The 70,559-nt window shown below is 41.4% G+C and overlaps 2 protein-coding genes across 2 annotated transcripts; both read right to left on the bottom strand.

Annotated features, from left to right (window-relative positions):
• Nucleotides 1–16,203: 16,203 nt before the first annotated feature.
• On the bottom strand, nt 16,204–42,558 carry TNFSF13B (TNF superfamily member 13b; the record flags this gene model as incomplete). The annotated part of the gene is made up of 6 exons (XM_080689503.1): nt 16,204–16,316; nt 20,149–20,299; nt 20,385–20,497; nt 33,429–33,485; nt 41,916–41,988; nt 42,073–42,558. 6 exons carry the CDS (start codon nt 42,556–42,558, stop codon nt 16,204–16,206), a joined length of 993 nt encoding a protein of 330 aa, XP_080545629.1.
• Nucleotides 42,559–63,593: 21,035 nt separating this feature from the next.
• On the bottom strand, nt 63,594–64,610 carry ABHD13 (abhydrolase domain containing 13; the record flags this gene model as incomplete). The annotated part of the gene is made up of 1 exon (XM_080720034.1): nt 63,594–64,610. Exon 1 carries the CDS (start codon nt 64,605–64,607, stop codon nt 63,594–63,596), a length of 1,014 nt encoding a protein of 337 aa, XP_080576160.1. The 5' UTR covers nt 64,608–64,610.
• Between the last annotated feature and the right edge of the window lie 5,949 nt (nt 64,611–70,559).

The raw sequence follows: 70,559 nt of genomic DNA, 5'->3' as shown, positions 1-70,559 counted from the left end.
TTTGTTTTCTTTGCCACAATAAAACAGAAGAAAAGTTCAGATGCCCAAACACTGGACATCACGAAGCCCTCGAGAGTCAGTTTTCTGAGAATTCTTTGGAGGAGGATTTTAGCTTTCTACTTCAGTTTGTTTAACGTAGAGTTAAAGCAATTAAGAAAGGTATAAAAATGAAATCGAGGACATTAAGATCTGAAAATGTGGTGAAGATATTCAAAGACAGAGTTATAACCCTAGAATACACCGAAAGAATCACTATTCAAAGAAGAGGTGTGTGTGTGCGTGTGTGAGCGCGCGCGTGTGTGCACAAGCGTGATTATTTTGCAGAGATTGTCCAGGGTTGGCTGAGTAATATTGATCTAATCTCTAATGGGCAGGGGGGAATAAGAGGCCTGGGGCTGAGCTAGAGATTGATTGGGGGCCAGCACTCATCAGAGGGGGCAGCTGCATTATTTTCTGCCAGGAAGAAGAGGGTAAATTTGTTCACACATTCACACATTAGAAAATATGTTGGGTTTCTATAAACAACAACAAAACAAAAATGCTCTCAGAGCAACTCTTGTCATCTTCACACTACTGTGAAAGAAATTATGAAGAAGCCACTCAAGCTTTAGCCTCTGTTGGAGAAATATGTTAAAAATTCTTATCCATCCAGAAATACTCTGCACAAAATTAGTAGAAAAAGTTTTATCACCAAATAGGCATCGAACCAAAATGTGAGACACACAATAGGCAATCTGCTAAGAGACTATAAAGTCAAAAGGAAATATCTTCCTTTTGTTCAGCTAAGGAATATAACCAATTACATATACATTCTCCAGAGAGCAATAACTGGGCTTCGAGTTAAGAGGACATGACAGTGGAATTTATTACAGATAATTCACATTGAGTTTGTCTAGTAACTAGTGTGACCACTGTGTTAGCCAACCAGTTATATAAGAAGGAAGAATTATCTTCTCTACCTTTAGACAGAATCTTCTCCCATCTTTAAGACAAGAGGGCTTTCAGGACTTGGTCCCAGGCCCCCATCTACTTTGCCTCCCCAACAGAGACTGGAGGTGAGGTTACTAATTTCCTTCAAGATTATATCTCAGTGAGATGGCTCCCTGGTCCTTGATCAATCCTGGACTGGGCTGTGAGTCAAGCAAGGGTTGCTTTGATGCTGACGTACATCCCTTTCTTAGGATGGAGAAACAGTTTACAAGTTATCTAAGGAAAATTACTTAAGAAAAGTGTAGGGGAGAGGGCTTCTCTCTTCCCATGTTTTTTAACAGGGAAAATTAAGCCTCTTATTCTTTTATTTTAATTAGTACATTGCACCATCCATCACAATGAGGCCCAGGATGATGGACACACAGGCACCCAGCACTTGGTGTTTCCTCCGGATCCCATCCTGCTCCCTGCCCTCCCTGTACACAATAGTGAAATGCTTACTCTCTCTTTTCCCTTATACTATCACTTGCCACTTTTGCTGTCCTGGAAGCAAGACCACACTGCTTTGGGGTTGGGGGTGCGCGCTGCTCCTGCTCCTTCACAGGGCCCTGCCTGCGCCACCTCTCCCCTTCCTCAGCTGCTCTGGATCCAAGCTACAAGCCAGCTACAAGTCAGGAGCACTTGAAGTACACTCTTCTTTCCTGAGTTCCCCTGACAGTGATGCTAGGCTATCTTCAGTCTGCACACTCCAGTGTACATGGAGTAACACACACACCTGTGTCCTCTATCATTCTTTCATAGCCAAGGATGCTAACTTAACACTGAAGAGTCCTGGGTGGCACCTGAAAGGCTCGGCTCTGATTCCTTACAAAGGGCAAAGGGCAAAGGGCTAGAGCAAGCCTTTCCAATAACTCAGTCCATATCTACACTGGAGGATTATTATTCACCATGAGTGATGTTACAAATAGTATGTTGTTGGCGAAGTGAATGGTGTTCAAGAAATAGAGCTGCTAAAATAGTTATGTATCTAGACTCTTCCACAGGGAGTTTATAGAACCTGGTAAGTGGGTACATTAATTTCCCAAAAGAGTACCAAAGGTCTAGCCCTCTGGTTGATCCTCTGGCCAAACATTTCAAAACATTGGGTATGTCCTTTCTTCAGAATATTTTGAATTTGCACCTGAAAATTTTTCAAGCCAACTATTAATCAAAGTACCTGAAAGGACGGAGTAGTACTGGCTGTGTGTCCTCATGGTAGAATACAGCACTTTCTCTTTGTAACCTACCTCCTTCTCCTTCTTTTTTTTTTTTTTTTTTTTTTTTTTTTGGTGGTACTGGGGTTCCTGGAAACCCTTCTACCTCCAGGCTGTGCTCCCAGACCTATTTAATATTTTTATTTGGAAACAGGGACTCTTTTTTGTGGTACTGGGGTTCCTGGAAACCCTTCTACCTCTGGGCTACTCTCCCAGACCTATTTTTATACTTTTTATTTGGAAACAGGGTCTCTTAAGCCAGCGAGGCTGGCTTCGAACCTGCGCGATCCTCCTGTCTCTGCCTCCCAAGTGCAGGAATTACAAGTGTGCGCCACCACGCCCTGTGTAACCTACCTTCTGGTAGACAGTTTGCTGGGGAAGGGGTGGGTATGATGACAATTATGGATTACCAAATTGATTTGCGTGTTTGCAACCCATGTACAGCTGTCTCAGCAAACATTTAATTCATTAAGCAATGAAACACATGATTATAAGTGCCAGTATAAGATACTGAAGGTAAGAAAGCCAGACTCTAAGAGGAGGAGCAAAGCTGAAATGTTTGCCAGGAGAATATGCTAATCATACATAAATAAGAAATTTCAATCCACCCATCCACCATGAAAATGTAAAATGACAAATGAAGCTGGGCCTGGTGGCGCACACTTGTCACCCCGGCACTCTGGAGGCTGAGATAGGGGGCTCGGTTTCACAGGAGCCTTGGCTATTTTAGTGAGGCCTCTGCAACTGAGTGAGATTCTGTTTCAAAATACAGAAGTTGAGGCCCAGGCCTGGTGGCACACGGTTGTCATCCCAGCATTCGGGAGGCGGAGACGGGGGGATCATGGTTCGCAGACAGCCTCAGCTACTTAGCGAGGCCCTCTGCAACTCAGTGAGACCCTAAAGAATGAAACATAGGGCTGGGAGTGTAGCCTGAACATAGAATGCCCCTGGGTTCCATCCCCAGTACCACAAAGATAAAATAAAAACTAAATAAAGAAGCTGGGCGTGGTGGCGCACATTTGTAATCTCAGCACTTGGGAGTTCATGGTTGCAGTTCGCGAACAGCCTCAGCTACTTAGTGAGGCCCTTTGCAACTTAGTGATATCTTTTTCCAAAAAAGAAAAGGGCTGGAGGTGTAGCTTGAAGGTAGAATGCCTTTGTGTTCTCTCTCCAGTACCACAAAATAAATAAATAAATAAATAGAAAGAAGGAAATAAAGAAAGAATAAAAATCAGAGCTGGAGGTATAGCTTGGAGGTAGAATGCTCCTGGGTTCAATTCCCAGCACCACAAAAAATAAATAAAGTAAAAAAACAAATGAGGGCATTTTTCTTTGCAATTGCTTATTTAAAAGAAAGTGATTAAATTAGTTGAAAGTAACTCATCTACAAAGAAAACAAAAATTATCACTTAAATGAGGTGTTGCTGGCCCTAGTTTTCCCCACTGTTCCTTCTTTGATTAATGTGATATTTATAGGCAATAGTATTTATGGTGCCACATGTATAGATTGGTGAACTTCAATAATTGCATAAAGCTGTGTTAACAAGATTTGAACTGCAAACTTGACTTCTAGGTAACAATTCTGGTCTCAGCTCAGAAATTTAGTGTTTGGGTCATGCACTTTGAGCCTGTTCTTCCCAGCTCCTCATGGCGCTCAGACAGCCATGTGGGAGGTAGACTTGACGATGCTTCCTTAGGCTGTTCTCTTTCAACATTTCCTGCTCTCCTCCAAAGTCCTATTTCTTTTCTGTTTTCCTAGACCAGAAGACTAGATCATTGGACATGCACCCCGCATCCCCCAAAAGAAAATCACTAGAGCTCCTTCCATCCTCCTTCCCCCAAGTGAGTGTGCGCCCCGGGATCTGCTTGCATCTCCTCGCCCTCGGGGGGCCTCCAGGCTGTTGTCTGCTTTGGCTCCGGTTCAGGTTTTACAGTTACTTTTTCTTGGAGCTTTTCCTTTTAGGTGTGTTCCGCAGAGACTCAACCGGGATCCCTGTAAGAGGTTCTCCAGCTCCTCCGTTTCCAGAGACGGTGACGGACACAGCACAGATGGGTGCCAAGCAAGGAACACACGCCTGGGATTCTTCAATAAAAGCAGGAGACAGCCGGGCGTGGTGGCGCACGCTTGTAATCCCCACACTTGGGAGGCAGAGACAGGAGGATCGCGCAGGTTCGAAGCCAGCCGTGCTGGCTTAAGAGACTCTGTTTCCAAATAAAAATATAAAATAGGTCTGGGAGTATAGCCCGGATGTAGAAGGGCTTCCAGGGCTTCCAGGAACCCCAGTACCACCACAAAAAAAAACAAAAACAAAAACAAAAAACAACAACAACAACAACAACAACAACAAAAACCAGGAGACAGATGTGTTGCTTTACCCGCTGACCTTGTTCTAGGACTCTTAAATCCAAGAGCAGGAGTAGAAGAAATTATTTCCCTTATTGAATTTATATGGGCCTAATAGTGGAAAGTAAACTATGATTTTTAAGAGAAATGATCATCTTTTCACAAAGGGTATTTACTCCTAAGGAGTGAAAAAGCATTGCCTGTCCATCTGATCACTGCAGTCAGCCTCTGGCTCATCACTGTTAGTCGTTAAGTCTGTTGACAGCACGAGTATTTGAGGTGCTATGTTGACACAGTGGATCTGTGTACACATTGGTCTTGTTCTTTCCATCACATAATTTTTTCCTAGACTGTAATTTGTGAGACTTCAGAAAATGAAGCAGAATGCATTTCTAAAAATCCTTCCTGAGCATTTCAATTCTCTGTGTTTACCTGGGATGCAGAAAAAGGATTTTACTCTTCTAGAAAAGACTTGAATGAATGTGTACTATCGAAGAGTCTCTAACAAGTTACAAGCTGCATTCTATAGGGAAAGAAATGTATACGGGGCAAAAAGGCAGAAATCGCACAGCTTTCTGGATTTTTCTCTTAGAGTTTGGGGAGTTGTATTTCCTTAAGAATTCATTTCCTCAATTAAAAAAACATGAACATCAGCCAGGCGTGGTGGCGCATACTTGTAATCCCCGCGCTTGGGAGGCGGAGACAGGAGGATCACACTGGTTTGAAGCCAGCCTCGCTGGCTTAAAAGACCCTGCTTCCAAATTAAAAAATATATAAAATAGGTCTGGGAGTATAGCCCGGAGATTGAAGGGTTTCCAGGAACCCCAGTACCACCAAAACAAACAAACAAACAAAAACACATGAACATCATCTTTGGTGATCAAAATGCTTTGCTAAGCAATGGGAATAAAAGGAGGAACAAGTTAGAATCAGACTTTGCCCTGACCAGCTTCAGGCTTGTAACAGAGGTGGACCCAGCCACACAGGAAGCGCCTTCCACCAGAGGCAGCACTTGAGCGGTGTGTTTTATAAGCTAATCTGTCTCCTCACAGCAGCGCTGCCATGGATGGGCATCCCTGCCTCAGAGCAGGACACAGAGACCAGGGATCAAGAATTTGTTCAAGATTCAGATCTTAAACAAACACAGCTGGGGCCCGCAGTGGTTCTGGGGACTCCAGGTCCCGGCTGTTGCTAGGACACCAAGACACCTGTCAAGGACATGTCATAAGACCTGTCACACTTGTAAAGTGCCGTTTCAGAAGGCTTTGGCGATTCCCCATGGAGCGATCTGTAAAACCTTCATGCCTGAGAATGTGAATTCCTATATGAGCAGAAGTACTGGCATCTAGTTGTAACCAATCACAACAAAAGAGAAGCTGGTCCGCCCTCGTGGCTACTTTAGAACGTATACCATTATTGCTTCCCAGCCTGTAAGGCGGAGGCGAGGTGCTGGAGCTATTACAGAGGCTTTTCCCAGCTGAGGCCAGACGTGTGTGATGCTTGAAATATCATCTTGGCCCTGGGCTGTCACAGTGTCTTGGTCTGGTGCACTCATTCAAAAGAAAATTGATGATTTGGAACTCTGAGATAAGTGTGAATGACAAAATCATTAAAATTATAATATTTTAGGTATGAACAACACAGCCATTAAAATTCCACTATTTCTATAGTATATTGTCGATACAATTCACAATGCAGATGAATCCTTTTACCCCTTGTGACGCCTGGCTAGTCCAGTTCAAACAAAATAAGTGATATTCAGTGAACCTGCCTCTAGGGCTTGGGGCCTATTAAGCCCAATTCATTATTAAAGTCAGAAGCTAAGTAGAACTGAAGAGAGCGATGTAGATGCTTTCTTTCTCTACCATGAACTGCAGCACTGGGGTTTTAACATGCTAAGGTGAGGATAATTTGAGCTTGAATGGAGTCTCAGGCCCAGGACCTTCAGTGAGACTCGTGAGTGTTCATTTTAAAGGCACCATCTAGCCACCATTCCAAGGGCAGAGAAGGAGGCTCTGAGACGCTGCCCCACCTGCAAGGCGGCTCTTGGCAGGAGGGGGCACTCAGGACGTGCAGCAGTGTGCTTAAGTCTGCAGCGCACTGGTCGACTGACACATGATCTCTGTACATAGGTATGGGATATTTTTGATACATGTATACAGCATGTCATGATCAATTCAAGGTAAGCAGCATTCCAACACCTCCACATTTATCATTTCTTGTGTTGGAAATGTTCAAAATCCTTTCTACTAGCTACGGAGCATGTTTATTGTGTACAAAATAGCTCATTTAAATTACCCATTTACAACTATCTCATTCATTTGTTGCTTTGATTGCAATGCAAATTCTAGCCGCTGAGGTCAGTACCACAGAGGACCACTAGGGCTTTGGGTTTTCGCATTAATTCCTTGGGAAAAGAGGACAGACAGAAAAGACAAAAGAAGCAAAATCCTGCCCCACATTCAACAAATGCCATCTTGCACAAAAGCACTACATCCTAGGGCCCCAAAGGGAAGCACTGTGTGTTTCTTTAATACACTTTACAGGTGCGTCGTCCTTACACACCATCCTGAGGTTGGGAGTGATGAAAACACACAGGCAACCAGCACTGGGATTCGTGTTGACAAATCCTGTCCAGCAGAGCACTATTGTCAGCACCTGGTAGCAGAGTAGGCCTGGTACCCAGCAGACCTTGCAATGGGGTAGAGGTGAGGACCCTGCGCAGAGCCCCCAGGCTGCACACGGGAGTCTGGTGTGCTACAGAGGCCAGCAGCAGCGTCCCTTGCAGCAGTGGATGCTGAGGACAGAGGGATGGAGTGATGGGTCAGAGCGAGCGTCTGCCGTGCTCTAGAAAGAGGGCAGAGAGAGAGAAGGGACAGGAGGGACTGGCTGTGGGGCACAGGAGAGCAGCAAGGCAGAGGTGTGGACATGGACGTCTAGGAGGGAGGAACCTCAGGGGGCCTCGCCCCGCCCTGCACCCCGCGCTTTCTGCGGAGCCAGTAGACTCTTCTCTTACCGCTAAGCAGCCTTTCTGATCTTCTTCTACTCGCGGTCCTCCAGCGCCAGCTCGCTGTAGACTACTCCAGCCGGCTTCGGACAGCGCCTTCTCTGCGGCTTCCTGTCCACCTTTGTATGGGATCCCTCTCTCCTGGCTCCCCTGCCTCTTCTGCCCCCTGTCTCTCCCCTGGACCTGAACGTCCTGTGAGCACCCATGGGGAGCGTCCCCACCTGCCCGCTCCCTGCAGTCCTCGGCGGCTTGGAGAACTGTGAGTGAGCTCCTGACTCCACCTGATGGGCACGTCCCTCATTTCATACCAGGAGCCACCCGCAGCTCAGCCACTGCAGTGAAGAAACTCCTGCGGGCGCACTGGCCTGGCTCTACTACCCCAGGAGACCTCCTTCCCCAGCCTCCTGCCCGGGACAGCTCCAGCACCACCTCCACCCCGGGGCCTGGTACTGTGGGTGCTGCAGCTGGGCAGTGCAGCAGGTGCGGCTCTGAGCGCAGGAAGAGCGCCTCACCTGTGAGCTCTGATGGGCCCTGCGCTGGCCATACCTCCCGGCAGAGTCCCAGGTGCTGGGAGAAAAGCGGCCTCCAAGTAGGAGCATAGGTCCGAAAACCAGCGCTTATTTTTAATTGGCACGCCGTTGTATAGAGCTACGGGGCACAGCGCGACACTTTGATGCATGTGTACAATGAATAGTGAACCAGTCAGGGTGGTTAGCCATCTCCCCATACGTTTACCCCATTGCCGTAGTTGGAGGTTTTGAACGCGTTTCGTCTAGTTCTCCATAAAATATATAATGTTGTAAAGTACAGTCACCCTGCTCTGTATAAAACACTAGAACTTCTTTTTTTTTTTTTTTTTTTACATACTAGAGCTTGAACCCACAGGCATTCTACCTCCAGGCTACAACCATAGCCCTTTTATACATTTTGTTTTTGAAACAGGGTCTTCCTAGGTTGCTAAAAGTCTTACTACAGTGCTGAGGCTGCCTCAAACCCGAGATCTGCCTGTCTCAGCCTCCCAAGCACTGGAATTACAGGCATGTGCCACTGCTCCAGGCTAGTCCTGCTTTCTAATTGCACTTTGGTACTTATTATCCAAACTTCCTTCCCATCCTTATGCCCTCCTTCCTACCCTCTAGCAACCTCTATTCTGCTCTGTCCCTGGAGATCAACCTTTTAAACATCCCCATGCAAGTGACTACGGCTGCGTAGTATTTCACTGTATATGGACGTATACAATGTCAGTGCACAATTCTGTTGACCCCATGCCTTGGCTGTTGTGGTAATGGTGCAGTAAAGCGCAGAAGCTGGGATAATTCCTTAACTTTCAGTAGATGTGGAATATGGCTTGAGGAGATGCTAATGGTATCTGGTCTTCTACCAATCTTCTAGTTCATGGTGTTATAATTTTGACTGTTTATTCCTATAATGGATTTAAGAATAACACAGATGATCAACTTTAGTTGTTCAAATGCTGCCCTCTAGTGGTTTTATATGCGCACAACAAGTCATGTGAAGGACCAACTTGGACATGCTGTGGATTGCTTTCCAAGTGAGTTGAGTATGTACAGTTAGTTTCATAACTAGAGGGAAAATCTGAACGTAGAAGCCATTTTGGGGAATTTGTCAAACATTATTGGACAGGTGCTCGTGTGCTTTGGATCACTTCACCTGTATGATGTTCTTACCCCAAAGGCGTAACCACATTATCTTGCATCTTACACTGTTTGTCTAAGCTCTGACCAAGTCCCCTTGGACACTGTGACCACAGATCCATCCACACCTGCCCAATCAAGGAGATGATGGTTACTTTGAACCTTCTCAGTAAAACTCATCCTGTCTAATGTGTGAGCAGTAATGCCCTGAATTCCACTGTAGCCAAGTGTGTGTGTGTGTGTGTGTGTGTGTGTGTGTGAGAGAGAGAGAGAGAGAGAGAGAGAGAGAGAGAGATGCTGATGACAGAGCTGGTAGAGAGTGCCCTGGGCCATGAAAGACTTCCCTATAGGACACACGGGTTTCAAACACTGGACCCTGGGCTCCTTCCAGGTCTCCAGTCTGAAACTAAATGATAACCTTTCAAGTTGGCTGATGGGATTCCTGGCTAGATGTGATGTTGTTTTAGGAACTTCTTGTTTGTTTTTACTGTGACATTTGGATTCTGATCTGGAAGTCTTTCATTTTCGAGGTTTACACTTGAGAGAAAAAAATTAAACAATTTGTCTTGATTTCCAAGAGTCAAATAGCGTGCATTATGCAACAGTCTTATCAGAAATGCAAATCAAGTGTGGCTGTACTTTCCTTACAAAGGGCTCCTGAAGCAGCCCAGTCCTGCAGTGCTGTTCACTCTGCCTGTGTCTTCCACCCCAGTGGGCCATGAGGACCCCACCACACACGCCCTCCCATGGAAAACCCACCGAGGACCAGCAGGTTCCTCTCATTTGAAGGGAGGCTTAGGGAGAAAAAATCTTAATGGGGCAGGCTATGCTGTCCAGATCAACACCTACAGGAGATCTCCTACACACACCTCACCCCAGAAGAGCCCCCATGGACACCTCCTTCCATCCAACTCCTCACAGTCTGTTCTGTTGTTGCTGCTGCAGCTGCTGCCCACTGTTTCCCAAATCCTCCCTTTCCTTCATGCCTGTCAGTAATCCAAGTAATCTTCTGCTTCCATGGTGAAGTCCCTGTGTGTCTAAACCCCAATGTGGGTGCTGAGCCTTAGGGAGCATAAAGTCACAGCTGTGTGTTCTTTTCTGTTCACCCTGCTGGGCAGATGGAGGCATCACTCTGGGACCGAGGTGGGGCCACAAGGGTTACTGTGTTCTGGGGGCTGCTCCTCCTCCCTCCCTTCTTTCCTTTATTTCTTCTTTTTTCCCTTTCTCTGTCTTCCTTCTCTCTCTCTCTCTCTCTCTCTCTCTCTCTCTCTCTCATACTCAAGTTATCATAAAACAACAGACCCCAGTATTCTTTCATCTCTTGCCTGTTCGGCTTTTAGATCTGACGGTGCTTCTCCTTTTGCAACTGCAATTCCTCTTCTTCTGTCTGTTGTGGCTGTGGACACCAACCGTGTGCTGGCTTTGTAGGATATGCAAGGCTCTGTGTGCATGGCTTTGTAGGATATGCAAGACTCTGTGTGCATTGCTTTGTAGGATATGCAAGGCTCTGTGTGCATGGCTTTGTAGGATATGCAAGGCAGTGTGTGCATGGCTTTGTAGGATATGCAAGGCTCTGTGTGCATGGCTTTGTAGGATATGCAAGGCAGTGTGTGCATGGCTCTGTAGGATATGCAAGGCAGTGTGTGCATGGCTCTGTAGGATATGCAAGGCTCTGTGTGCATGGCTTTGTAGGATATGCAAGGCTCTGTGTGCATGGCTTTGTAGGATATGCAAGGCTCTGTAGGATATACAAGGCTCTGTGTGCATGGTTTGTAGGATATGCAAGGCACTGTTCTGAGAGCTTTAACTTGCTCATTGAGCTTTTTCAGCAACTCCAGAAATTAGTGGCATTAACATCCCAACATCCCCAATTATAAAGCTAGTAAACAACATTAACAATAGAGGAGGGTTTGCCTCTGCAGGCTGTCACTGAAGATGGGATGCCCTTCCTAACCATCCTCTTCCCCCTCAGGGGTCTTCACACAGGTCCACTGCAGAATTTGCAGGACTGGCTGCAAAATGAGAACTCAGGGACCCTGCTCAGCAATGGTTGAGGACTCCGCGGCGGCAACGCAGAGGGCTAAGCTCAGTGCGGAGCTCCCCGAGAGCAAGAGCAGAGCCTGGAGCTCTGAGATGTGTGAGCAGGCACACAGGGCTCCCCCTTCCCCCTGCTCACTGGTCTGCTGGGCTCTCCCCCCAAAGCTCTGTGCTCCAGGAGGCCTTGGCCCCAAGCACACAGAGTCCCTGACCCCTCTCTCGAGCATCCTTCCCTGGAACCTTTTGTTGTTCCCTCTGCCCCTTTAATTTTAATTATTATTATTATTATTATTTTCCTTTGGTGGTACTGGGGATGGAACCCAGAGGCTTTCTACCTCTGGGCTATACTCCCAGACCTAGTTTTATGTTTAATTTGGAAACAGGGTCTCACTAAGTTGCTGAGAACCTAAGTAGCTGAGGCTGACTTTGAACCTGTGCCATCCTCCTGTCTCAATCTCCCAAGCGCTGGGATTAAAGTCACCACGCCCGGCTATTTTTATTTTTTAGTACTGCGGACAGAACCCAAGGGCATTCTACCTCTGAGCTACACTCCCCAGCCCTTGCATGTCCTACAAAGACATTCTTTTTTTATTTTGAAACAGGATCTTGCTAAGTTGTTGAAGGTCACCATAATATACCCACAATCTTCGTGGCAAGATTCCACTTCCAGATACATTTCCAACAGAAATGTGTATATGGGTTTCACGAAATATTATAAGAAAACGTTCACAGAAATATTGCTCATAATAACTGCAAACTGGGAATACTCCAAAGGCCTTTTCATCGTAAAAAATTAGTTGTGTTGCGAGACATCCTGAAGTGAAATTCAATTCAGCTCTGGGCAGGAATGAGGTAGAGACAGCATAGAAAACACTGAGAGGCGGTAAGGTGTGTGAACAACGGCACTAGGCAGGTGCAGGAGGCGGCCCTGGCGCGCCGCTGTGGTTCGGTGAGTGGCCGCCAAAGGCCTGCGGCTTGGTCCTCAGCCTCCAGCTACTGGGAGGCGGGAACTTAGGGGGCGGGGCCTAGCAGGAGGAGGCCAGGTTGCCCCTGAAGGGGGCTCTGGGCCTCAGCCTCTTCACTCACCCTCTTTGCTTCCTGGCTGCCCTGAGGGGGGTCTTTCCTCCGACTTCTGCGTCTGGCACGATGAGTGCCTCACCGAGGGCCCAAAAGCTGAAACTGTAGCATCTTCTCCTTATACGTTGTTGATCTCTTTGTTACAGTCCCGGAAAGCTGACTAACACACATGCCATTTGCACAAAGTTGAAAAAACCCAGAACTGCGTCTCGGCGATCCAGGTCCGAAAGATAGAGGGATGGGAAGACGAAGGTGCCCGCCACACTCCCATTTGGATCTGGATCTGGGAGGGGGTTAAAGAACACGTCCACTTTGTGAAAATGCAGCCTCATGCATTTAATTCAACCGAGATTACGAAGAGAGTTCTGCAGTCTTCTGTCAATGATTGCAACACCCACCACAGTGGGAAGGATTCCTAGAAGGACTTGCAGGCGCCCCGGGGCTGCAGGTGAGTGTGCTCTGGAAGGGCTGCTAGTTCACCAGTTCCCACACGTGGGATACTTCAGGAGCCTCAAACTATCTGTAATCACAACTCTCGATTTGAAATTTAAGGCCAAGTGTATCTGGTCTGGGCCCCTATGCTTAAACCTTAACAGTGGTGTGTTATAGGAAAACCCAGTATGACATCTCTTAAAATAAATCCAAGAACGGCAGAGAGGCAGAGACGAGGGTGCGTGGACCCACTGCAGCGTGGGAATCCCCACGCAGCCATGGAGCCGCCCAACCCTGGTCCTGTTTCCTGGTCTGCAGAGAGCTTTCACTTAACCACAGTTGAATTTCCCTCACCCTGTCACTGACGTGGACATGGAAATCACATTTTAACATTGGCTTAAACCAAGAGGAAATTAAGAGTGAAGACTATCTCACATGGCTGCATTCTTTTTCTGCTGACAAAGCGCATGATCGTTTACAAAGAGTGGAGTGTGCAGTGGATAACAAGAGCATGATATATGAACCTGTTAGCGTCTGTACTGTTTTCTTAAACATTATGCTCATATAATAAGCCAGGCATGGCGGCACATGCCCATCGGCCCAGTGCTTGGGATGGTGGGACAGGTGGATAGCAGGCTCAAGGCCAGCCTCAGACATAGTGAGGCTCGCTGGGCCTGGTGGCGCACTCCTGTAATCCCAGCATTCGGGAGGCTGAGACAGGAGGATCGCGGTTTGCGGACAGCCTCAGCTACTTAGTGAGGCCCTCTGCAACTCAGTGAGACCCTGTTTCAAAATAAAGAATAAAAAATAGGGCAGGGGGTGTAGCTCAGAGGTCAAATGCCTCTGGGTTCCATCCCCAGACCCACAAAAATAAATAAATAAATAAATAAATAAATAAATAAATAAATAGAAAAAGAAAAGAAAAGAAAAGGCAATAGTGAGACTTGCAGGGTGTGATGGTACACACTTGTAATCCCAGCATTTGGGAGATGGAGACCGGAGGATTGCTGTTCACGAACAGCCTCAGCTATTTAGCAAGACCCTTTCTCAACTCACGAGACCCTGTTTCAAAAAATAAAAACACGAAAAAAATAGGACTGGGGGTGTAGTTTGGGGGTACAGTGTCCTGGGGTTCCATCCCTAGTACTGCAAAGAAAGAAAGGAACAGGGAGACGCTCAGTAACCAAGCAAGACCCTATTTCAAACTATTAAACATTAAAAGGGATGGAGATACAGCTTGGAGGTAGAAAACCCTTGGGTTCAATCCTCACTACCACACGAAGGACAGAAGGAAGGAGGGAGAGAAGGAAGGAAAATAAAGGCTGGCTGGATGTAGATATTAACAGGTCCTTTTGCCAATATGGAGAGCACGCGGGTTCCCTGAGAGTCACTGCCGTCTACGAGCACATATTGCTTCAAAAGCCTCCTGTGCTTCTCCTTTCGGTGACTGTTGTATTAAGAGAAGCCAGACAGACGTTTCGAGGCAAACTGCCACACAATGAGCAGAAGGCATGCTATCTTTTTATTCAGTATCAAACCCTCTCCTCCACCTATCACTTCTTTTTATAATTACAATATTGTAAAACAAAATAAATGGCTACTATATTTTATTTGAACCAAAAATTATAGGATCCAGAGATTTAAACAGTTTGATTTGAATTTTTTTTTTTTTTTTTTTTGTGTGTGTGTGTGGTTCTAGGGTGGAATTCAGGGGCATTCTACCTCCAAGCGACACCCCCAGCCCTATTTTTTTATATTCTTTATTTTGAAACAGGGTCTCCCTGAGTTGCAGAGGGCCTCACTAAGTAGCGGAGGCTGTCTGTGAACCGCGATCCTCCTGTCTCCGCCTCCCAAATGCTGGGATTACAAGGTGTGCCGCCACGTCTGACTTTACAGTTTGATTATAGAGACACAATTTAAACCACTTTCTTCATTTTGAAAGGCATATCTTCAAAACTATTTTAATATATATGGAAAATTATCATAGATGGGGTCTATTCTTTTAACTACTTTTTAAACTAATAAAGCGCCGGGCATGGTGGCACACGCTTGTAATCCCCGCGCTTGGGAGGCGGAGACAGGAGGATCATGCAGGTTTGAAGCCAGCTGAGCTGGTTTAGGAGACCCTGTTTCCAAATAAAATATAAAATAGGTCTGGGAGTGTAGCCCAGAGGTAGAAGGTTTCCAGAACTCCAGTACCACCAAAAAATAAAAAATAAAAATCTAATAAAGCAAACTGTTTGATGGTGCTAAGGTTAACTAACAACAAAAGAAGAGATGAAAATACAAGGAAAACGTGCGACCAAAAGTTAAATACTAGAGCGTTCTCAACTATGATCCTTTAGAAAACAAAAATTAAGATTATATCTTCCGGCAGATCCCCAACTTTGCAAGGAGCTTGTGCATTTTTGATACTCCAGGACGCTAAGAACTTTAGTTAAACCTCAAATTCTGGAAGACAAATAACAAATATATTTTAAAGGCCGAGATACATGAATTACAATAGCAGCAGTTTGAAGCAGAAGAGCCAGAAATGGAGGAAAATTATATGACTTTATTATAAATGTCCTCATTAACCTCTTGTGATTTTATTTTACATAAATGCAATGATATAGTTTTTTCCAACTAGTGCAATAGTCATAGGTTTTTCAACCAATGCATATAAAGTTGAAATTATCCTATATTGAAATTTATGAAGTAACTGAAATTAATTTTTAAAATACATATATGCATACACAAGTGAGAGAATTCTTTCCCTCTTGTGAAAAATATCTGGATAATAGATAACATTAGAGATAAAAATTACAAACTTGAACTACACATACATGGACACACACACACAAAAAACCCATAAATTTTACATGTATTCTATTTTCAGTTCAATTATTTAATATTTAATTTTAATCTTGTCAAATTAAAGTTATTCTGTAACTGATACATGAAAATTAAACTTTGAATTATTTTCCCATGTAGCTAATGTGAGATTTCTAGACTTTTTAACTTTCTATAATACTATCTGAAAAGAAAAGGGCCTTTTTAATCTGAAAAGAAAATCTGAAACTTATGTTTCCCATAAATGTCCTGGTGTTCTGTAGATGTGGAGGCATATGTCCCATAATACATTATGGAAACCACTTTTGGAGAAATCATGCCTGTCTCCGAAGCTGTGTGCCTTGTCTTAGAGAAGATGCCATGGTTACCTTGTTCCACTTAGAATTATGATGAACGGCCTTTCTAATTCTGTCTTTCTGTGCATGGGCTCTTTTTCTTGAAATCCACATGACACACTTTGGCTGTGGTTGTCTGCTAAATTTCCTGTTTGGGACCCGTTTCAGCCAACCAAACCAAATAGCTCACAGAAAAGGCTATGGTAACTACTTCTTTTTCCACTTTTGGTATTTCCAGTTAAGTGCTTTCTCCTTAAGGAAGGAAAAGAGCCACAGACCCACAAAAGCCGCAGTCAGTGGGTCACAGCAGTTTCAGTGCACCAAAAAAGGTGCTGTCTCCATCCTGCGAAATCCGTGCGTTTGCTCGCGGGATTGCAAGTTGAAGCTCATCTCCTTCTTCCAGCTTTGCAATGCCTGGAAAAGAGTGATTTACAAGACCTTTATGTGGCTGGTGCATGGAAAATAAAAATAAAAACAACTGTCTTAAATAAAACTACCTTGTTTGGGGCAAGAAAAATGTTAACACAGGCATTCACACTTCAAGATATGCCAATGGATTTCTAAAGCAGTTACAATTCTAGGAGCCTTAAAAATAAAATAAGCAGAAGATAAAACAGAAACAAATGGGTTTATCATCAGCTGTTAATAAAATAAGGACTCTGAAAAGGATCTAAATATCAAAGTTAAGAAACAAGCAAATCATAGCCCATGTTTTGGTAGGATATTGCAGAGTCAGGGGTGAGTTTTGCTTAATTTCCTCGATGAAGGAAACTTTCTAAAAATGTTAAATAAAAATGCTGAAGTCACACACACACACACACACACACACACACACACACACAGAATAGTCCCAATTACACTTTTAAGTGTCATAAAAAATATAAATATTTTAAAAGTTAAAAACCCTATTACTAACAAAGCACATTGGTTGACATAATTTTCTTCTAGAATCTAGACTCTGGCTTAGGCATCATTTGAAAAACTTTTTTATAGCCTTCTATGTTTTAAGTTTCTTTAAAGGTTGTTTTTATAATCAAAAGTAACAAAGCAGTTAGTTCCTTCAAAATGACCAACATATCTCCGTGTGTCTCATTTATAACAATGTATTCTAAAAATGAGGAAAACAAAATATACAATTCAGAGATGATGGCTAATATGTCAGGTAATTGTTGACCATATTCCAAGACAAAAATGTGAAAGATAAAAAGAGGAGGGGTGGGAGAAGAAGAGGAAATAAACTAGTGATAGCCACAAGACTGTCAAGACTTCTAACAGTTTAAAAATATTTGCACTGTTTCATTGATAGTGAAAATTTACTTACCCAAACACATTGGTATTAATGTCTCTTCTGTCCTAAAGCCTAAAGCCTCATTCTGCAGCCAGCCAGTGCTTCTTCACTGAACATTTTCTATGTGATAATCACTACTAAGCAGGTATAGCAGTGGTCAAAGATGGCAATGTTTTCTGTACCCAAGATCTTGGGATTATTTTTTTAATGAGCCAATACAGACAACAATGTCATCTTTTGATATTGTTTAGCATAGCATATATATGTTCTAGAATTGGCAAAGCATTTGAGGATTGACTGTCTTGAATAGTTAAAAAATAAAAATATCAAGGTTTATTTATTGAATAGGATTGTCATTATCACAGAGATTGAAAATGATGTCATATTTTAACAAGGACTAGAGATGACAGAAGATTAAGTAACACTGACTCTAAAGATTAAGTAGGCATGAAAAACAATAGGTTCTGTTCAAAATTCTAACACTGAGTTGTTGACTGTTTTAGTCTTGACTACAGCAATCAGCTGTAACTTTTTCAAAAATAAGCATATCTAATTTACTGTGGAGCATAAGTAAGACTCAGCTTTGAATCTAACAGTGGCTCTTCAGTATTTTATTGGACTTCATAAGTTCACTATATAAATGTTTTCCAGCTTATGATGAACGCAGCTAACACCTCAGTGCACTCTCCTGCAGTGTTTAAAGGCTTTAAACAAATTCTCCTTCAAACAGACTAAAGCTGTAAACCCGAACCTTCTTAGAACCTTCTTAGACAATGGCTCTCACATAAGGCACTAAGGCATTTGTATTGAGAAATATCTTTAAAATCAAGGTAACTATTGTAAAAAGTTAGGTCCTTAGGAACTTAGCAGAGTGCCCTTATAGAAAGTACCTAGCCGGGCGTGGTGGGCACGCTTGTCATCCCCGCGCTGGGGAGGCGGAGACAGGAGGATCACTCAGGTTCGAAGCCAGCCCTGCTGGCTTAAGAGACCTTGTTTCCAAATAAAAAGTATAAAAAATAGGTCTGGGAGTGTAACCCAGAGGTAGAACGGTTTCCAGGAACCCCAGTACCACCAAAAAAAAAAAAAAGTACATACATGGTGAGGAGGTGATTAGAAAAATTTCAAAAAGAGCTAGTTATAAAACTCTACATACTGATGAGTAGGAATAAATAACAGGCTGGGGTGGCCTTGACATTTATAACTATTTTGCAATATCAAAATGTTGGTCAGAACTAGGCATATAGAAAGTTTTCTTTATGAAAATTAGGGAATTTCAATTTCACAGACTTCCTCATCCCCTTCCCCCACCCCAGAAGCTATTCTGAGCTGCAGACCCAGTGACGTCACGTCTCTTATTACAAACTGGTGGGCTTTTTAGTTTCTAACTGATTTATTGGGCGTTTGTTTGTAAATGCCTTTGAAATATTTTTAAAGTATTTCCCAACCCTGTGTTCCACGCTGGCGTTCAGCAGAACTGTCTGAGACTGAAGACATTCCTCAGGCCCCAAACAGATTTGTCAGAATAGCCAGAGAGATAGAAATGCGTTCCAGGTAAACATAGTTTTCAAAAGCCCAGAGCTGGGAGCAGTTGTGCGGGCTTGCAATCCCAGCATTTGGGAGGCTGAGACAGGAGGATCGCAGTTTGAGGACAGCCTCGGCTACTTAGTGAGGCCCTTTGCAACTCAATGAGACCCTGTTTCAAAATAAAGAATAAAAAATATGGCTGGGGATATAGCTGGGAGGGAGAATGCTGCTGAGTTCCATTCCCACTACTGAAAAAAAATAGCCTCGATTAATTTTAAATGATCTCCAGAAAAAGCAAAGTGAAGGAAATATTGACAAACGCAGCCCAAACAAACCTAGCATGCACACAGCTGCCCATCCTTCGCCTCTTTTCTCCCCGAGTTCAAAATAAGGCTCCTACATGTCCTGGTTACAGTGTCACCTGTCGGTGTCCAAACCCCACCTGTGGGAAAGAAGCCATTGTGGGCCTCTCTCTTCCGGGTCCCTGGGCCCCCAAGTCTTCCTTCCATACCACAGGAAGAGCTTCCCTGCTCACTTGGTGGAGCCACGCCGGCCCTAAAGCAAGTTCTGGAAGTTAGTGGCTGTGCTACCTGGGACAGGTTATTTACCTCTCTGTATCTGAGCATCCACCTCCCTGAACCGGGAAGATTAAGTAGGTGAGCTGGGAGACTTCCTAGAGATGGCGATCGCTCTATGATTGCTAGTCTTCTGATGGTTTACTTCGTAAAAGATTGAAGAACATGCATTTGTATCTTCGATTCTCCAGTTCTGAAACTGTTCCCGCTGTAGAGTCGTATGAAGTTACTCCCTGTCAGGGTTCGACGTGGACTGGCCCCTCGATTAGCTCATTCGTTGGTGTTTGGCCTTGATGCAATTGAGCCATGAGAGTTACCATCCCAGCAGCGGCTAAGTCCACTGCAATCGGTTTATCTGGGTAGTGGCCTAGGCCAGTTGAGCGTGGATGAAGGTGGGTCCCTGGGGTATATATGGTTCCCCTTCTCTCCATCTCTCTCTTGCCTCTGACCCCCATGCTGTGAGGAGCGCAGCACGCGTGCCCTCCCTCTCTCCACTTCTCACAGTCAAGCCCCGAGAGCCGTGGTTCCCGGCCTCACCTGTACTGAAACTGGACTGGTAAGAAAATATGTTTGTTTTTTTTTCTCTCTAAGTTACACGGTCAGCTCTTCACATTATTGCTGGGAGAATGCTGATGGATAGACCTCCCTTTTTTAATTTATCTACGAACAGTATGACTATTAGTGGTGATAACAAAGGTCTCAAAAGAGAGCAGCTCATTGTTTTAAGAAGCGCATACAGCGTACAGAGGGAGGCCTCTCTATCTGTTTACATGTTAAGGCACCACGCTTTCTTTTCTGCAGCTCAGACTTTTCCACACTCCTCTCCCTTCCCAACCAGTGGGTCTGAGAGGTTTCTTACCAGCTGAATAGCAGGAAGTGTTGGGCTCTGTTTTGGGCATATTCTGAATACAACGGAACAAAGTCACCAGACTCAGCTCATCCCCAAAGACGTGGACTTTCTTCCTCTGGATCACGTGTCCCATGGCGAAGGTGGAGTCAGTGTACAAAACCTGAGAAAGGAACCAAAGAATGTCATCGGAGTGCAAATAAAATGGGAGCCACGGGGCTGAGGAAGCGGCCTAGGTATGAACCCACCTGGCCATATATGAAGAAGTAACCAGTTTCTTTCACCACTATTTTATTCCCTTTCTCTTCCAGGGCTCTTCCTTTTTTAAAGCTGAGAAGCCAGGGGACAAAGGTATACGGTCCTATGAGGAAGAGAATTATTCATGAGAAAGGAAACTGAGAAAAGTGATTTCTTCCCCTGCACTGACTCGAAAACCTCAATCTGAAACTTAGAAGGGAATTTCATCTATTGGGGCATCTTGCCATTCCTTGTGCATCCACCTGGGCAGTCATCAGCTACAGCGACCTGAGAGCCAGCGCTTCCTGTGAGAGACTGGGGTCTCCCCACTGCTCTGCCCCTCAGCTACGTCATAACGATCGGCCTGCAAGGGAGACTTGGAAGCAAAGAGTGGACAAAACTCCTAACACACGAGTGGAGGTTTGCCCTTGGTTCTTCTGGTGACGTGAGTGTAATTATGCGAAGGGTTTAGCAAACGCTGTCAGGTAGAAGCCAGCCCGCTATGATCTGGAAAGGAGCAGGAGGCAGAATGGGGAGAGCTGCTGAGGTAGATGCTAGAAGGAAATGACCGGGGACTCTGTGACGATGTTTGTAATACTCAACTTCAAGTGACTTCTGCAAACGATACCATTCCCCTGCATCAGCCGTGGAGCACCTGGGGGGTGTAGGGAAGACCCTGTGTTCAAGGTTGGATGAAGGAGAGGGGGAGCCGGCAAGGGGCCTCACCTCTGAGCCAGAATCCAGTCTGGGTGACCTCTGGTACCCACACTCCCTAAGAGTAGAAAGGATCCTTTCCTGTGCGTTCACAGTCTAAGCTCATAGGACTTCTCGCAATTCTCCTAGGTAAATATCAGTTTGGGGGTGAATCTTAAGATTAGAGACTGGGATGTTTGGAGCAGTGGAACTAAAGTGGTATAAAAGAGGTGAATAGAAGGTCAGGGAAACGGTAATATCAGGACAGGAAGCAGTGGGAGTTTGTCCAAACTCGTGTTTAAAAAGGTGCTATATACTGGATGTAGTGGTGCATGCCTATAATCCTAGTACTTGGGAGGCTGAGGCAGGAGGATCACAGGTTCAAGACCAGCCTCAGCAATTAAGCAAGGCCTTCCACAACTTAGTGAGGCCTGTTTCAAAATAAAATCTAGGACTGGCAGTGTAACTCAGAGGTAGAATGTCCCTGAGTTCAATACCCAGTGTCACAAACAAGCAAACAAATGCCAACCAAAACTAACAACAAAATGTCCTTATCTGTCCCTATAGAAGAATTGGTTATGGTGAACCAAATGGGTCTTCAAGTTTCTTCTTTGTTATAGCAAAATATTTTATTAATCTTTATTTTTATAGAGAAATAAAAATTAGTAAAATTCAGAAACCAGAAGAAACAATATGCCAGAAGCTCAAGCCAAGCACACCTTTGCCTGGAATTGAGATGAAAGAAAAGGTGTGTGATATGATCAGTGGCGAGCTGATTTCTCAGGACATGAACACAGTGGCGAGGACACTCACTTTAGAGAGAGTCTCCAGACACATCAGTGATGTTTCAACTTTTCCCAAGGAAGATTTAGGTTATTTTTTGTTGACAGGTCAATTATATTTATATATACTTGTGTATATACACACATATATATGCATATATATATATGTATGTCTTGAAAATTATATACATTGTAAAACGTGAAAATTAAGCGAATTAACATGTTCATTACCTTGCAAGGCTGCTATTTTGTAATGAGAATACTTAACATCTCTTTTCTTAGCATTTTCAAAATTGCAATACATTATTATTCATTATAGCTATTATGTGGTACAATAGATGTCTTTAACCTTTTATTCCTGAAAAACAGAAACTTTGCACTGTTTGACCCCTATCACCCCCTCAGTCCCCCACCCCAGTAGCTACCTTTCTTCTCTCTACTGGTCTGAGTTCAATGTCTTTAAATTCCACATGTTACTTGGGAAGTTGAGACACAAAGATCGCAGGTCCAAGGACAGCCTCAGCGAGGACTGAGACCCTCATCAATCCAGTGAGACCCTGTTTACACATAAGAAATAAAATTGGGCTGGGGGTGTAGCTCAAAGGCAGAATGTCTCTGAGTTCAATCCGCAGTACCACACACCAAATATTTGACCACGTGGCGTGAGTCTTTCTGCGCCGGGCTTAATGCACTCAGCACTCTTTGTCTCAGTTCATCCGAGCGGTAGCAACGGAGAATTTACTTTATAATAATATTCTCTTGTGTGCAGGTGCCGCATCATCTTCAGCCACTCATCAGTTATTGGATGCTAGTTTTCATCCATTCTTGGCTCCTGTGAATCATGCTGCTGCAGGCAGCGTTTCGGTGTCCATGCAGAGTACTGACTGTATTTCCTTTGGATGTACCCATCAGTGGGGTTGCTATATCGTGTGGTAAATCTATTTTTAACTTCTGAAGGATGTAGTGGTTATTCTAATTTATATTCCTACTCCAAATAAATCTCTTCAGTGAAGAATATAAAATAAAAATTACATATTTTCTGAATATTTCTAAGGAGTTAAAGTTTCCCATCATGTCTATTCTAACTTATATTTCTATCCCAAATAATACTCTTGAGTGAAGAATATAAAATGAGAGCTTCACATTTTCTGAGTATTGCTAAGGAGTTAAGGATCCATACACAGGTGATTAAACATTGAACAAAACAAATACACTGAGTTCAAGTTAAAATGAGCAGCAATTCCTTAAGGCAACCCTGGAATTCTCATTTCTGTGGCCAGAGAGTGAAGATGCCAGGGAAAACGGGGAAACAGGAGGGAGGAGGCAGGGATGCTGGAGGATGGACGGACATGTACAGAAACATCACGTGGTCCTTAATCCATCATCTTGTCTGTGCTCACTCCCAGAACCACGCACAATTATCGCTCCCAAAGACTAAACAAGATGGGCAGGTCTGTTCTCCCTAACTTGCTTTTCCCAAAGAAGAGCTCTGAGGGAACTTGGCCTTAAAAGAACCACACACACACACACACACACACACACACACGCATGCACGCACACATGCACACACACACACACACGTGTTATACTAGATCATAACAGTGAACAAAATATCACTTCCACTACAAATAACAAATAAAGTAAAATCATCTTTACTACAAATAAGTAAAATCATTTTTACTTATTTGTAGGCAATATAATTTTAGTAAAAATGATTGTAATACAATAGTTTTTAACTTTGAATGAGATGTAAACTGTGGGGAGACATGCATCTAAAGCATGTTTAAACATATGAACTGCTGAACACCATGAGAATCACAGCAATTGTTATTGTGTAAAATACAAACAAAATGACATTAAAATGTCTGTTTTCATAGTCTAAAAATACCAGTTTGATGTTCTGAGCAATGAAGGTTTTTTTCCCCCCTCAAAACAATACAAGCCTTGGCTTCTAACTTCTCTGAACTGAAGGACTGTTTATTTGGGTCCTTGCCATTTAATCAGAATTTGAAACGATGACCAACCCCAGTAAATGTGCAGCAAATATTTATTAAATTAACTAATTCAACTTTAAACACAAAATAATTCAAAACGATGGTGTTCTATGAGAGTCACAAGCATGCAACTGTTTTTAAGGAATTGGTTTGCTACCTAGTTACTGAAATTCTGGGAAATGAAACACCATCTGTCATAGAGCTAGTATGTACACTTAAAGTGAAGAAAAACATACATTTTTAAAAGTGCTTGTTTATGTTCTGGCTAGGGATATTTCCTTGCTAAAATTTATTTTTCAATAATTTATCAGTAATTTAAATTTATCTCCTATTTCTTAATACCATACTTATTCTTTTCATATTTTATTCTTTGAAATGGTAATATCCTTATGAAAGACACAGAGTACACATTGGTTTGTTTTTATTTACTGCTTGTAGTCCTCTTTCACTCTACAGCCATGCCTCCACAGACACAGGCATGGGATGCATACACACAAACACACACACACACACACACACACACACACACACACACACACACACACACACACTGTGCTCTGAAGGATCAGAAACTTCACTGCAGTTCTAGCTGGGCTCTCAGATGCCAATGATAGAGCCTAGCACATAGTATGTCCTCAATAAATATGTGCTGATGAATGAATTACAAATCCTTTAACAAAACAAGCTGAACAATATATCAAAAGCTAAACAAATGGTGAACGTAAGCATTAGTATCATAGCATGTTTCTACATCTTAAAATTTACTTCCATTTTCAGCACCCTAGTTAGACCATAGATACATGCAAACAAGAAAATATGCATTCATGCCTACCCGGTAGAGTATTTTTCTAAAGTAATATGCATCACTTTTTATAACAGATATTTAAGAATTTAGAAGTTAACTCTAAGAGTATTGACACATATTGTTGCTATTCAATATAAACTGCAGATTACCTTCATATAAAATGCTTAAAATTTTTAGCTTCACTCAGTTTTAGATCCTTGATATATTTAAATGATTTCAAAATTTAAAAATTAATGTATACATTAATATGTGAATTAAATTAAAATGTCAGAATATGTGAACATAATTTGCATATATTTGTGAAAATATCTGCCTTTAAGGAATATGCTGTTCTCTCCTAATATCTATTGATGAGTTGTAGATGCATTTTAGAATGTAGTTTTACGGCAAATAAGATGTTTCAATGATATCTGTTTTTATTATCTTTGCTTAGAAATTTCTCCTCTTGAATATTTATACTCTCACTAACTATAGATAGCACAGCATGCATCCGTCATTTGGAGCTATGACATTTGCTTACTTCTCTTGATTTTCTATGACCATAAAAATGACTAAAACAATTTTAAGAGAAAATATTGATAAGATTTTATAAATGTTTGATTAAGCAAATAAGGTTAAGGGGTGGTGTTTTTTGTTTTGTAAAACAAATGTAGTTCAGCACTGTGATTGTATGTATTGTGACTGAATGAGTACGTGCTTGATTCTGGGATGATGCTGGGCTAGGAACATGAAAAACAGAAGTCAGCCAGGTGGGTCCAGGTGGGCTCAGCTCCCTGAGGGCAACAGAGGCCATTGCTGGGGGGAGACATGGCCACATCAGCATTTTAGAAGTATCTCCATGCGGCTATCATGGTAAGAAGAGGTACAAACCTGCAGGTAAGAAAACCATGACATTCTAGGTGATGGTGGCACCAGAATGAAGAGATGGGAGTGGAGCCAAGGGGACTGACTGAAGATGCGTTTAGGAGAAAGAAGCAGCACCATCTTGAGATCAGTGTGCTGAGTCTAAGGGAATGTTCAAGCATAACACCCAGACTTTGGAAATGAGCAGCTGCAGGGGTGGTCGTGACATTTCCTGGAACGGGGGAGCCTGGAGGGTGAAGAGAATGAGGGCAGGGATCTAGAGTTCAGGCCTCTGGTCTTCAAGAGATCCTCAGTGGACAGACGTTACATAAGCCGAGGGCTCAGGAAAGGGATCTGAGCCGAAGACACAAGCGTAAGCCACCCCAGCACACAGATATCAAATGACACCGTGGGAGACTTCAGGATGTTAAGGAAATAAGGAGAAGAAGACAAGAGGATTGTCAGAGGTCTGAAGGACAGCATGCTTAGGAAATACACTCAGAGTGATTCGTGAAGACATTTAAAAAGAGTAGCCATAAGTACAAGTTAGAGTAGTGCCCTAAAGAGGCAGGCACCTGTAGAAGGCAGCCATTGAGGACAGTCAAACTCTATTGAGAGAGAAAGGTAAAGGTCATCATAGCCTCCAGGAAATAATCAAGTCAAAATGCAGACATAAACAAGAGCCTTCCACTACTGAAGTGATCCAGGATTATATCCCCTCTTTTCTGCCTCCTGAACATGAAATGAATGGAGCAGATAGACACATACACCCCAAATAACTATGAGTTGCACAGATAACTGAGATCACATTAAAGTTCACAAAGACCCAGAAAAAAATCAACTCTTAAGGTTGTGTGCGAAACACTCACAAACATCCAAAAATCTCTCACAGACAACCTAGGAAATCTTAGTGATATCTAAAGGAATTTGAAAAATTAAAAAGAATACAAACAAACAAGAACTCTCTTAAATAAGGTGAAAGTTGAAGTTTGAGGAGGCAACAAAATGAGATGGACATACAGTATTTGATAACAAATGTCAATGGGAAGGCAGTAGAAAGGTAAGGAATCGACATCAGATACAGAGTGGGACCTTGGAGGACAGTACCTGCCACAAGAGATGAAACTGAGCCATGTCTTAGCGCGATGGCAAATGATGCTGTGCTGAGGAAGCTCGGGTGTGTACAGATGTATTAGACCCTATTGTTGCTATAACAAATTACCCCAAACTTGGAGGCTTCAAGCAACACATATTTATTACCTCTATTTTAAGAACCAGAATTTTCACTGGGCTAAAACTGAGGTGCTGTTTCCTGGCCTTCCCCAGCACCCAGAGGTGGCCTGTATTCCTTGCCTGTGTCCCTCTTCTGTTTTCAAAACCAGCAACCAAGTATGTGTGAACTCTGCTTCCATGGCCACATACCCCCCTCTGTTTCTGACCCTCCCAAACCCTTCTTATAAGGATCTTGGTTATTATACTATGCTTACCTGGTTATCACAATAATCTCCCTGAGACCCATAACATAGTCACATCTGGAAAGACCCTTTTTACCATGCAAGGCAATACAATCACAGGATTCAGGGATGGAGGCATGGGTATCATTGGAGAGCAGTCATTTTTCTACATACAATAATAGTCAACTCTAATACATACCTAAAATCTAATTACTGTACTTTAAAAGAAAGAAAGATCCTTTGTAATCAAACAAAAAAATCAAAGTCACTTAAAGGAAAAAAATCCTAGCCTCAGTTTTCTCTGAAGCACATAGTAACACCAAAAGACAATGAGGAAATTTCTATAAGACATTTTTTTTTGTGTGTGGTACTGAAGATAGAACCCAGGGGCATTCTACCTCCGAGCTACATCCCCAGCCCTATTATTTATTCTTTCTTTTTGAAACAGGGTCTCACTGAGTTGCAAAAGGCCTCACTAGATAGCTGAGGCTGTCTGCAAACCACGAACCTCCTGTCTCAGCCTCCCGAATGCTGGGATTGAAAGTGTGTGCCACCACGCCCGACTTCTATAAGACATTTAAAGAAATAAAGGGCAACCTTAGAATTTAATATTGAGCCACTGGTTCTTTAACCGTAAAGACTAAGAAAATCACTGTGTTTGATTAAATATGTAAATATTTAATGAACACTGCTCTCAGTTCACTTTGAGTAAAACAGCATAGAACAGAATCCAAGTTAAAAAAACATATATATATATATATATATATATATATATATATATATATATATATATAGAACCACAGCAAAAAGACTTGCCATGATTATTAAATATGGGCATCCATAAAACAAAGACATAAACAGAAAAAGAATGGGTTGACAGAAAAAACAAAATTGTTTTCTATCTCTACAATGTAGAAACTAACTATCAAATATTTAGAAGCACAGCTTAAGACATATTGATGTGATGGTAAATTCGTCACTTGCTTCCTCTGTAACAGCTGGAGCTCAACAAATATAACGTAAGGCTGACAGATCAAATAATAGGAACATAAATATTTTAATAGCACATAGATAAACATTAAGGAATGTTAGACTACTATCCAAAAGATGTGTGGTAAAGAATATGAAAAAGAAATAAAAAAGAGTAGTATCAGTTTCAACTTAGATTAGAGAAAAGAACCAATAGGTATTATCTAAAGATATAATTATAGATGTCAGAGTGATATCATAAGGAAATATCAGAAGAGAAAACGCAAAGAACTAGTCCCTCACTAAATCAGCTAGCTGTTAAGACCTGATATAATTAGCTTGGGGGATGTGCAATCTAACAAAAACTTACAGCAACCAAAGGAGTATTTAAAAGTAAGAAGGAAAGAAAGTCAAATTCCAGTAGGAAAATACTGAAGTATTTTGTCCTACCCAGTTACCATACCCTATTTCCCAATTTGGTGGCAACCATGGAGATGAAGACCGGGGTTCCTGCCACAGACTCGCTTATGTGAGGAAGTACAAGTCACCGTGGACAGAAAACATTGTGACTGCATCTGTAGCTAGCTGGAGGCTCTCTTCAGATGGAAACAGCGTCCCATCCTGGCTTCACCCAAAAGTATTTAAGGAAAGACACGACCCTAGTCACCTAAAGTATGGGACAGAAGACAGGAAAGCAGCAGTTGTTAAAAATCCTATGAAGGAGAAGGCTAAGGATAAAGCGTTGGTAAAACACAGTCTTGTTGTTGCATGTACTCAAATAATGTGGACTGCAAGGTGCATCAGTGTGTATGCTCAGAGCCAGATGCATGCCGCGAAATAGCCTGAGAAGATCCAGTGCCGATCTTTGGCTTCTGTGCAAGCCGGAGGTATAGACTAAGGCAGAACTGCAGGTGCTCTGACTCAGATGGGAGAAGTGTCCCAGCACAGAACCAATCTACAAAGACAGGGAAATATTATTATACTGGACATCTCTTATTTAAGAATCTCTCTATCAAAGAGAAGGGAATCTCTCAGGGCTGACTGTAGAGGTAGAACAAAGCTCTCCGTGGCCACACAGAACAAAGACTAGAGTCTGCACAAAAGTATTTTGGAAAAGCCGCTGTGTAAATGAACAACTTGAGCCCACAACAATAAACAATAGAAAACGCTGTGGAGTGGGGGGAAGCCTGATTTCCAGAATTACCACATCCTGGCACTCAATCTGTCTAATTTTCAACAAAAGATTACAAAGAAGTTGGAAATTATGAACTAATGTCAGAGAGGAGAAGAAATTGACAAAATCCATCCCTGAGAAAGCCCACATTGGACTTAGTAGATGGCGTGATTTTTAAACATGCTTAAGCAACAAAAGAAAACCATGAACAAGAACTTAAGAAGACCAGGATAATGAATGATGTATAAACAAATAGACAATATTAAATTGGAAACCTATTGAAAATAACCATAATGAATAGATGCATATTACTAAGACAAGCCGATATAAAGAGATCACATACTATATAATTTCAATTACATTATGCTCTCCAAACATCAAAACTATGAGGCATAAAAAGATCATTGATTACAGAGAAAAGGTAAAGAAGGCATGAATAGACAGAGAACAGAGAATCTTTAAAGCAATATACTTTGTACGGGACTATAATGGTCATCTATGCCATTATATACTTGTGCAAATTCATAGAAAGTACAACACCAATGTACATCACTAGTGTAAGCCACAGACTCTGGATGATAATGACATGTCAGTTCAGGTTCATCATTTTTATAAACAAAAACTAAAATAGGGCTGAAGGTGTAGCTTGGTAGAATGCCTCTGAGTTCAATCTCCAGGACACCCCCACCACACACACACATAAGAGCATAAAACAACAGTTACCAATCTATGTTAGTGGGCACACATTTCTCTTTTGGAGAATACTTCCTCTGACCACTGTTTGGTGACAGAATCACTTAGCAATCGCTGGGCAGATTCAAAATGCATCCCACAAATACCTGGGCTGACACAGGGGAAGTTATGGCTGCATCCAGATATTTTTTGAGGCATCACTATTACAAAAGATTGTCACTGAGTCAACTGATAGAAAACTGTTTAAATGAATTATATTCATACGACAAAATACCAGATAGTTTTCTTAAATAACAGGAAAATTTTATACTTGCTTATATCAAAAGATCTACCATATACATTATTTGCTCAAGAAAATAGGTTATAATTTTGTTTTAAAATAACACGTGTGATACATTATGTTTAGCATAAGAAAGGGTCAGAACTATATCCTGTTTTTTTCTGTTTACATAAAGAGTTTTAGTGCCTACGTAAGAAACAATAAAAGTGGCTTGAACTTGGGAGGTGAGAACACATGGGAACAAACAGGAGGAGAAGCAAGAGTCCTTTATGTGCTTTTTAATTTGTTTGTAACATACTGCGTATTTAGAAATTAAGTTAAAACCCTAAAACAAGAAGCAGGAGAGATACAATTCTATACCTCAGTCCCAGAACTAATGAAGCCGGCCATGGACCAATACCTCTAAAGCTAGAAGCCAAAATAAATCTTCCTTCTCTAAATTGTTTTTATTTTTTGGTATATTGTCACAGCAATACAGAGCTTACTGACATAAGTCTATAGGAATTAGGAGAGATTTAAAATGTAAACTGGGGGCCAGGCGTGGTGGCGCATGCTTGTAATCCCCGCGCTTGGGAGGCTGAGACAGGAGGATCGCGTAGGTTCAAAGCCAGCCTCAGCTACTTAGTGAGGCTCTCAGCAACGTAGTGAGACCCTGTTTCCAAATAAAAAAATGGATCTGGGAGTATAGCCCGGAAGTAGAAAGCCTCTGGGTTCCACCCTCAGTATCACCAAAAAAAAAAAAAAAAAAAGAAAGAAAGAAAGAAAAAAAGAAAGAAAATAAAATGTAAAGTGGGTATGGTGGCTCACACTTGTAATCCCAGCATTTGGGAGGCTGAGACCAGAGGATCAGTGTTCGCAGACAGCCTCAGCTACTTAGTGAGGCCCTTTTAACTCAGTGAGACCCTGTTTCAAAATAAAGAATAAAAAATAGGGCTGGGGGTGTAGCTCAGAGGTAGAATGCCCCTGGGTTCTATCCCAAGTACCTACCACTAAATAAATTAAAATAAATAAATAATAAAATGTAACATTTATACAGCGCCTCTCCTTGGAATCTCCACACTCCTAGGGTAGGTAACGTGTTTTTTATGGAAAGACCTAAAATTACACATATTGCAATAAGATGATAATATATTATCTTTTCCCAAAAGACTATGGATCTGTGAAACTGGAAACACTTCGTTAGGCACAACATTTTTTTTTTTTTTTTTTGGTGGTACTGGGGTTCCTGGAAGCCCTTCTACCTCCGGGCTACACTCCCAGACCTATTTTTACATTTTTATTTGGAAACAGGGTCTCCTAAGCCAGCGCACGCGGCTGGCTTCCAACCTGCGCGATCCTCCTGTCTCTGCCTCCCAAGCGCGGGGATTTCAAGCGTGCGCCACCACGCCCGGCTAGGCACAACATTTTTTGACAAAATGAAACAACCCGTTTCCCTGCTTAAAGGTCCATGCACAGTGACGGATATTGTTCAAGAGCTTTGCTGTGTCCCAAGGCCAACTCATGGCTCCCAGTGGCGCAAGACCCCGGGGAAGCCACAACATACCAAGCGGTTCATATATTAGCAGATGTATGGTGTCATTTTGCATGGTTACAGCTTTTTATTTAGTTTTTTTTTTTTTGGCCAAATGTGTAAAGTAAACATTTTCTGAGACTTTTATTTTTTTAATTGTATCTTTGGTCATAACAGAGTTTTTCTGGCTCTCATTTTATTCTTAGGAAACAGTTGTTTGCCTTTTAAAAGCAGCAAACATAATTTTGGGAAATGTATAGAGCAGCAAACAATAATAGATCTTCAAATGATTTTTTACTTAGGATAATTAAATTTACATAGAAAAAATGCAGGTGTGAAATAGTACTCCAGGAACCACAGGAAAGGCCGGCCCACAGCATCTTCTCAGCATCTTCCCTGCTGGCTGGTTTCCAGGTCCTGGTCCCCATCTCACTTCCTGGTAATCCCACTCCTACTGGGGGTCCCAGCGGGTCACAGTTTCCCCTTGCCCTTGCTTTACTCCCCCACGGCCTTTCTTTCCCTTGCTCGACATTGGCTCGCTCATTTCTTGGCTCCTTTCTGTTTTCTCCTCATCAGAAGGTAGGCACCATCACGGTAAACAAAACCACACACAGTCCACTCACTGGTCCTGGTGCCCCTGAGTCACTGCTGCACTGGGGGTTCTTAATCAACCTATGAACGTCGAATGCAGGAAGGGTGAGTGGATGAATGACTTTCCTCACACACTTTTGTTCTCTGTTTTATATAGACAGAAAAAACTACAAAGCAACAATTTCCAAAATATTTTGCTTTCAGGGAGCTGTCATTACATGCTAGAGTAGTATGGTCACACAAATATGTGGACACTGGATCAAAGTTGAACATGTATTTTTTCAGAGTAGGAATTATCAGATTCAGTAATCTTTTAATGTGCCTTGTGACTGTATATTTTCAAAGGAAAATATACAGGATGCTGTGTTTCCAAACTTATTTGGCAACAAAACCTCTATTTCATGAGCCATTTCTCTGGATTAATATTCTAGGTAATACCTTTGGGAAATGGTGTTCAAAGATGTTCTCCATGAACCTTGTTTCTGGCTATTATTAGAGAAAATACTTTTTTTGCCTGGAATTAAAGCTAAAAAAATGAGTGTGGGTGGCACATGCCTGTAAACCTAGTACTTAGGAGGCTGAGACAGGAGGATGGCAGGTGTGTGGACAGCCGCAGCAACTTAGTAAGGCCCTTTACAACTTAGTGAGACCCTGTTTCAAAGATAAATAAGGCTGGGGGTGTAGCTTACAGGTAGAATACCCTGTGTCTAATCCCTAGGAACGAACACACACACACACACACACACACACCTAACAAAAGCTTCAAATAACTGCACAGTTTAAACCATTCTACTATGGTCAGATATCAGTGTTCTCAAGCATTAATTTGACATTGCAGAATTATCATAAAATAGAGTACTTAGAATATATTCATTTTTAGCCTACTAGATTTCTTCAACCAAATATAGAGAAACTATTTGTGAAGTTGGTCTTGTATAATTATCAAAGCCATAATGGTTTCTTAATGGTAAAAAGTTAAATTTGGTTTAGTATTGATTCAGTTTTCATTGCCTTTTAATTATTTACAACTTCTATATATTAGTGGCTTTAGGTTATCCCTGTTTATTAGATTATTGCACTAGTATAAGTATTCTCCAGTCATATTGAGTAAACAAGTTTATGGTGTTAGATCTGATTAGAAGACGCTTTGAAGCAAATGGCTGATTTGAGACGCAGTTCAAATACACTCGTGATACTTGCAGCTTACAAGCCTAGGTTGTACTGGGTTGACTCCTAAGCGGGGAAAGAGCCGGGGCCATTGCTTTACCATCTTGTATCGTCGGAGTGTCGCTGTCAGCAATCAGTTGCAAGCAGTCTTGAGTAACTGAAAAGCAAAATTAGATAATTTGTGTTACTTGTGCAGAAACAATGGGGCAACTGAGATGGCTGAGAAGATCATGCAAACTCATTCTGCCAGAAAGGCAGAGTCAAGTCGAACCCCCACATTGCGTGATGTTATTCTCAGTCACTTTAGGGAATTTGCCCATTTATTTTAACACAGATGCTTGGAACCCACAACACTTTAGAAGAGCTCTACATGCTACTGAAGTCCACCAAGCACGCCATCTGCAACTGAGGCTAATTTGCTTTGAAATATTAGGGCTGTATTGAAAACAGGTCTTGTCTTTTTGTTTATTCAAGCCCACCGAAGGCATGAAACAGTTAAACCTACCACATCGGTGTAAAACTGTATTTTCTTTAAAAAAATCTAACCTGAAATAACGACTTACTACTATGAAGATACAAATTCTGCCACTACTGAAAATAAGAATGATCCCTAGCATTTATTGAACAGATCTAAGTGCAGGCAAGGTACTGACTTGGTGCTCATTGCCTCCTGTTCTCCTCACAAGAACACTAAAAGGTGGGTATTACAGGAAAGTAAGCCTTGGAAAGTGTGCACGGCTTGTTCAGGGCCTGAGACACAGAAAGGAACAGGACCAGAATACAAATCCTGTCTCTTCCCTTGAGAGCCAAAGTCAAGATTTGAAGCGAGAACAGTTTTCTAGAAATAAAATGAAAGATTTTGGTGAGGCTGCACGGTCAATGAAGCTTCTTAGAAACATCAGTTCACATCACAAATCACACTCAGAACATTTCAGATGAAGTTCACAGGAGTAAATAATGATTACATCAAACCGAGAAATGCCTCAGGCAACAGCACACGACTGCATCCATGTTCTGTTGGGTATGAAGGAAAATAAAGAAAAGCAGTACGTGTCTGTGAGAAATATACAACCTAAATGTAAGTTTGCATGTTTTCATTTAAGGAAATAGGATTTATTTTTACTATTTCCTTGAGGGAAATATTATTTCCTTTAAGGAAATAAGCTTTGATTTTTTTCTTTTACTATCTAGCAAGTATTTTATTCAGAGTTGAGGTAAGAATTTACCAACACACACTTCTTAATGGATGGATTCTGAAGACATGGGCACAGCAGGGAACTCCCACCTCAGTGTTTAACTGAAGAGTTTCTAACACTTAAAACCTGGAATAGCAAAGTAATAATTATGCTATTCTGAGGTTGTTAAATGCAAGCTGTTAAAAGGGGTGATCATTGTCAAAGTCAGTTAAAAAATTCCCCTTAGTTGGGTGCATTGGTGAACACTTGTAATCCCAATGACTCGGGAGGCTGAGGCAGGAGGATTGCAGGTTTGAGGGCAGCCTGGCTAACTTAGGAATATTTTATCTTAGTAAAGAATATAAAGGCTTAAACCGGGTGTGGTGGCACATGCTTGTAATCCCAGCACTCGGGAGACTGAGACAGGAGGATCGTGCAGATTCGAAGCCAGCCTCAGCTACTTAGTGAAGCTTTCAGCAACTTAGTGAGACCCTGTTTCCAAATAAAATATAAAATAGGGCTGGGAATATAGCCTGGCGGTAGAAAGCTCCTGGGTTCGTGGTGTTATCAAAATCAATGGATAGCATAGTTTAGAGGTGCTTTGTAGTAACCTTTAAAAAACTTAGGTATTAAGGGTATTATTATTTCTTTAATTTTTATGTTCTTTGCCTTATTTTTCCAGCTATACTTAGCTTGCTGATGGAGAGATTAATGCTTTCTGGGTTTCTAGGTTCTGCGCTACCCTGAGGGTGGTAATGCCTGACATACCTGGTTCCAGAGGGATCTGACACCTATGGATCAGGATGAAGAGTCTGCATGTGGAACACACCTTGCAAGGTGAGCTTCTCTCTCTTCTGAACTTTCCAGAGTGATGGAAGTATCGGTAGGGAAATCTGTTCCTTCTCTGACAAATCAGAAATGGGAGTGTCCTTTAAAGGAAAACCCCACCACAACAAAAATACAGCTGCCTCATGCATCTTTTTTTTTAAGTAGGAACAGACCTATAAAAATGCAAATAAACCAGCATGGTGGCACATATCTGTCATCCTAGGACTTAGGGGGCTGAGACAGGATGATCATAGGTTCACGGACAGCCTTTGCAACTTAGAGAGACCCTCTGCAACTTAGTGAGGCCTTTCAAGATGAAAAGGGCTGGAGGGTTGGGGATGCAGCTAGCAAGTAAAATGCCCCTGAGTTCAATCCCTAGCACCCTACACACACACAAAAAAATCACTTAACAAGAATAACAGGCAAAATTCAAAATAGTTCCATTCCCTATGGTTGGTTAAAACCATGAATTTCTTCATTCTGCAGGGCATATTACATTAGAAAGTAGAATTACGCTGGACATGGTGGTGCACTCCTGTAAGCCTACTATTTGGGAGGCTGAGACAGGAGGATCGCAGGTTCCACACCAGCTTCAGCAATTTAGTGAGTCTCTCAGCAACTTTGTGAGACCCTGTTTCCAAATAAAAAAGTAAAATAGGGCTGGTACTTTGCTCAAAAATAGAATGCCCCTGGGTTTAATCCCCAGTACTAAATAAATACTAAATATTAAGCTAACATTATCCATCCATATAGAACAATACCTCCCTCAACATTATAAATTTATTCTAAAAATACCTACTTATGTATGAAAAATTAAAAAATAGCAAACAGAAGAAGCATTGATCTTTCAAAAATGTAGAAAGGCTTCTCATGGCTTTCTGATTGAAAATAGAACAATCTCCTCTTTCCCATCCCTTGTCCGCCATACTTCAGATTCACATAATGCCGCCTTCACTTCTCCATGCTTTCAATATATTTACCATTTTCTAATCTTGTAGTTGACTCGCTAATTACATGTACTTTATATCTTCTCTATCTGTTCACCTCGCTCACTATAATAAGAATTTATGGAAGAGAAGCAATGTGACATTTGGCTGCACCAATTGGCTCATTTCCTGGGTCTTCTGTTTCCCAAAACTTCAGACTTAACAAGAACAGGGTTCAGAGATGTGTCATCTGGACACTATTTTCAATTTTAAGTACTTTAAAAAAAATTGAACAGAAGCCAGCTATTGCAACACTAAAAAAAAAAAAAAGAAAGAAAGAAAGAAAGAAAAAAAAGTCTATTGAAGCAGAGAAGAAGAAAACTCACACTTAGAAAAGACTGTGCTCAAAATCGCCTGACAGCAGCCAGCTGTCCTTGCTGGGTAGGGGGTTTAAGTTAGCCTAAACTTGCTAAATTCACAATCCCTTTTACACTACAGGTTTTCAGCAAGCATTGTACAGCCTCGAAAAAGTCACACCTAAGCTAGAAATGCCAGCATAGACTGCACACTACAGACTGTCAGACAGCTCCTGGCTCCTGACAGATGAGTTTGTGGATTTCAGAAAAGGAGGCTGGAGAATAGTATTAATACTTTTACTTTTAACAATGATAAAGGTTTAGCTCAGAGAAATGTTTAAGTTGTCATATAAGGTGTTAATGTATGTATCCTTAAAATACTAATTTAAAAAATGTTAAATGCAATGTGGTATCCCAGATTGATCCTGAAACAATATAAAATAAAATAAAAATCCATCCTGAGTGGGCCATGAAACCTTCAAATAAGATCTAGAAGTTAGTTCATAGCCGCTGCCGCCGCCCCCACCTTCTCCTCCTCCTCCTCCCCCCTCCCCCCTCCTCTTCCCCTCCCCCTCCTCCTCCTTCTTCTTCAACAAGGTTCCATGATGGAGTAAGTTGTTAACAGTATGAGAAGCTGGACGGGGGTATATGCCAACTCCCTGCTATACTATCTTTGCAACTTCTCTGTAACTCTAGAATAATTCCAGTCTAACAAGTTTATGTAAAGATGGAGAAAAGTCACTAATTCAATTCCAAAATTTTACGATTGTTTGAAAGATAAAACATGGGCAATCTTGTTCTACTCTTGTTTATATCTCCTTGAATTGTATGTATTTTCATCACTATTTTACTATTACAGTTGAGAATAATGAATGCCATGAATAAAAATGATAAGATAATCAAGAGAGGATTGTGTCTTTCTGTAATCAATCTTAGGTGCACATACTCCTAATAGCCTTTTAAACTCCTTTTGACTGACAAGGGAGAAAATGTAAAGATCACCTGATTTTATCAGTAAGCTGTTTTAGTTCAGTAGCAACCCCATTTGGGATATTTCACTTTCTTAATAAAATTTGAAATAATTTTTTTTTCTCTCCAGACTTTAAATACATTTTCAAAGAAATCATATTATGTAATATTTTCAAAGCCAAGTGCTTTAATTATTTTTTTAGTTGGAACTATCTCTCCAAAACACACTTATGGGTTTAAAAGTGAATTTTGGCTAAGATGAGCTATTTGGTAATTTTTTTTAAATCATGGATTTCCCCACATTTCTGTTTATTATACTGTAAGCAAAACTAATCTTTTGAAATAAGTTAACCTTAATAAAACTTTAATTTGAGCCAAAAATTTGAAAAACAGAATTTGAGCCAAAGGCCTACGTTTTAAAATTCAATAAAGACTTTGCCCTTGGGATAACCAGTAAGATGGGGGCTTGGGCTGAAGGTAATGCCCATCTCCCACCTACTGCTGCCCTATAATCCCAGTAGAATTCCCAGTGGCTCTGAAACACATAAAGAATTAACAAATAAGAGCACAAACGAACAGTTTGAAAGCAGAAGGAGCAACCTAAGCTTGCTGAACCTTGAAGAAGATCAGAATAAAAATGGAAAGAAAAATCAGAAAGGGCACACAGATTTCAGCTGCATAAAATTCTTTCAGTTCCAAAAAAAAGGCTCTGCTTTCCAGAAAACAACAAACAACTCTGTGTTTCAGACAACATTCTTGGGTACATAGACATTAATTTTGGAGTAATGCCAAATAAAATCAATTTGCCCTCTATGAAAGGGTAGGATGCAAGCTTTCCTTGACAAGGAGCAGCAGCGATTACCTGTCTTTGAGATTCTTATCTTTTTTGGTGGTACTGGGGATGGAACCCTTCTACCACCAGGGTACACTCCCAGACCTATTTTTATATTTTTTATTTGGAAACAGGGTCTCTTAAGCTAGCGAGGCTGGCTTCAAACCTACGCGATCCTCCTGTCTCTGCCTCCCAAGCGTGGGGATGACAAGCGTGCGCCACCGCGCCCGGTGAGATTCTGATCTTTAAACTCTTTGTCCTAGACCTATAAATGCAAAGAGAAGTCCAAGATATATCCTGATATTACCAATAGCAGTTCCATCTGGGATGCAGAAAACTCGGAAACATTTTACTCGCTTTGTCCAAATCTTGTTATTCTTAAAACTTGCTACAAATTGCAAAATGTTTGGCAAAAAAATCATCAATCTATAATTTTTGGGTGCCACAAAAAACAGAAGTTTATTAAAAAGTGCAAATAGGAGATTGATAAACATCACTACAGGATATTCTGGCTGAGAGCCACTTGAAGACTATTGATTTTAATTCTATTCTTCTAAAACCTGTTGAAGTGAGTCTATGTTCTCTTTAGAGTGGTTAAAGTTAGGTTTATCTTTAAACACCGATATTTTAGAATCAGGGCAATGGTATTGGAAAAGACCGTGATAGAGGAGTCCTGACCCCACGGGGTAATGAAGCTCACTGAGTGTAATATGACTTCATATAGCATGCTTAAGGAAGAGACATAGACTAATAAGCCAACGATAAAAGTGGTAAGATCTCAAACACATTCAAGTCTCTATGAAGAAGTCAGCTCAGTGCAGTAAGTTTCCAACACAAAGGAGTTAGAAAGATTTAATTGGTGCATTTGGTTGAGGTAGAAATCTGGAGAGGAAGAAAAAAGAAAGGTGGAAGTTAATATTAGGATGAGATGATTCACTAAAATAAACAACATATGGATTTATACATTGAAAACAAAGAAAGTTATAAAATATGGACACACCAAAGTAGCAGGAAATCTGGCAAAGTATTTAAAAGATCATGAAAAATTACACTTTGAGCATTGAGATTTTAGAGAAAATCAAAAGAAAAAGACTACCTTACTGGTACAGAGGTAAAATCTCTACAAGTCTTAAAAAGCAGTCAAATTATTTGAAAATATGGAGAGCAAAATTTTTAAACAATATGTTTCATTAGAATGAATATATTCAAAATTGTAAAAAAAAAATTAGGATACTGGGAAGTTTCAAATTAAAATTAGCAGAAGATGCAATCAGAAGTAATCAAAATATGCAGAGATATTCATCATTATTTGTAGTAAACTAAAAATATTAAAATAAAATTGGGATACTATTTTATGACTGCTAAACTAGACAAAAATAAATGTTTAAATACAAAAGGCTAGAAAAAATATGGAGAATTTTTCCACTACATTTTTAATTACATACATTTATAACTCATTCTGGAGACAGCATGGCAATAAATAGCATGTCCTTTCTGTTTATCTCAGGATTTCCACAATATGGAATTTATGTTAAATGTAATTGTACATGTACTATTATAGCAAAAAGTAAAAATAGTCATGTTGAAATATGATAATAGAGAATTTCCTAGAATTCTAAGAAAGTAAGGTGAAATTTTTATTGTAAGTAATACCAGTACTTGGGAAGCTGAGACAGGAATAGTGCAGGTTCAAAGCAAAGCTCTCAGCGATGTAGCGAAACCCTATTTTCAAATAAAAAAAATCAGTCTGGGGGTGTATCTCAAAGGTAGAATGCTCCTGAGTTCAGTTCTCCATACCACAAAGAAGAGAAAACAAAAACATATATCATAGTACATATACTGTATTATTTCAAATTATGTAGAAAATATAAATGATAAAATACAGAGCATAAAATAACTGATATGTTAAAATAATAAAAAATAAAGCACTTCCTAGTTTTAAAAATTATTAAACCAATTGTCTCTAATAAATGGCTCAAAGATATGCAAACCAGATACAAAAAGTATGATTTTTTGAAGGAAGACTTTTTAAAATAAATAAGACATATAGTGAAAAAAAATATAAACTTATAGTCAGGGTACCTCAAGTGTGTGAGACAAAAGGGCCCCTGCACAGTTTCTCCCCAGGCCACACCCTTCTCTTGAAAAGTACAAAAAGTAGCCTGGCACAGTAGTACACACTTGTAATCCCAGTACCTGGGAGGCTGAGACAGGAGGATCACAGGTTGGAGATCTCAACAACTTAGCAAGACCCTGCTTCAAAATAACAAATAAAACAGGGCTGGGGGTGTGACTGGTCTCAGAGGTAAAATGGCCCTGAGTTCAATCCTCAATCCCCCCCCCAAAAAAAAAGAAAAAAGAAAAACAAACAAAAGACCTCACATACATATGTGCTAGTGTTCTGTGGACCCTGCAAGACAGTCTGAAGGTTAAATGCAACTGTATGTGTGGAAACGCCTATTCTGGTCCATACCTTCCTGGCTCATTCCAGGTGCTGGAAAAATGTTCTTTCAATATAAAAGGGAAGCAATTGCAAGGATTTGTTAAATCATAATATTAACAAGCACAGTACAAGTCACAATGCAAATATTCTTTTCTCATATATATATGTGTGTGTGTGTGTGTGTGTGTGTGTCACTGGGGATTTAACCCAGGGACATTCTACCCCGAGCTACGTCCCAAACCTATAATATTTTTATTATGAAACAGTCTCCTGAGATTGGCGAGTCTCACTAATTGCTAAGGCTGTCCTCAAACCTATGATCCTCCAGTCTCAGTCTCCCAGGTACTCACTGGATTACAAGCAAGCACCACCAAACCAGGCTCTTCCTCATCTTTGAAATGAAAGAACTAGAATCAATCCTTCTGGGTCACTTTCCTGACTCCCTAAAATCCTGTGGAATAAGTAGAATATAAAAAAGGACTAAAGTCACTAAGGAGCCATTGCAAGATAACACATTCATCATCTCCTGGAAAGGCATTCATTAAAGAAAAGCTTTCACGTGTGTGTGTGTGTGTGTGTGTGTGTGTGTGTGTGTGTGTGTGTGTGTGTAAAACATCTTTTAAAAAGAAACAAAGCTCAAGTTCACCCACCCAGGGGTACTTGATGAGACCCTCACTTGGTCTCGCAGCACACACTGCCCTCTCGGAATGCCCCCGCCTGAGCTGACTGTCCGAGACGCGAGTGGACCAATTCTGGGCCACACTGGAAGCCCTGCATCTGGTTTTCTGCAGTGGTAGCTGATGCTGTCCACCCCGGGGTGCGCATCCTTTTTCCTCCTTTGGGCTAACGGCACAGCACAGGTACAAAGTTCTTTGCGCGCTCATTGGAGCCCGGTCCTGCATTTGCAGGACAGGTCTGGGCTTGGCCACCGAGGCGCCTGTAGCTTAGGCGCAGAGTTGGTAGCCTCGACTAAGAGGTGCAGCCAGGCCATGCTCCTCCCAGGCTGGGCGCTGCTCTGCACATGTGCACACGTAACCCCAGGCTCTCAAAAGCCCTACCTGTTTCCTCGGGCCCCTCCACTGCACGCCTGCTCCGGCTGCGCTCTCCCAGAGTCGCAGGTGCAAAGATGCTCTAGAAACAGAGAAGCCGGGTTAGTGGGCACGCACGTGGGCGGGAGAGGCAGCCGGTGCGGGGGGCGCAGCGGTGTGAACTCACTTTCAGCCTGGGGGGCGCGGGGGCTCCAAGGGCAGCTCGGGGAGGGGCTGGCTGCTGTGCGCCCTGGCCCTGCAGTTCTGCCCGGAGGCTGTCCAGGTCCGCCTGCAGCGTCGCCACCCAGTAAAAGGACACCACCGTGAGGCCGCTGGACAGCAGGGCCAGCAGCAAGGTGGCCACCAGCAGCCTCTCCTCCCTGGAGAACTGCACCGGCGGCCTTTCCTTCTGCCGGGGGATGGGGACACGCTCCAGTTTCATTTCTTCTCCTTCCTTGGGGCGAGGGGAAGGGCGTGCAGGCTCCGTGGCCGTGGACTCACCCAGTCTTCCACTTGCTCTCTGAGGGCTGGGGCCTTTGGCACGAGCGGCCGCCGAGGCCGGGGCATTTCCTGTCATCTGTGCGTGTGCGGGGCCCGCGGGGCCCGCATGGCACCGCCGTGCCCTGACCCTCAGGAGCGCTCTCCCGGTTTTCTTCTTTCTCGCCCTGTGCATCTCTGCCCCTCCTGTGCACTGGCTTTGCTGGCTGTGGCCCCTCCATGGATTGCTCAATCTGCCTTCCTCATTTCACTTTCAGTTTTTGTAAGAATTTTTAATGCCATCTCTAAGCTCAAGGAGACTTGAGGCCCCTTCCATCCACCCAGGAGACTTGGGTTAGAACTGGTTCACTGGGAACAGACTTGGGTAAGGCGCTCACCCTAGACCATGACGCCAGAATGGTGTCTCCTTGCAGTTCCCACTGATGTAGTCAAAGTAATTAATGAGAAGGTCTGATAAGCCAGATACTTTAGCCTTGAAATGTACTTAGCTGGAGGGTGATTTATGAACAGCCCTTAAGTACAAAGTAAAGAGGCTGCACAGAAAATCATTCTCGTTATCTTATCAGTACAATGAAAAGAATGTGGCTCCACTTGAAGATATATTCAGAGTGGGTTTCTTATCGGGCTCTCAAATGTGGGGGATGCATCAGCAAGGAGACAGTCCTCCCTTCCTTACCAGAAGCTATGCTGTGGAGCCAGTCACCCTCAGGGTGGTCCACGGGAGCCCACCACTCCCTCCGCACTGCATCCCAGGAGTTTCAAGTCCCTGCTCAGTCTGAGGCTCTCGAGGAGACAGCCTCATCTCCGGCTCAAAAAGCCTTGCTCTCACCATTAACCGCACCTAAGTAGTTGGTCTGTGACTGAACCCCTTGTCTACTGTGTCCAGGCTAACAGACACTGCTGCAGAAGACCCTGAACCAACCGTCACTTGGCTGGATTCTGTGGCTGAACTTGGCTGGGCTGCAAGAACTGCTCACTCATTCTGCTTCTGTCTGGTCTAGATGGCTGGTTGTTTTTGTTTGTTTTTGTTTTTTGATCCTATGGGTTTCTGGATGCTTTTTTCTAGCACTTAAGTATTTTTAATTTTTTTCTTTGTTGGTGCATTGAAGTCATACATCTTAATAGAGTATAAGATGGTAGAGGCACACATGCACACAATTTGCCCTTCCCCAATTCCCACCCCATTCCCCCCCTACCTTCTTCTCATGTTTGGCTTAGTGCTAACTTTGATATGTTTGTGAATGTACATCATGTACATTAGGGGACTGCCCTCTTCCCCTCTCCGTCCCCCTCGGTTAGGTCGCCCTATTTGCTCATCTATAGCATTTCCTTCTTCTTCTAGAGTTCTTCCTATGACCCATTTTCTCCCTAGTTTCTGCATATTAGGGAGAACATTCAATTTCTTATTTTCTGTGACTGACTAATCTCACTTAGCATAATGCTCTCCAGTTCCATCCATTTCCCTATTAATGATGTAATTGTGTTCTTCTTTATGGCTGAGGACATCTTGGCTGTTTCCATAGTTTGGCAATTGTGAATTGTATGGTTATGGTCATAAATAAGCATGCATTGTTTTGGTGGTTTGGTTTCCATTCTATTGGGTAGATACCCAGAAGTGGTATTGCTGGATCATATGGTAGGTTCATTCCCATTCTTCTGCGGGTCCTCCATACTGTTTTGCAAACCAACAATGTATTAGAGTTCCCATTTCTCTAGATCCTTGCCAGCATTTGCTGTTAGTGGTGTTTTGAATGATTGCCATTCTAGTTGGAGTTAGGTGAAATCTCTTAGGTGATTTGCATTTCTCAGCACCTAAGTACTGATTGATCATCCATCAAAGGTTACCGGTGTTTACCAAGCCTAGGTGGCAATACTCTCCTATGTCCTCAGACGACTGAACACATTCAGTGTCTGAGTGAAATGTGACTTGAATCACATTTTCTTGCAACCTTAAGAGGAAAGTTATGGGAAAAAAACACATAAAGGCAAAGGCTCCAGAGATAGGCTTCCAGAACACAAATCCTCCTTCCAACTCTTGAGTGTACAGGTAGGATTGAAAAAAACTGTAAGTTATGAGCTTATCTAAAGGACAGAATCTCAGGACAAAATTAACACTCAGTCTTTGACCTCTTGCTTCTTACAGTGAGAAGTTCAAAAATACTAAAAAAGCCAGGCATGGTGGTGCACGCTTGTAATCCCTGAACTTGGGAGGCAGAGACAGGAGGATCGTGCAGATTCGAAGCCAGCCGCGCACACTGGCTTAGGAGACCCTGTTTCCAAAAAAAAAAAAGTAAAAATAGGTCTGGGAGTACAGCCCGGAGGTAGAAGGGCTTCCAGGAACCCCAGTACCATAAAAAAAAAAAAAACCTAAAAAAAAAAAGTAATTCTAAATATTTGGCTGACAGAACTATGATGAAATAGCATCTTCAGGAGATCTCTCCTGTACTCCTTCCTTTCTTTGAGAAAAGAGGCTTCTCTGATGAGGCCTCTCAGGGCCACTCAACCCTGGATTCAACCACCACTCTTCTCGATGTGGGAATGAACCTAACAATGAAAGTAAATCTGGCAGCCAACGTGCTCAGGACATAGAAATAGTTTGATACAAATGATGGTTATACTTTGGGACAAAACTCATGTTTTCTTGTAGAAATATATGTAGAAATGTGGTCAGTGGCTATCACAGCTTTAATTAAACTTGACCTTGAAGGCTAAATGTTAGTTGCTCTGTGTAGTTTAGCTACGAAGCAAAGATTTGTCATTTAAAATAGACAACTGTGGTCACTTCTTTCATAAAATGTAATGGCAGGTAGCTGAGGTGCTCATTTCTGTTTCCTAATAAAGAGGAATGTATCTGCACTTATCGGGGCTGAGTGTTGTCACTACTAGGAAAAAAAATTCCCACCTTTCTAAGAACTTGAATGCCTGGATTTTCCCATCACATCCATTTGTGGTCATGGTTGCCCTCAATTTGTAGTAAGACTGCTTTCAAATTTAGTGCTTCTGAATCATAGTATTTAAGTGCATATGTTAAACACATTTGTTTGCTCAATAATATTTTCAATTACAGCATAAAGCAGTTCATTATTATGCATAATACAAGAAAGAATATTTGTATTAATATTCACATGAATGTTCCAGCTGTGTGATGTTCTATTTATGTCCTATACATGAGCGAATCCCTTTTATTCACATATACAGACACACAGGTTATGTATTGACACACAGAGATATGCAAATCATACTGAATTTAGACCATCTAAAAAACACTGGGAGAAATGCTCATTAGTCCTACTCTTCCAGGCAATGTTACAAAATTCCCTTTGCTTAAAAATTAAGGAAGCCAGCTTCAAAAATCTCTAGCTGCTTCTTTGAAATTTTGCTTACTAAATGTTAGAGGTGAAAGGAGGGTTGGGGAGCCATAGGCCTTCAAGGCTGGCTGTCTGCATTTCGAGTTTTGCTTCAGCATCTTAACAGACTCTTTGCTGCCCCACCTTCAGAAACCAACCTTTCTCAGAGGAACTTCTTTGCAGGATGCCAACAGGATCTCATGTTGAGGACATCCTATTGGCTGCAATCCTCTCACAGTGATCTACCCCTGTTCCCATCGATGACCACAGGTGGATGGGTGGATGACACTATTTTTACCCTATGTGGAATGGTTTCCTGTGGGCTCCTCATTTTTTGATTAAAAAAAAAAAACAAGAAAGATACATCATAGCCCACTGGATGTTAAATGTCTGAATGTAAAAACTTAGAAACAAAGTGGCCTTTCTGCAACTGCTGAGATGCCCAGGCAGAAATGCCCATGGCAAGTAGGCAGGATCCTGAAAGATCCTAGATCTTTAAAAACACTGTCCTGACTCTGTGTGCCTGTTGGGCCACACCTCATCCTTACTGTTTAAGTGAAGAAGAGACGAGATTAGATGTCAAAGCATCCAGTATCCAAAGACATCCTAACTATCCTGCCAGCTTGAGAATTGTATTTCTACAAACAAAGAACTTTATATAACAGAATTTATTATGTCCTTTCAGAATTTTTCTAAACACCCATGCTTTTAAAGTACAATGTGCTGGGTGCAGTAGGGCATGCTTGTAATCCCAGTAATTGGGGGGCTGAGAGAAGAGGATCAGGGGTTCAAGGCCAGCCTTAGGAACTTGGTGAAGATATCAGCAACTTAGTGAGACCTTGTTTCAAAATATGACTGGAAGTTTAGCTCAATGGTAGATTTCCCCTGGGTTCAATCTCCAATCACACACACACAGACACACACACACACACACACACACACACACACACACACACACCAAACTTTATTGAGCAACTAACTATTGACCCTGGAAACATTAGAGCCAGACCTGGCTCAAAATAAACTGAAACCAGGGGAGGCCCAGTGTAATAAGACAACAGGAATGCACCCTACTGCTTTTGTAGCCAAGTGTAAATGATTTTTTGAGCCAAACTGCAATGGAGACTGGGTGTCAAGGAGGCCTTTGGCTCTATTAGCCCTAGATAGGGAAAAATGATGTAAGGTTTTTTGTTGTTTTTCTCTCCTCCAATATAATTTTTATAGTAGTGTATCAGACACCAGAGTCTCATTGGATTTGGGATGGAAAGAATAAACAGAAATCTTTGGGCCACCATTGGCCTCAGAGGAATACACCGTCATTTCCTGGAGCCCCAAGAGCCCAGAAGAAAATGCAGCACTAGGGGTTGTCTCCTGTCCCCAAGGCTGGGGGACCTCAGGAAGGCTCAGGTGGAAACGAAGACTGCTCACAAATGTTTAGCACTCGGGGTTGTCTCCCTGTCCCCAAGGCTGGGGGACCTCAGGAAGGCTCAGGTGGAAACGAAGACTGCTCACAAATGTTTGCTCGAATGCTGGCTCCGCAGATGGGGAGTTTCCCTGGCAGTTCAATGCTGGTTGAGGACGTTACAGACTTCATTTCTCTGTACCTAGACTGTACCAGCTGAGCCCGAAGGCCAGGAAGCAGATGCCTCAGAGCCCAGCACTCTAGGAGCAAAGCAGAGAACCCAGCACAAAACACAGTGGAAGAGATGACTTGAATCCTAAAAATGTGGGGGGCTTAGGAAGATTCTGCTTTAAGAAAATGCAATGGAACTGAAGATCCCGATGATTTCTTAACTAAACCATTTCATCCAGGAACAGACGAAAAGGACGGTCACTTTCAGCTCTGAATTCCTGGCCTGCAGATCCAAGTGGAAGCAAGAGCTCAAAATTCAGAGTGTTCTGCACTTAACATGCAAAAAGTAGGAGATGGAAAAGGAGGTGGTGTAGACGGCAGAGAGGCAATGGCATAAAGAGGTGTGAGGAAAACTCTGGATCTAATTTTTAGTTTATTATAATGCATTCAGGCAATTTTTTTTTACTACTTCCAATTAGAAGGCTTAACTAGAGTTTCTTAGGGAGTAATAATATTGGCATCTTTGTAAATAGCAGATACTTGAAAATAAGGTATGGCCTTGCTAATTTTATTGTTTTAGTTCACAATGTCATTGTTTGTATATATGATAGGTCATAGATCAATTGATAGACAATATTTCCCACAACTATTTTTTTCTGTGCATTTCAGTTGTTTTTCTGTGGTTTGACCTTTGTGGATATTGGTGCCATGTCATTTGGCATTATATTAACCAGTGTAAAGATACTAAAAATCAATACAATAACTAATGTCTATTAGAAATAATTTTTCCAAATGTGCAAAACTTAATAATCTAATTAACAATAACAACTTTTAAAAAATAACACTTTTCATAGGCTACAGGGATGGATAATTTGCAAACTGAACAGACACCCATTCTGGTGGCCTGTTTGCATTGTGACTTTATAGCTCTTTCCCATACAAAGGTTATCCCATCCCACTGCCCCCTTAATCTGAACAGATCTCATGAGTTGCATTGGCCAGAAGAATTAGGCAGATGAAACATAGTTTTCTTTCCCTCTGTTGGACTGCTTCCCTGAGACTGAGGAAAGAAAGTTAGTCTCCTCTACTGGGGGCTGAGAAGACACCAGAGAGCCTCCAAAGAATCTGAGTCATCCGTTAGCACTTATTACCAAACACATGAGTGGGGCCACTTGACTGCCCAGCCCAGCCCAGTCAGCCACCATGGGCTTGCAGCTGCATGTGCCAACAGTGGGACCAACAGAAGATCCATCCCAAGCCTCAGAACTGCAAATAACCATCGCCACTGTCACAAGCCACTACATTAGGAGGTTTGCTACTGAGTCATAGGCATCTGATGAGACACACTCATGGGTTACAAGGTCACAGAGGTAGAACTTATTATTTAAAAAGATCATCAAAGATATGTGTACTTGAAAATGTAAAAATACACCTGTCCTGCTGAATGGGTTCTGATCCATGGAATCCACTCTCACACAGTCAGAAATACAAGATGATTTAATAAGAGAAAATAATCAAAGCACACACTTTAGTGATATTAATAGTAATATTAACTTAATTTAATAATTTAATAGTAATATTAAAGCAACCCATCTCAGGGAATTTTCTGGCACCCGAGATGGTGTTAACAATGTCAACTTGAAAGCAAAGAATAATCCAAAACCAGGAAAGAGAAAGGTATGGTATGTACAGTACCAAAGCAGGGGTAGCCGCAGCCTCTGCCTCCAGAGTAGAACTGAGAGGTCCCGTCAGCAGCCTCTGTGCAGTCCTGGTGGGAAACATGGTCCTGGGCAGTGTGTCCACTTCCTAGGTCAGACCTTCCTAGGTCAGAGTTGCAGTGGGACTCCTCCCTATTAAGGGGAGGCAGCCTGAACTTTGTGTGAACTCCCTAGGGTAAGCCTTTCTGCAGGTGATGTGAGACCAAATGTCCTCTTAAACTAATTGTTCCTGGCATCTTGGCCTCCTGGTTTCTATACACAAAGGACCACACCACATCAAAGAGCACAACCAGGTCCCCATTCCTGGGAAGCAAGCTGAGAAGAATAAGGTAAAGAAGAAAGATGGGGGGAAAAGAGGAAGGAAAGTCTACAGGAAGACATGTCTTCATATGTGAGAGTACAGCTACTTTCTCATTCCTGGTAACCAGTTAAGAAAAACCAAAGGAGAGAAGATTAAGTGCAGGGAGAAAAAATAATGGGGGTTTGGAGGGCTCATATCCACATGCAGTACACATTCACAGATCCAGTTTGTATCAAAGAAGTATGCAAAACTAGTTAGGAACTACCTAGGAAACAAAGAAGATAATTCAGAGGAAGACATGTGGACCACAGCAAGCAGTTCTTATTTAAAAACTATTATAGCACTGAATACACTAGTAAAAACAGGGTGATGTTCAAAAAAATCTGTGGAAATTGGATAAGAAGTCAGTCAAAATCATCTGGGTAATGGAATTCCAATAGCCAACAGAGATGATTGACAAATTAATCACTGACTGTATGTGCTAGGAAGGATGTGCTAAGATTTGGGAATGGTCTGTTCCCCAAGGGTTTTAGTGAAGAGTTCTTGGTCTTCCATGTGATGATGTGGGAGATGGTAGAGTCCTTAAGAGGTAGGGCTTAGTGGGAGGTCCTTAAAACTTAGGGGATGGTGCCCTGGGAAGGCATTGAGCTGGCGCTCATGAGACCTTGAGTCAGTTCTTATGAGAGTGAGGTATACAAGGATGAGTCTGAACCACTCCCTGCTTCCTGTCTGGTGATGTGATCTCTTCCTCCTGCAGGTACTCCTGCCAGTGTGGTACCCTTCATCAAGAAGATGCCCTCAAACCTCCAGACCTATGATATAAACAAACCTTTCTTCTTTTGAAGGTTTCTTAGCTTCTGATATACTGCTATAGTGATGGAAAACTGACTGATACAAGTTGTGAGCAAAGGATATGCTTTTAAAATTATAAAATAATAAGTGTTTTTGAAAACAATCTTGCAATCCCAAGAAACACTGAAAGCACATCCACACATCTGAACAACACTTGTTGACAGCAAGTTCTTTCTATCCATGAAAGAAAAATAGTAGAAAAGAGCGAGACACTATATATAATATTGTTTCAAGTAAACTTAAATTCCAATTAAATTAAATTAAAATTTAATTAAATTAGTTTAGTTTGCTTTCAGGAATCAAATATTTCTTTTCCTATGTTTTCCTGCTAGTAAAATATAAAGCTATGGAACTTTGTTCTCACATTATTTTATTACCAAGTCTGATTGTCTACTGAAATACGTGAAAAGTATATGAGCTGTTTTAGATACTTGTATACATTCATAAAGTGTGTCTGATACAATGGTAAAAACTTAATAATTATATGTATTATTAATTGCTTCTGAATCTAAAATGAACTTGCTGACTTTTGGTCTATTTTTTAAGTATAAACCTCTTTGTTCTATCATTTGTATAAAGAAAGCAGGGGGTGAATTCCAAAATATTAACTCAAAGCATAATCTGTTATCTCATGGCTGCAGCTTTGCATATTTTATACTGAATAATGAGCTTCCAACAATTTCAGAGATGAAATACAATCCAGACCCTTGGTACTTCCACACCCAAGACACGCAATCATGGTGCAGTTCAAATCATGTAAATTTCTCATGATCGTTTATTATTCAACAATACGGGCAATGATTAACCGACGATAACAAGTCAAATACAGCAAGTAAAGGATTAACTCTATGCTGTTAGTGACTAATACAACTCCTCGAAATTTATAATAGTAACTTAAAACCTTTCATAGACTTCTGGCTCTTTAAAAATGTGGTAAATGCAATTAAAACAAAATTTACCATCTTAACCATTTTTAAAAATTTTGTCTTCAATTTCTCTTAAATACCATTGACTTATAAATTCATGATTCTCACTTCATTCCAGACAAGAGGAACTATTTCATTCTGTAAGCTTCTGCAGGTCATACATTTTACAGCTCAAAGAGGATATGCACATTGCTGTGGTTTGAGTATGGTTTATCCTACCAACACTAGTGTGGAGGCTTGATCCCCAATCTAAGGGCACTGAAAGGGGCTGAGCCTTTAAGAAGTGACTAGGCCATTAAGTGGGATTAATGCCTTTCTTGTGGGAGGGGATTCTTGCTCTCAGGGAAAGGGATGGCTACCACAAGAATGGGTTGTTATAAAGTGAGCCAGGCACCTCCTCTCTCTCCCTCTATCTCACAGGAGCCTTTCCACATATGCTCTTCTGCCTTTACTATCAAGAGTTCACCAAAAACTGAGCAGATGATAGCACCATGCTCTTGAATTCCTCAGAACCATAATCCAAACCAACTTCTTTGCCTTGTAAGTCACCTAGTCTGGGGTATTCTAACATAGTAACAGAAAGTGGACTAAGACACATCACACCTAAGACTTAGGAAGATATCAGAAACCATGGTATGACCTGAATGTGCCTCCTGAAAGAATACCTGGGAAACTTAGTTCCCAATGCAGCACTGGCACAAGGAGGCGTTAGCCAACTTGAAGATAGACCTTCAAGTTGCAATATGAAATTCAGGTAGAAAGAAAGAAAAGAAACAGTCTCAGAGAACTGCAATATGAAATGGAGAAGAGAAAGAAAGAGAACGAGAGAACTGAGCCTCAGATAACTGCAACAACATATGCATGGTGGGAGCACCAGAGAGGCAGGAGAAAAAGGAGGCCCCCAAATATCCAAAGATACAATGGCTGAGAACTTGTGAAAGCCATGGTGGTAATGGGGCCCAGAGGCAGTGGCTGAAGGATGCACCTCCCCTGGCGTGGGAGGTGTTTGGGCCATGAGGGTGGAGCTGGATGAGCGGGTGGTGCAGCTTATCCAGGGCCTGAAGGCTGCAAGTTCAGCTCTAACCTTTTTGAACCACAGTCCTCTGCCATCCGCCATGCAACAGAGTGCCTGGACCAGCCCTCACCTGGGATCTTGACCTTGGACTTCCCAATGTCCAGAAACATGCAGCCTCTTGACCTTGGACTTCTCAGTGTCCAGAAACATGCACCAAATAAATTTCTTTTCTTTATAAATTTTCCAATCCCTGGTCTTTGGTTGTAGCAGAATAGAAAACACTAAGTGAGAAATGAAGCCTTAGACAAACACTCAGAAAAACTGGGTTCTTGTTTGGCTGTATAATTAGATTCCACATATTTACAGAGTTGGCTATACTAATCTTCTTACTATTTCAAGTCTAAGTTTGCCTTGTTTTTTTTTTTTTGTGTGTGTGTGCGTGTATTCAAGTTACTTCCTGGGATCATATCATTACTCCAATTAAGATTTGCTTTCACATACCTTCTCTGTTTAATTTTCAAATATATTACATATTTATATAATCATAACAATACAGCAATACACATATATTTCTACAATGGCTTCTTAAATAATTTAAGAAAATGAGACTATGAATTTATATTGTCTTTTCCAATAACATAGTAATTTTTGCCAATGCTCTTTGAGTGTGTGATTTGAATCAATATGCTCACCTACTGTCAGTGTGAATAATACCTTTAGTATTTCCTTTGAGGAGGGTTTGGTAGCAATATGCTATTTCAGTTTTTAGAAATCTTTATATTTTCCCTTCATTTCTGCTGCACGTTGGATTCTTGTCCGGCATTTCTCGGTCACTGCCTTCTGTCCTCCACTGTTTGGAAGCTGAGGTCAGCTGACAATCTCACTGGGGTCTCCTGGTACCTAGGGGGGGAGGGTGCTTTCTTTCTCTGCTTTCTAAGTTTTCTCTTTGTTTGCTCTAGGAATTTTACTGTAACATTTCCAGGTGTAGAACACTTTTTGCTTATCCTCTTTGGAGTTCTTTCACCTCAGCTGTGTAGATTGATATTTTTCATAAATTTCAGAAGTTTTCGGCCATTGTTTCTTTGGGGATGCTTCCTGCCGCTCTCCTTGCTGGCAGTCCGAATGTACTTGCTGGCGCAGTCCTCTGGGATTCTGTTCTCTTCATACTTCCCCTCTCTCTGTGTTTTAGATCCCATTGTCTTTAGAAACATATTTTCAAGTTAGCTAATGCTTCATTCTGACAGTTTGAGTCTACTGTTGAGCCTGAATACTGAAATTTTCATTTAGTTATTGTGCATTTTACCTCTAAAATTTCCATTTAGTTCATTCATAAAGGTAACTATCTTTTTTGAATACTATTTATTTGGTGAGAAATAAAAAGCTGCTTTAAAAATTATCCAACATTGTGAGTCATCTGCCAAGTATTTATTTTGCTCTAGAATCTGACTGCTGGGTAGATGTGGTGAATTTAATGACTCTCTTCGCAAATTCTGTTTACATTTCTAATGCTATGTTAGAAAGGACTGGGATTAGATTGAGGGCTCTTTAATTTCAGGGTCCCCCTGGCTCTGAAAATGTGCATGTTGATGATTTTCTGGTACTGGGGATAGAACCCATGGGCATTCTACGTCCTAGCTATACCCCAGCCCCATTTTTTTTATTCTTTATTTTCAAACAGGGTCTCACTAAATTGTGGAGGGCCTCACTAAGTAGCTGAGGCTGGACATGAACCTGCGATTCTCCGGTCTTAGCCTCCCAAGTACTGGGATTATGAGCATGCGCCACCATGCCTGGCTTCCAAAAGATAATTCTAAATAAATCGAATACAGTTTTTCTTACTTTTATTAGACCTGAGAGGTACAGCCCCTTTGGCAGAGTCCAGTGATATTCAAGTTAAAGGGACCATATAATGTCACTGGAGTAACTATAGGGTAGGCTCTGTCCAAAATGGCAAAAATTGCTATAGGCTCTCCTTGTGTGTAACAAGCCTGTATCAGTCCTTTGAAGAGAACGTGGCCTGCAGTTAATAACAGGTTAAAGCAAACGGCCCTGGCTGTGCATACCTGTGCGCCTTCTCTTTAATATGTCCTTGTTTCCTTCAGAGTCCTTACCAGAAACACTTAATGACTGTTTTTCTGCCAACAGTCTCATCAAAGTCATCTTGTCTTTTTATAACATATTCTTCCAGTCTCTGTCCACTAACCAATTCTTAAGTAACTTCCATATTTTTAGATACTCGTTAGAGGAACACCTTGTTTCCCTGAGCCAAAATCTATATTAGTTTCCTCTGAAAGCTAGAAAACAGTAAGAGAAGCTTGAAGGATTTAAACAACAGAAATCCCTTCTCTGACCATTCCGGAGTCCAGAAGTCTGAAACCAAGAATCAGTAGGACCACATGGCTTCCAGAGGTGGCTGGGATGTCTGTGCCTGGCCTCTTCCAATTTCTGGTGGCCACGCGTGTTCTCTGGCTTGTGGTCTCTTAAAATTTCCATCTCCTCATATCCTTCTCTTCTCTGAGTATGCCAAATCTGACTCTGCTTCTCCTGGGACCCTTATGATTAGATTCAGAGTTAACCCAGATAATGCAGGATAATCTGCCCCAGTTAAGACTCTTAATTTACCCCAGCTTTCACATATCCTCTTTGGAGTCATTGTCCCCCAATGGGGACACTAACAAGACCTGTCAGTTAAATGCCACCTGTGGTTTGACCCTGAATCTTTTTACCACCAATGACATGACTGGAGTAATTGGCAAGATTTGACTGGCATCTGAGCATCCAGTGGTAATGATGTATCTGTTCTCTTGATTTTAGCACAGCACTGTGGGTATGGGGACAAAGTTTTCAGTAAATACCAAACACTCATGGTGGTGGCGCGTTAGCTTGGGAATGTACTTGCAAAATATTTTTAGAGTACTTTTTACTACTACACTTCCAAATTTTCTGCAAGTTCATGCTTGGAAGGAAGGAAGGAAGGAAGGACAGACAGACGGACATAGCGAAGGGGTAGGTAGAGAATAAGGAAGGGCTCTAGAGGGCAGAACTAGGATCTCTAGAGTAGGACGTGAGAGGCCATGGCAGAAGGGAAAGCCAGTGAAATGCCACAGGACTGTGTAGTCATAAGGAAGGTCAAAAGGCAGTCTACGTCATGAGCCACATTATAAAGCGAGCACGTACTACTCACACTCCAGTCTAACTCCCTGCTACTCCTGTTCTTCATTTCTTCCCCCTCCTGCCCCCATGGTATTGGGAATTGAACCCGAGACATTCTACCTCTGAGCTACACCCCAGCCCTATTTTATCTTTTGAAACAGGGTCTTACTAGGTTGCTGAGACTCACTAAATTGCTGAGGCTGGTCTTGAACCTGGTGTCCTGCTGTCTCAGACTCCAAAGTAAGGGATTACAGGCATGCGCCACCATTCCTAGCTCTGTTCTTCATTTTGCAGGAGATAAAAGCATGCTTTGCTAAAGTGATCTTCTTCTGAAAAAATCCTCAAGTAAATTCATTTTCAACTTCTAGTTTTATTCATGTAAAATGAAAGAGGATAATGAATCACTCAGTAATATATGTGTTCTTGGAGTGAGGCTCAACACAGCAATGGTTATTCTAATAAAGGAAACAGTTGTACTATTAGAACACAGAGTTTGTTTTAGATAAGCTTTTCCTGATAGAAAACGGAACATAATTAAGTATGTAATATACGTATACTCCATAGGAAAAAGCTTTTCTTTTTCCCTTAGTAGAAAAATAGTATAAAACATTAGTCACCTTCCCTAATTCTCCTGTATCCATTAGTTTCCTTCCCCAACTCTACTGTTCTTTAACAAAGTGTCATATACACTGAGCTTTTAATGACAAAAAGGCATTTTAATGGCAGGATTGTTTAACGACGGTCATCCGTGTGGGCCTGAGCCCCATGGTCATCTTCACCTGAACACCCACATTTCCTTTGACCCGCATCTTGCAGCCTTTACGATCTCGGGAGTGCACAGTAATGCGAGACCCCAGGAGCCTGGAAGCTTTCTGCTCCTGGGACACATGTCTTCGGACAGCAAAGGCATTTACATATTTTCCATCAATATGTTCAGATAGTGGAGTGGTTACTATATACCGGGAATTTTTTGCTCATAAATGCCAAATCTGTTATGTGTCCAAGACATTGGTATCTCCATGAGATCATTTTCCCACATTCATAACATTTCTATCAAGGGGATGAAACTGTACATTCAGTGCTTCTGTGTCTGGAGTTCGAGATGTTAAGGACTAAGTTACAGGATGTCCACATGGTAGGTGATGGTGAGGGAGGACTGCACCGCAGGGGATGAAGAGCTTCCACATCTCATCAGTCCTTCCTCCTCAGGCCCGCTTTTGAGCATGAATTACAGCTGTGTACTACTGTCCTACTCAGTTCGGGCTATTGCAACATGCCAGAGATTCTGTGGCCACAACAACAGAAATTTATTCTTGGGAGTTTTAGAGATTGGAGAAGTCCAAGTCCAGGGTGCTGGCCAAGCCTGTGTCTGCTGAGGGCTCTTCCTGGCGTATAGACAGCTACCTTCTCTCTGTATCCTCACGTGGGAGAGGGCCAGCTCCTCTCCTTTCAAATGATACTAGTACCATCACCACCGACCAGAAAGACCTAATTAGCTCCCAAAGATCCCACTTCCTAGCACCATCCTCTTGGGCTTAAGGGTTCACCATATGGATTTGGGGAACACAACATTAATTCTTCCTGGCTGTCTCTTAAGATTTTGTACTGTCCTCTGCTCACATCCCTCCCATTCTAGTCTACCTCATGTTTAGAGGCATGCATGGTCTTTGCATAAAGGAGCCTTGAACTTAGACCTCCTAGAATATGTTCCAGAAAAGGCCATGGAAAATATGTTCTGTAACTTAATTGTCTACATCTCATATTAAAACTGATGATCCTATTTTTAAAAGGGATCCACAGGTACTAGCCAGGCATGGTGGCGCACGCTTGCAATCCCAGCATTCGGGAGGCTGAGACAGGAGGATTGCAGTTCGTGGACAGCCTCAGCTACTTAGTGAGGACCTCTGCAACTCAGTGAGACCTGGTTTCCAAATAAAGAATAAAAAATTGGGTAGAGGGGGTAGCTTGGAGGTCAAATGCCCCTGGGTTCCATCCCCAGACCCCCCCCCCAAAAAAAAAGGGGGATCCACAGGTACAGGGTGAAAAAGGAAAGGCAGACGTAAACGCTGGTCAGTTCCTGCAGCCAGAGCAGATGTACTGTGGCAAAGGCTCTCTGTCTTCCCCCGGTGTGCCTGGCTGACGTTCTAGTTCCTCGGTCTTACCCAACACCAGTTCTCCCAGTTCTTGCTAGACTGACAAACCTCCCCTGATCCCATCCCATGGCCACCATCTCTGTACTTGGCTTCTTTCCTGGGTGCATTTCCTCATTCCCGTTAAGCTTATCCTAGATCCCTCAAGGGGCAGTGACCTGCATGACTGCCCCCTTTATTCTGAGTGATTGACTCACATGGTAGATTCCAACACTTCTACTTTAATTACTGATGTGTGTGCACTTAACATCCAGATTTGCTGGTTGTAGGTCCATGTCTGAACACTTAAGAAACATAAAATATTACGGTAATTAATTCTGCTTCTTTTTTTTTTTTCTTAAAGAAGGAAAGGTTTGGACTAACTCAAAAGCCAGTTGTTTAGCCATGTTAGGTGCTATGTGAGGTAAAAAAAAAATAACTGTGACAGTCCTGGAAGATCTTGGCTTATGGTAGAAGATGTACAGAAGGAAACAAAACAGTATGCAATAAGAATTGAAAAAATCAAGATGCTTTGAGTGCAATGGGTATTCAGGAAAGGAGAAAACGAATTGAAGTCAGGGATTCCACGCGACTCACTTCAAGAAGTGGGAGGAGTTGGGCCTCGAGGAGAAAGGGGCAGGAGTAGGTGAATGCAGGAGTCTGACTCATGAGCAAGAAGGCACCTGCACCTTCTTGAAAGGTGGAGCTCAGTCTCTGAAGGATCTGCCCACACACAAGTAGTATGACTTCGATCTACTGAGGAACGTGGCCACTATGAAGTTAGAAACCAACAAGACTGTTCAGTTAAGAATAAATGAGAATGCCAATCTCCGTATCGCGTACAGGAAAGAGGAAGACTGGGGTGGGATCGAGGGAAGCTTGTCAAGTGCTGCATGAATGTCTGTCCCTACCACTCTGAACTTCACTGTAATACATAATTAGTGTGCCAATAGAAGTTTAAATATAATAAGGAGTCAGAGCAATAGTTGGTGGATAACAAGCACTCAATAAAAATGTTAACTATTATAATTATAGGGACTGGTATGGTTGCAGTAGAAAGGTTGTGAAATAAATCTTACCAGAGAGATGGGTTTCAAAAGTGTCATTAAACATTTTATAAAGATGACTCCCAGACTTTTCAACCCGTGGTCATGAGACTAAGGAGGGATCCTTAGTTCTGTGAGGATAACGTCTAAATTTCCTAGCAGGGGAAAAAAAGAAAATCTAAGTATTTTGAAGAAAAGGTAGTTTATTGCCTACTATGCCTAATTATCAGTTCACACAGTAATTTTCTGAGTGATTCTGAGCCTGTTCATTTCTAATTCTATTTCAAATCTACTCCACCAGGAACAAACATTTCAGGCGGTTTCATTGGGAAAACAAACAAACGAGGGGTGGCCCTCAACTCACAACTGGAGATCTGGATGCAAGTTTTGGTTCTTTCCTGGGTAACAAGGATGTTTCTCAACCCTTCTGAGCCTTTCTTATAAAACGGGACTTCAACTTTCCCAAAGGTGTGGGGTGAGGACTCAGGGACATCTACACAAGCAACACCTGGAGTCTTACATTTGTGAAATATTTGAATACTGTCTTCTATGAATCTTCCTAAGTGGCCGGGAGGAAGTTAAGTTCTCTAAACAGACTTAACGTTATGCTTTTTCAGGATACAGCAGAACATAAAGGAAGAGATGGAGAGTAAATTGAGAATGTGAAAAAAAAATGACTTTAAAAACAGTAATGCAAAATCTACTTTGCCTTGGGAACACATGAGCAACCCTACATTCCTCCTGATCCGCCTGTAGAAAACAGGGTCTTCAATGAGGGAACGCCTGGTGGCATGCTACGGGAACATTTAAGGCAGGGCCTGTGCTTCCTACCATCAGCCATTCAGGAACAAACAGGGTCCCGTGAGGGAAAGCAAGTTAAAGACCCCTAAAGGCTCTGTAAAATCAGGCCATCATAATCATATGAAAAAAAGCAGAATTTCTTTAAAAAGCATTTATAAAATGTGAAGACAGCAGTGACTATAAACAGTTAAGAATATATTTGTTCCTAGACTCACTTAACTCAGGCACTTACCAGTCGGGTCCACATGCGTAAAATATTTTTAATATTACTTAAATATATATGGGAGGATAGTACTCTTGTGGAAAGGAAAGGTAAGCCTAACTTCTAATTTTTTGTTTAATCCACACCATTTGTAAAATAATTTAATTTCAGTGCAAACTCAAATTTTATTTAACCATTAGAAGAAACTTTAATATCCTATGTTATGTTACAACATTAACATAAAATTTTTAAAAAGACTGAATACAAACTATCTTAAGACATTAATCAAACTTTTAACGTATCAATTTATTGCATATGTCAGTACAGAAAAATAGAAACTATATTTTAAAAGAAATTTATTGTAAAAAACAAATGTAAATGTTTGCTTGCCATGGTTAGCACAATGTACTAGAACATTCAAATTTGAGCTATAAAACTGTATTACTGTTTCAAATCAAATATGGCAAATAACAAAAATATGATTTACATTATGAAATTGAACTTGAATATGTTGAAAACAACTTGAATTTTCAGTATATGCTGTACTGACAGAAATTGTTATAAATTATGTTAAACACACACCCGTTACATATGTATATATGGCACTTTTTGCAAAAAAGTGTCCCTTATACATAGTTCTATTTTTAAAGTACATTTTTAAGATACAAAATATAAATGGAGGTATATTTGTGCCATTTGGCAAAAATGTGTTGACTAGAATTAGGATGACTATTTCGTCATACAAATGAATATATTATTTCTAATTAGCAAGATGATATGCATATACGATAGTAAGAATAAACAGAAGTGCTTTTCATTTTCTACACTATCATTTAAAAAATAGATGTCTGTGCTCTGTCATTTCCAACTTTACCTGAGTGATATGAAAATACATGAATTTACGTGGATAATCCAAAAGGCTATTTATGACTAATTTTTTCCCTTCACAGTTTTTTTCTTTTTTCATAATTTTCAAACAAAATAGGAGAAAGACACAGGGGAAGATCAGTGAAGGATTTCAGTGTCTCAATCATGACCTAAATAAAAAAGTGATTTCTGTGACATCCGTCTAAATATTCGCTTTTCTGACTCTTACTCTGGGGACTCGCTAACGTGAATCACTATTAAGCTGAGCTTACAAGATAACTTATACAAAATATGGCCTTTGTTCTTCAATCTACTATACCTATTCTCACCCAAGTCAAACCTTACAAACACAAGAAATGAGTAAGAATCCGATGGTGTGAATTTTGAAAGGCAGGTAGTGCAACAGAATCACTCTAGCGACACATTACCAGAGCTGTGACTTGTGTAGTTATCGAGCGTCTACAGCTCATCCTACGTTTAAGCTGCTCTATGACAAAATTCAGAACAGCATTTCACAAAGATGTAGGTTTATAGTCAAAAGCCTTTTAAAAGTGTAAGGTAGTGGCAATGTCAGCTGCCAACCATCTTTGCTAGAAATGCTTTTCTGCGGTTCCCATTTTACCATCTCATCAGCTGATCACTTCTGCATCTAGAGCTAAGAACTGGACATCTCCTGTCCAGTTGTTTCTATCCTCCTAGTATTCTTTCACTTGTCATAAATAATTTCTCCCTTATTTTGCAGTATTCTTTTTAACCTGCTTTTCTTCCTCTAATAAACATCTTTAAAATAATGAACTTTTGCATTTTCCTACATGTTTATCTTGCTATATTAAAATCATTTAATATTTTTGCAATTCAGTAAGTAGCTTAATAACTTAAGGTTCATTTGTGAGCTTCTTGAACTGCTCTCACACAAAATGAGGCAGATACTAACAGACAAGATGGACACACTTCCCTAACCCACCAGAGATGGGGCCGAGAGAAGGTGCGACTCACGCGGAAGTCGCAGTTTACTAAGACCCAAAGCTTTGGCCGCAATAGGAATGCTTTCACAAATGATGTCGGGCGCTTCCAAAACCCTTGAAAACACAAGTTTGCTTTCTCCTTCCTTCTCATCTAAGAGGATAGTCTAAAATGCAGAGGCTGGTAGAGAAAGATGCCCCCTCACCCAACACAGCCTCCGTCCTTGGCTGCAGAAAGAAAGGCTCTGCAACATGCAGCTGAATGAAGGTAGAGAGGGCACACCAGCGCTCCTCACTTCTGAAGTCCTGGCTTTAAAAACAAGAGAAGAATGAAAATACCTGAAGTATAAAAGAGAAAAACGCAGCATAAAAAACACCAACCAAGAAAAAGCTTTTATGCTCCATCAGCAAATCTGCAAATGAAGCTGATACATCCCTCCACAGTGCAATAGACGACATGATCCCATGAAGACATAAGATGATGTAGTACATATTCTGTAAACTTTAAAAAATTATTCATGTGTTGTGTTACTTTCTTTTTTTTTATACATTACTATTTAGGATAGTCACTCTACATAGCAGCGATCGACAAGATGGAAAGTAGCTTTGATTGTGGTGAATTTATACATAAAAATACTCCATCTGTGATATATCTTACCAATTCTTTTCAAAAAGCAAGACTTCTTATAATTATTAATGTGAAGAAAAACATTCTTAGAAGCCATTCTTGCTATAATCTGTGTCTTTCTACATCCTGGCATAAAGTGAGTGGTAAGAATGTTACTTGGCAAAAGTATTTCTGGCTGTATCTCCTTGGAGGAAATTTTAAATTAAAGTCAAGATGACTGACTTCTTCATTATTTCTCTGCTCTAGCTGATTACAGAAAGCCAGTTAACTATACAGGTAAAATATTCAACAATTTCCACGTTAAAGCTGACATAATAATGTAGAGTCAATTACATCTAACATATGAGGAATGCCAGACACACCAGGACACAGTTCTGCCTCGCAGCTTACATCTGATTAAGTCCTGTAGGTTTCAAGGGGCTTCTTTTTTGAAGTAAGATTTTTCTTACTTCTCTCTACATCTAAACATCACCTCCCACCTATAGCCAATTGCTTGTTAAGCGTGGTAATAGGTTCTGTGTCATGAAGCTCTGTGATTCCTTTATTCCCATATGTAAAAAATTAAATAAATAAATAAGACTAACAAAACTGTCTTTTGATGCAGTTCTACTTCACAGCAACTGGAACATTATGTCAAGAATATAATTTTTGCTTTTGTTTTCTAACTCTTATTTTCCAGAAGTCCAATAAATGATTATCTTGCCTTCGGTGGGCTAGGTATATTCTAGGCACGAAGACTTAAAAATCCAATGTGGAATTGTGTAAAATGGTATGTACAATCATGAAATAAGACATTCTAATTTGATTCTTAAGCAAGTCAAGTTCTAGTCTTCACTATGACTGCTATTAGTGGTTCAGCTTAGACTTACAAAATTGACTGAAGCTAAAATTCTCTTTGCCACCAAAATTACAAATGTTAAAAAGTTCAAATATGCACAGAAAGCTGCAGTAAAATTCTAAATTTCTATTTCTACATGCCACGATCCAGACTGTACCTAACAAATACACGGTACATTTATATTGGAATCAGGGTCCCGTTTATTTGTAAGGAGAAGCTGGACCTCGGCACTCATTCACCAGAGCAAAACTCAGTGGCAACCTGCACACGGGCCTCGCTCCCACCTCTTGCCAGAAACAAAACAGAGTCTACAAAAAATAGATATGACCCAGGTAGCCATATACACCAGTATATGACCAGTGCTATTTACATTAGAAATGCGCATCGCTTAAGTCAAGGAACAAAATACCATCATGCATTTCATTTAAATTTTAAGGTGAAAAATGCAGTTACAGAACTAAGTTTCTTACCATGATTGTCCCAATATTTATCAAAAGAACATCCAAAGGTTTCTTGTTCACATCTCTCCTTTTGTACTCTGCTGTTAATCTGAGTGTACCACTTATGCAACAAGAAACTTTTGAATAATCTCTATTATATTGACATACTAAACTAAAGTCATGGATATATAGCCACGTTAAAAGTTCTGATAAAAATGTGTGAAATAATTCCGAGAATTACAGTTCTTCAAATGTAAAAAATGATTCGGGTCATCATAAAGGAGCACTGAGGGCCTCTCAAAGTTTAACGTCACTCTTCGGACAAGTACAGACATAACGCGCTTCTAGGAAGGGACGTTCTTTATCACTCTGCACAAATTAAAATACAATGCATTAACCGAAGGGGGAAACGTTATATAATGGTTACATTGGAGGAAGTTTTTGCCATTTCCTCAGGAGCGTGGCTCTTTATTACTTCTTTGATGAACTGTTCGAGTGCAGTGAAGTAGCCTTGGCACTGCCACGTGTCGTTATGAGTTCCATCTGGAAAGATGGCTAATCTCTTAGTCCAAGAGGGGGAGAGCTCATAAAGCTGCTTCATCATTACTGGTGGGATTAGTTGGTCAGAGAGTCCAGAGATGAAGAGAGAAGGCATTCTGCACTGAGAGATTTTTCTGTAGGACAAAAATTTATTTTTGTAGCACCATAAGGGAAGGTAACGCATTGGAAAGAATGAAAATAAAGTGCTGGCCATGTGTGGTATGCTTAAAAATGTGTTCTCCACCATAATGGCTGAAATCCTATGTGCGTTTTCAGAGGCCAAATGAATAGCCACTGCTCCTCCCAAGGAACGGCCAAAAAGAAAAATTTTCGTTTTATCCAGGTCAGGTCTAGTCATCACGTAGTCTAACACCGCTTCTGAATCTAAGTAGAGGCCCTCCTCACTGGCTTCGCCTTCACTCTTCCCGTATCCTCGATAATCAACAAGCAACAGGTTAACTTTGAGGTTGACCAGCATAAGCAACGCGTTCGGCAACCGGTGACCTACGTTCCCTGCATTGCCGTGAAAATAAATTATAGTCGGGGAGTAGGGTGAACTGTCTCCAGTGTATCGTATCAAAATAAGATTTAGGCGCACCCCGTCTTTGGTTCTGATGAAAATGTTTTCATGTGGAATACCGGTGGGCATGGGAACGTAAAGGCGTGAAGAGGACGGCTGTTCTGGAAAATAAAGCAATACATCCTGGAACTTGTACAGAATGCCCGCTATTGATATGAATATCAGCAAAAGTAAAATGACACCTCCATACAGATGAAAGGTCACAATTAAAGGTAAGAGGGAAATGCGGCAGAGAGCCCAGGACCACGAAGCCAAGGCCATCAGCCATCTTTCAATGAAGTTCCACAGCATCCAGGACTTTTCCATGGTAGCTCTTCACAGGTATCCTAGAGAGAAGGTCAGAAAGGGAGAATATCAGAAACTCACCCTACAGCTGCTAATTAAGAATCACGATACGACAAACTCAGTGTCCCTGGAAGCCCACATCACTCTACTCTTGGAAATGGGTGCTATCATCCCTTTGCCCCTTCTGTTCTCAATAGTCTTCAGTCTGTCAGACGACCCCTCCAGTGCTGTATTTATGAAACAAATATTCATCAAATCTGTTCACTTTTTTGTTGTGGTTGCGGTACTGGGGATGGAACCCAGGGGCATTTTGCCTCCAAGCTATACCCCCAGCCCAAGTTTTTAGTCTTTTTTTAAATTTTTGAAACAGGGTCTCACTGAGTTGTGAAGGGCCTCACTAAGTAGCCGAGGCTGTCCACAAACCCCAATCCTCTAGTCTCTGCCTCCCAAATGCTGGGATTACAAGTGTGTGCCACCACGCCTGGCCTTGTTCATGTTTTTTTTGGTGGTATTGGGGGTGGAACCCAGGGGCTTTTCTGCCTCTAGGCTACACTCCCAGACCTATTTTTTACATTATTTGGAAATAGGGTCTCAGTTGCTGTGAGCCTCACCAAGTAGCTGAGGCTGGCTTTGAACGTGTGCGATCCTCCTGCCTCAGCCTTCCAAGCGCTGGGATTACAAGCGTGCGCCACCACGCCCGGCCTTGTTCATTTTTTGTGATGTGTGTATTTACTGCTTGGTACCTTGATTCTTGTGTTCCCACTGGTATGACAAACAGGTGGACGCCACTTGCAGGCACCACATGCTCAGAGGCATAGGTGGATGTGGCCACCATCCCAGCTGGCAGGCAGAAAAGCCCAGAGGCTGCGGACTATCAAGGCCTGGCGTACCTACTGCTGAGCCAGGTGTGTCCAGGCCACAGCTCCAGGGCCACCGGAGGCCAGCCCAAGGCCAGTGACTGCCAATTTTCTTTTCTATATTACAGAGAAAACTCTTAATAATACAGGATGAAAAAAAAAAAAAATGATAATGTCCTCCCTCTATAGGAAGCTTCAGTTAGGCCTAAATGATTTCAGTTAAATCAACAGATTCTAGCATTATTTTTGACAGAAGCTTACTAACTTGTTCGTCATATCTGGCTGAGTATAATTTCCACACTGCTGGTGCTATAAGGATTACAGGATCTCTCACTCCTACTTACAGGTCGCACCAAGAAGTTCACAGTGATTGCTAGGATGTACTGATATGTATTAAATACTTGGGGATCAGTGTGTAACACATAAAAGTTCTCTGAGAACCAGAAATAAACGAAGCAAAATGCCTTACAGGAGAACAAAAAACTATCCCAAGACAATTTTCTCTGTTGCCAAACAAAAAAGTTTATGTTTACTGTCTTAAAATGGCTAAAGAACTGATAAGTTATGTGTTTTCTTAGGTACTATTTATCTTATGATTATTCACAAAATTTTTAAGAACATTAAATTTTCTTTTATACATTAAGAAAATTACCTTAAGGAAGTTATTACTTAAAATTATTAATGATGGGTTTTTAAAATTTTATTGTATGCTATTAGTTGATAAATCTGGCATTTTAGTATGAATGATATCAGAACATTGAAAAAACATCATAATATCAACTTCAATTAGATTGATTGAAGGCCAAGAGTTACATGGCTTAATAAATCTGATATTTTGCTATTATTTCACTAAACACAGACTTTCACTTTGAATTATATTCAAACGAGTTTTTCTGAACATCTGCAAACAGCAGGAAACTCTTTCTGGGTTCACAAAAATCAACACTGCCACCTAGCTTCTGCAAGGTTTACAACAGGAGCCCTGCATAGCCTGGAGAAAAGTCTGCGCCAAGGTAAAATAAGCCCAAGCTCCCTCCAATCTGACAAGGAGCCCTAACATCAAGTAGCCAACTAAACGGTCTAAAGTGAGACCAAAGATGTTACGTTAGAGAATCCAAACAGCAAGGCTACTGTACCTAAATGCTTGCTTTATAATCTACCATTGTTATTGGTCAACAGCTTGGTCAAGGCTAATTCATACTCCTCTACAACAGGTAAATATTATAAACACATTTGGTTAAATTCCTCATCTAATATGCACTTAATTACATTTTTAAGATAAAAATAGTACATGAAAATATCAGAGTAATTATCAGAATTTTAAAACTTTGGGATCATTCTTGTGTGTGCACACACATACGTTGGAACACCACAATATATGGTAAGAGATACTAGTCTAGATATTTCCTTAGTAAAGGATGTTACAATTTTGCTGCTTTTCACAGACAAGTCAAAAATCATTTAAGACAGAGGTTTCTAAGATGAGTAATTCAAACATCATTCATTTGGTGATATAGGAGGGAAAAAAGCACGAAAATTATATCAACCTTATGGACTCTGCTGAACAACTTGTATTTAGCACCTATTTCCAATCAACATTCTTTTCCACAGAACAGCATTTTTAAAATGCCTACATATAAGCCTAGTCAGCATAGCATCAATAATAAAAGCGCGTACAGATGGGTTACTCTTTCTTGCTTTTATAACTAGTATTTCTGGCTCCACTACTTTCTGTGTTCTGTTCAAATGAAAATCCACATCAAAATTTATTAAGTACCTTTAAGACAAGAAAAATCTAGAAATATGAGGAAGACGTGGTGAAATGTTCCCACATCTTTATAATCAGGAATGCGGTGACTTAGTTTTTAAATCAAAGTTTTTACTAAAAGAATGATTACCAACATCAAAAATACAAAACTCCAAAAAAATGAAGATATTTTGAAATTGAAAACTCATATTTACATCTGTATAGACAAGATTTATACAATTAAAATTTCAAATACTAACTTTGGAAAGCACTTTTTTCTTTTAATAACCTCTTCAATTTTTATTTCATCAAGCAATACTAAATTTAACATTGTGTGTGTGTGTGTGTGTGTGTGTGTGTGTGTGTGTGTGTGTGTGAGATAGCCGGCATTGAACTCTGGGGCATTCTACAATGGAACTAAATCCCCAGCCCTATTTCTTATTCTTTATTTTGAAACAAAGTCTCACTAAGTAGCCTAGACTGCCCAGGAACAGATGATCCTTCTGTCTCAGCCTCCCAAGTACTGGGATCACAAGTGTGGGCTAGATCTAACTCCTAAATGTATATCTTTAAGGCCAGGAACTGTTGTTTTTTTTTTTTAATATTATATCCCTACTAGCTGCGTACACTGATGATTAATGTTTTATGCATGAATAATCCAGTAATGCACTTGAATAAATGGGTTTCTAAGTATGCTTACAATACTCCAAGCAGTGGGCTCATGTGTTTAAAGAGACTGGTGGCAAGAAAAAAAATGGCATGTTTGCTTGGGTCTATTATTGATTAGGAATAAGAAATACACTTGAAATTTTTCCAAAAAATATTCTTGAAAAGTCACACTGAGTTTGTGAGAAACTATCTGACAATGGGCTGTTACACTATAAAAGTAGAATAGTCACTTCATTTTTGTTGTTGTTGTTGTTTTGCGATTCTGGGGATGGAACCCAGGGGCATTCGACCTCCGAGCTACACCCCAGCCCTATTTTTTATTCTTGATTTTGAAACAGGGTCTCATTGAGTTGCAAAGGGCCTAAGTAGTGGTTGAGGCTGTCCTTGAACTGCAATCCTCCGGTCTCAGCATCCCAAATGCTGGGATTACAAGCGTGCGCCACCATGCCCAGCTAGTCGCTTCATTTTGAATAGCAAATGAAAGTTAATTTTAAGACTAGGTTCATAAAAACTGCCCTGTGTATATGTCCATGAGTGCCTTCCCTCTAATATTCTGGCATGCTGGTAGGTCTGAGAGAGACCTCCACTCACATGCTGCCTTTATTTCTACCTAGCCTCATTTGCCAATTTTTCTCCCTACTCTGAATCACACTTGTACCTTAAGCATGCTTTCAGAGAAACTGGACCAAGCATCTAATATTGGAAAGGATTTTTTACTTACTAAATTTGCTGAAACTATCAGCAAAGCACAATTACTATGTGTTGTCTTTTGAGACTAATAGCTTTATATAGACCCAGATAATCTGACAGTCTATGAAAAGGAATACTGACTCTTAAGATAACTATGTGATTTTTTCCATTTAGTTTGTTGATAAATTAGAACACAGGGTTAACAAAACCTTTATCCTTTTCCATATAAAATGACCTTCAGTTAACCTTCCAGTCCTGTTTCCCTGGAAACCTGATAAAGGTGAGAAATTAGATGTGTTTCTAAGCAACAATGTGGTTAAAAAAAAAAAAAAAAGACACCTATTGGTGAGCCACATCTAAAAGACAGTGGGTGACATAGCTGCCTCGGGGAGGATTCAGCAGGGCTTCTCTGAATGGGACGTGGTTGGTGACTGGCTTGTCTTCAGCTGAGCCCGGATGCTATGCCTGTGTGCTATTCTCTGAAGCTGCTAAGCAGGGCGGGATGCACTCCCACTCATGTGCCATCCTCCCACTAGACCTGCTAGAGCCGAGCTAGCTGTCACCTGGGGATGGCACTTAATGCTGGCAGGTGGGTTCCCAGCCCTCCTCTTTCAACAGAGCAGGGAGGGGCAGGTGCCCACTGTGGTACTTGGGTCTTGTGAGTCTGAATGTCCAGCTGATCCCAAGCCGTGGTCAGAGGATGAATGCGGTCACTAGTAGTCCCTCAAAGCACCCTATGTGGCAGGACTTCTATGACATGCATCAGGAGCAGAGAAAGAGTGTGTGCTGGTCTCTCGCACCTGAGAGATGCACCTGCAGGAAAGAGCTGATACAATCTTTCACCATAAACAAGCAAGAGACACAATGCATTTAATAATTATACTCAAACTTAAACCAAGGTCTTTACCAACTAGAAGGGCTGCATAGTGGGAAAGAACAAGGTTTTGTTAACCCTTATTCTATGAAGAACATAATAACAGTCTGGCAATAGTCTCCTCTTTGATTCTTCTACATCACAAGTATAGTTTTAACTTTATGCCTAAATCCCAAATGAACACCAGGATAATCCCCACTTCTCAGTTCTGCCCTTGCCATGCTGTCAGGCACAATATCCTGCAGGTAAAACATCTCTAAAGCCCACCAGTCTAGCCAGGTGCAGTGGCGCACACCGTAATCCCAGCACTTGGGAGGCGGATGCAGGAAGATCACAGGTTCCAGGCCAGCTTCAGCAACCTAGTGGGACCCTAAGCAATTTAGTGAGGCCCTCTTTCAAAAGGCAAAAGGGGTTGAAAGAGGCTCAGAGATAGAGTCCACAGATGAATTCCTAGTAGCAAAACAAACACCTCCTCACTCTATTTAACCACTCCCAGTTCACTTCATAACTTCCAGCTGAGCAAATGACAAGTGAGCTCCTAAAATAAATTTCTCATAAAAATAAACCTCCCTTGGTCACCGTGGACTCTCCCTCCAGTGTCCAACATACTCTAATTCTTGTTCCTCTCCAGCCTACTCCCCACAGGGAGCCATTTTCTTCGGTCCTGGCCACTTTCCTGGGGCTGGTGTGTCCTCCAAGCTTGTGTTGAAGGTGGGGTTGCCAGACGGCGGTGCTCTTGGAAGTGCTGGGGCCTTCTGGCGGTGTGGCCTGGTGGGAGGCAGTGAGGTCGGGACGCGCCCTCTAACTCTGCCGCCAGCCACCACAGGTGGACCACTTCCTCCCAGACACGTTTCCTGTCAACAGTTCAAGCAAGCGTAGACCAACACCCCTGGAGCCACACAGCAAACAAGTCTTTCTGTCCTGTTAATTGATTTTCTCAGGCATTTTGTTACAGAAGCCAACAAAAAACTCTTTTCCTCAGTAATTTCATTTTTTTTTCATGATTCCAATTATGTCCTGTGTATAGACCAGTCCACATTTATGTGTCTACTCTTCATTTACAATCTTTCTTTTTGGTATTGTGGATGGACCCCAGGGGCATTCTACCTCCGAGTTACACCCCCAGGCCTATTTTT

The sequence above is a fragment of the Muscardinus avellanarius genome (genome assembly GCF_963383645.1).
Source record: "Muscardinus avellanarius genome assembly, chromosome: 2".
Taxonomy (NCBI): domain Eukaryota; kingdom Metazoa; phylum Chordata; class Mammalia; order Rodentia; family Gliridae; genus Muscardinus; species Muscardinus avellanarius.
The sequence above is the reverse complement of the archived record's forward strand: the minus strand, read 5'-3'. Positions and strand labels throughout refer to the sequence as shown.